At 38.3% G+C, this 72089-nt stretch overlaps 1 long non-coding RNA gene across 1 annotated transcript; it reads right to left on the bottom strand.

Moving 5' to 3' along the window:
• Positions 1 to 20759: 20759 nt before the first annotated feature.
• On the bottom strand, positions 20760 to 64853 carry LOC124720533. The gene is made up of 8 exons (XR_007006188.1): positions 64766 to 64853; positions 58697 to 58733; positions 58399 to 58612; positions 58189 to 58283; positions 58009 to 58102; positions 38820 to 38950; positions 32942 to 33057; positions 20760 to 21879 (listed from the first exon to the last, which is right to left on the bottom strand). It is a non-coding gene; the product is annotated as an uncharacterized LOC124720533 (long non-coding RNA).
• Positions 64854 to 72089: the final 7236 nt, after the last annotated feature.

Raw genomic sequence — 72089 nt, 5'->3', positions numbered from 1 at the left:
AATCTTAATTATCTCTACGTGGAATATCACATTTTTTTCGCAAGCTTCATCTAAGGGATTTATACCCTTATCATCATATACTAATCTTTTTTTCTAGTTTAGTAAAAGATCCACAGTACACATAGCCTAGTAGAAGTACCTCTGGCATTGGTAAATTATTTGAAGCCCAATTTACTGAACCTTTTCCATGTTTTTCACTTTTCCAAAATGTGCGTGGCTAGTTATTCAAAAATCCAATCAAATGGAGAATTCCTCTTGGATTAGTGATGATAAAATCGCTAGGTTTATTTGTTAACATTTGCGGTATTCCCATTTTTTCATTATGATAATTTTTATTTCCAGTTAATTCTTCTCCATGGGTAACTGCAAATTTATTGAATAACCCTCTAACATCATTTGCCTACATATATCCAGTTGGTTTTTCTGTATATTTTTTATTAGCCCTTCTGAACTTGAAAGTGGTTTTCTTAATTTTGGAAAATAATCTTCAGGGAGACATCAAACTTTTACAAGTTTTTCCTTTACTTAATCTTATTTTATTTGGATTATTATCAGAATGTAATGCTCCTGAATCGAATAATGTATCTGCATAATTTGATAAATCAACGGAAAACTCTTCACCCATATCATCTATATTAATCTGGTTTTTTTTTTTTTTTTTTTTTTTTTTTTTTTTTTTTTTTTTTTTTTTTTTCCCTGCCAGAAGCTTTTTCATACCCGTGTTGTACCACTCTCCTGCCAACTCGTGCAGGAAGGGATGGAGAGTTGCCTTCAGCTCTTCATCACTTGAGAATTTCATTCCCCTCAAGTGCTATTTCACGTTGGGGAACAAACAGTAGTCACTGGGGGCCAAATCAAGGCTGTGTGGAGGATGGTCAATGTTTCCCACTGGAATTTGGCAATGAGATATGTCACGATGCTGGTGACGTGAGGGCAGGCATCGTCATGGTGCAACGAATTCCCTTTTTCTGCTAATCCCTTCTTTCGTCCTGTATAGTCCATCTTAGCTTTGTTAATGTCTTGCAGTACCTCACCACGCTGATTGTTGTACCCCTTTCCAGGTAGTTGACCAGCAGAACGGCTTTTCTATCCCAGAATACTGAAGCCATTACCTCCCCCACTGATGGAATTTGTTTAAACTTCTTGACATTTGGAGAACTGTAATGCTGTCATTCTTTCAATTGTCCCCTAGTCTATGGTGTGAGGTAGTGAACCCAAGTTTTGTCTCCAGTTACAATTGAATCCAGAAATTCCTCACCAGCCTCCCAGTAATGGCGCAGAAACTTGCGGCCATTTTCGATGTGCTTATTTTTGTGTTCATCAGAGAGCTTCTGTGGCACTCACTTAGCACACACCTTGTGATTCTTCAAAATGTCCATCACAGTCTTGTTCACGGTATTCTTAGAGACATCCCGTATCAGCTTGGCAATCTACTGCACAGTCACATGCTGACTGGTAAACAAAACTTCTTCGAATTTTGTCACTGTCTCGTCCAAAATTGAATGACACCCGTTACCTTTCTTGTTGTGCACACTAGTATGGCCATCTGTAAACTCCTTTGGCCACATACGCACATTTTTTAACGTCCGCACACTTTTCTCAATACACATCAGTCAATTGGCGATGGATTACAATAGGGGTTGACACCTTACACCACAGAAATCTAATCACAGAATGCGATTCACACTCGAGGGGAGCCATCGTTAATGGCTGCTACAGCAAGAATGAGCGTCGCAGATAGGTGGGGACTGGCGAGAATAGAGGAGTGGGAAGCAAGGAACATGGTGCTGTTGTCAGATTTACGCTAGCTCGCTCTGTCCCAAAGCTTGTTGGAGATCTTACTTTATGGACAAGCCTCATACTTTCACCTTCAATTTGAACTATCTTTTTTTTATCTTTAATCTCTTACTCATACTTCTTCAATGCATCTTGTATTTCTAATTGACTTAATGTATAATTATACATAGCCGGACGATCATCAGACCATTCATACTTTGGACTCCTGTCTCCTGGTACATCTCAAAATTCTTCTGAAAGTCTGTAGTCCAGTCGAATTAGCACTCATATCGGAAATAATTGCTACAAAAGGTTTTACTGTTTTAATGGCTTCGTTTGTGTCCCAGTATAACTATCCTAGGTTTTCCCCCTTGGCAAAGTTGTGGAAAAATGGTGGGGGGCAAAAATGTCCCCGAAAAAGGGGTATTTTTTTTGGTTTTGTGATTATATCTCGTAAATGACTCACAATACTGAAAACATAGTGAAATAAAAAATTGTAGGGCATGAAATTCTGCATCGAATGAGACCATCCGCATATTTCTTGGACCACCCGTTTCCATACTTGTGCTCTTCAAAATTGGACCAATTTTAAATGTCCATGAAAAATTTTCGTTTTAACCTCTGTTTTTTGGAAATATTGTTGAAACTAACCCACCTACCAATAATTTCGTTCATAAAAAAGATATGGAGAGACAAATTCTGCATTTGATGAAACCAAAAGTGAATTTATTGGACCACCCATTTGTGACAGCTCCTCATTAAAGTTGGACCATTTCTCATCATCAATGAAGACAATTTCAAACGTAGTTCTTCAGTAATTCTTATGTACACTCTTTTAAATACAGAACTATAGCAACCCATTGTCTTGTACTTATCTAATATAGTAATAGAATAAAATATTAAAATTTTGTAAAATTTGAAAAATAATATTAAAAAAGTTTTTCTTATATTGAGGGTTAAGAACTGAGACATCGTATCTGAAAGATGTCAGAAAAAGTCCTGGCTCAAAAAAACTTGTAAGTGTAAAAAATATACGTTATAACAAAATGATGCAAAAAGGCAATGCACAACCTGAGACTAATAAATGATTATGCTCTAAATAAAAAAAATCTCAGCAATCAAAATTTTTATTAGAGAGTTGTGTTTTTTAGCTCACCTGTAAAATTTGTCTTTAGTCAGATACGTGGTCTCCATTCTTAACCCTCGTTGTAATATAGTGATACCCATTCAACTGATATGAAGGAAGCAGGAAGAGAGAATTAAGTAGTGGTTACTATATTTCGTAATTACAAAATTTTACATAAATGTATGAGATGAAAAGGGTAAAAGTAGGTATGTACACAAATTTCAAATACATCGAAGTTTGACTGTCATTGCACCACTCGGCTCCTCAAAGTCTGTAATTTCCATGTCCGACGCCCCATCACTCGGTTCCTCAAAGTCAATCATTTTCGTCACCTCATATATACAGTCCAGGTCTTCGTCAACGTCTGGTTCGTCATTTTCATCTGGTTGGGGGAGTTAGTGCACGAGTTCCCCTTGCAGTTGACACAAATTAATGCGCACTTAATACCAGCCTTCCGACACCCACAACTACCTGCACAGCCCTTTTTGCATTTGCGGGAAATTGTTGAGAGAAGAGACTGTGGAGCTGGTTCTTTGGAGGTAAGAACGGGGCCGAGATCAAACTCTGAAGCCTGCAATCGCCAGATCAGATCCGTCTGATGTCGTATCCACATTTATACTTGTAAGTAGGTCCTCAAGCAATGCCGGCGAGCTGCTTCCGATGCTGGTGGTAGGGATGCTAGGGTGAATATGGATTTCACAATAGCTTTGGAAAACAGGTCGAATCGCAATTTGTCTAAAGTGTCTCCTGCCGTACCTCCACAGAGGGTTGTTAAAAATCGAAGGCCAGCTTCGACAATAGCTTCAGCTCGAGTGTCACGCTCTAAGAAAGGTTTGATATCTTCCAGAAGACATTTATTTTTGACCAGTAGACTGACCACCTTCTTCTTGCTCTGACTGAAGAGTGCTGAAGTTGCGTCACATTCACTTATGGCGTGGAGAAATACGAGTGGCCTTCTTATATTGTTTGCAGTTCGAAACTGCTCGAACCAAATACTTTTGATGAGGTCTTTTCTCTTCCAAGTTCCAAGAAATATATATTTGTTGATGGTGTGGCTAGGGCATTGAGCACGATGAGAAGGTCCGTATCCTCACCGACAACCACAATCTTCTCACGTTCCTGTGAGACTTCAAGGGCTGCGGCAACAATTTTGTGGTCTGCATCTCCATTGGCTTGCTTTACTGAGAAGCCTTCATCTCCAAGCCTCGAAATAAGCAAGCTAATGAGACGTGCTTTATTTCTGTCATTGGCAAGGAATTGCTCCCGAGTCACAGTCACCATCATTAACTCGGTAAAGATGGCCTCGGGAGTAATGTGTCTTTTGCTTCGGCAGAGGTGCTCAGCATATCCGATGCTCTTGGTGGGCAGGTCTTCTGGGTAGCCATCAAACACCACACTTGTCACACTTCCGCTGTAGTGTCTTTTTAAATATTGAATGTATGTCGTTAGCATTAACTGGAATGTTTCACAATTCTTCCATACAACCCGGTTGAGAAGAAGTCAACCATCGAAGACAAATGCTGCTTCTTCCAGGTTTACATCATTCAGTGGTGTGAACAAGTCATATAACACTGACTTGGGAGTCTTCCTCATTCCAGATGCATCGAACAGAGAGAGAGGATAGGGTGCCAGCTCATATCGGAAGAATTCTTTAAGCTGTACGTCAGATTTCTTGAGAATTGCTATCCGGCAGAATATGGTTTCACGGTTCACTGGTACATCCTCCCCATGAATGGTCACCTGGGATTTAAATCCCTGTATACTCATCACTCTTTTCTTTCGGACAAACTTGATGCTGTCAAAGGTTTGACGAACTGGGGTGAGCATTGAGAATTTGCCGATTTCAAAGGCTCTGTGACAGTTGATTGAGTCATCTCCGATGATTCTACATCTACATTTATACTCCGCAAGCCACCCAACGGTGTGTGGCGGAGGGCACTTTACGTGCTTCTGTCATTATCTCCCTTTCCTGTTCCAGTCGCGTACGGTTCGCGGGAAGAACGACTGCCAGAAAGCCGCCGTGCGCACTCGAATCCCTCTAATTTTACATTCGTGATCTCCTCGGGAGGTATAAGTAGGGGGAAGCAATATATTCGATACCTCATCCAGAAACGCACCCTCTCAAAACCTGGACAGCTAGCTACACCGCGATGGAAAGCGCCTCTCTTGCAGAGTCTGCCACTCGAGTTTGCTAAACATCTCTGTAACGCTATCACGCTTACCAAATAATCCTGTGACAAAACGCACCGTCCTTCTTCCAGTGCTGATGGACATAACAAATTTAGTAACAGGAAAAGGATCGTGGGATTGAAACCACTCAACAAATTTCTGAAGGTCTGCATTATCACTCTGAACTCTAGCATCCCTCGCATCAACATGTTGCTCTGATACTCCACAAAACTCTTTAACCTGCTGGGTCACTGTAGTAACAGTTGGCATGGTCAGAATCCATCTACTCAAAGTACTGTCTGAAATGACGTGACCATGACTGACCTTTTGGTCTCAACAAACGCAGAATTTATTCCTCTATATCGTTTGTATGAACCACTTTGTTGATATATGGATTAATTTCACAAATATTACAAAAAATTGTAAAATTGGTCCAATTTTGAAGAGCACTAGTATGGAAACGGGTGGTAAAAAAAAATATGCGGATGGTCTCATTCAATACAGAATTTCATGCCATACAATAATTCCATTATGTTTTCGATATCGTGAGTCATTTAGGAGGTATAATCACAGAACTGAAAAAATACCCCTTTTTCAGGTATTTTTTGCCCCCCCCCCACCACTTTTCCTCAACTCCGTCGAGGGGGGAAACCTAGGAGAGTCATATTGGGCCACAAATGAAGCCATTAAAACAATAAAACCTTTTGTAGCAATTATTTCTGATTTGTCTAATTTTTAGGTTTAACCCTACTGGACTACTATGACAATATGGAACCATTTGTTTTTCTACCTCTTTATTTTTTTGAATAGCTTTCAGAACATTATCTCCTAAACCTTCAATTCCTACTTTAACTTCTTCGATTGCATCAGTAACATGTTGATCTTTTATATATTTTTCCTATTCTGTTCTTGGTTGTTTTTCCAAAAGTTTAACCTTTCTTTCAATTCGTTAGTTCTTTTTCTATTTTCTTTAGCTTTTTTGACAACCTATGAGTCGTATTTCAAAAACATTTACTGAGGATAAAAAACATTAATGTATTTTATTGTTAACATTAAACATTATGCAGTCTGCTTTTACACTTATCAAAAAAATATCAACCACATATATTTGGGTGCCCTACTAGTCCATAAACAATTAGTAAAATGTTGGCCATTTTTTTCTAATTTCTCATATTCTATTGTATAATCATGAACTTTAAATTCATTTATATGTTCGAGTGAAATGCCATCATCCTGGTCCAACAGATATGCAATATCATCTTTTAAAGTGTTCATTTAATTAGGATAAAAAACAATACGTTAGGAAATCTTTTGTGTGTTTCCCTTCACTAGGTTTCCTAGTCATATATATATCGTAAAAAATCTGAACTGAGCATTCCAACATTTACTATACATTTCTTTAAAATCATCGAATTTCAAATCACTGCCAACAAAATAACACTATTTAAATTTTTATCATCTTGTCTAAGAATATTTAAATGGCCCATTACTAATAGTTTTGGTATTTCAGAATATGTATGCTAAATAAAACCAATACATTCTTTTATATTTTCTTCTAGTAAAATTTTCTCTAACTGCATCTTGATTTTCAGGAATGAAACCATCGAATACTACATGTGAATAATCTGAGCACTGATCTAGTGACATAATTTGATCATTGTTTTCAATAAATGCTGTAATCTGCTAAGATTCTTGATATTTTGGTTGATATAAACTTCTTTGATAAACACACAAGAGATTTATCTTAATCCAGTTTAACCATCTTGGAGCTAGAATATAACTATCAATCATTAAGGTTGTTATTCCACATCTGATTGGTCCTATTAGTGCACATCAAATAAAAAAATGGTTCAAATGGCTCTGAGCACTATGGGACTTAACTGCTGTGGTTATCAGTCCCCTAGGACTTAGGACTACTTAAACCTAGCTAACCTAAGGACATCACGCACATCCATGCCCGAGGCAGGATTCGAACCTGCGACCGTAGCAGTCGCACGGTTCCGGACTGCGCGCCTAGAACCGCGAGACCACCGCGGCCGGCGCACATCAAATAGGTTTTGGTTTAAACTTGCATGTTTATTATTTGATTTCTTCTCCAGAGTTCTTAATTTTGGTTCCAAATCTGTTTTACTATAATTTAAAAAATTATTAATATTAAAAGATTTGACTATTTCAATTGAATGGTAAGTCATCTGTTCTATATTAAAAGAATTGACTGTACTTATATGAGGAAGTAATAACAACGTTGCACTGTTTAGTATTTATACAACTTTTTTAACTCAAAATATTACATCAGAAAATAATAAATTACGTGATCGAGAAACGATAGAAATGCTAATGGAAAAGCTAATGAAAAAGCTGTTGTTAACAATGTTCCTAAAATTATTTCATTTGAGTAAATCAACATAAATTTCAATCTATTTGATGGAATGTTTGTGGAGAATACTGATCACTTTCATTGAGAACAAATAATATTGTTTCATTCAAATCTAATGCCAAATTTGGCGGACCAATAATTCGTTATTCACATTATCCTGTATATATTCCAATTTTTGATACCATACAGTTACAAATAGCTATAACTGATGAAAATAATAATTTACTTTGATGGAGCTTGTGTAACAGTTGTTTCAGAAATGTCTTAATAAAATTTTATCCTTATTAAATGAACAAGATTGAGAGCTATCAATTCTACTCATTCCCTGTGAATGATAAATCAAAAAACAATCTATATACTCCTTACAAGTATACAGAAATTAACACAAATATAGGAGATGGATGGGTTCATCCTAATCATGCTCAATTGTACATTAGCTTCAGTATTATTGGAGCTGATCGTACAGATTTTCCACCTTACAATAGAACATCTAATAAGAAATTGATTGAAAATTGTGTAGCAAAGCTATCTGATTTTACGATCATAAAGAAAGGAAATAATATTGTGTCTAGAATAGAAAGAATAAGAAAAACCTAGTGCTTCATTCACTGAATATGCTTGGTAGATTCTTTAGGGACTACAAAGAAATTTTATGGGAAGGGCAGCATATGGTAAGTTTTACTTGCGAGTTCCAGTGCTAGAGATACTCTTCTTAAATGGGCTGATTACAATGATGTTGGAGTTGAAATAAAAGATATACTTCCAAAAGAAGGTAAAATTGTAGCGGAATCTATGAAAATTCATGTACTTACTCTTAAATATGAACCAAATTATGAGCTTGAGCAACAAGAAAAATACTGAAAAAACAGAATTTCAATATCTTCCTATGAACTACTGTGAAAGTTGCTGCTTTAAGTAACAAGAAAAATTTTGAGCTGGATCTCACGAACTGGTATGACCCATAGAATTCCACATGTCATATTTTATTTTTGTTGTGTTTCAAACTAATCGAAAAAATAACCAGTCGGTTGATTTATTACTATACGATCATGTAAAGCTGTGAAGTATTTCCTCAAGAAGCATGGAAATTAGAACCACCACATAATTATTTGAAAGTCTATGATACTTTTCTCGATTCTACACGAGTTATTCAACTGGGAGGAAATCCTTATAATTTCATAACACATTATCCTATACATGTGATTAACGCAACAAATAGAAAAAAATATACTCACAAGTCAAAAGAGAACAATGAAGTTGGTGGGTACATTTAACAATAAGGTACAAAAAGACATACTTCTCTATGTAGCCATTGACATGGGTTTCTCAACACAGAATGCTTACCAAAAATTTTTAATTAGTAGTTGATATCCAATTTTATTCATTATATTCTTTCTGGATAGCCTTTTCCATGTACATTATGTCAGCACTCTGAATTTTTAAAATGGGCTTGTAATTAGCTGAGAAATAAACAAAAGCAATGTACTTAACTGCTCAGGTGGCAGCTGCTGCATAAATGCCCGACCTCTAGCAGATGTCTCCACTGTGTGAGCTGATAAGGATATCTAACCACGACTTCTGCTTCGCTCCTCCTCATCGCCACCTCACTCGCACAGAAGCTCTCGCTTAGTCATATTTGCCACGTTGGCACACAAGGAAATGTTTTAAATTCTGATTATCAGATGTCAACAGTGTAGCAAAGTTTAGTACGAGCTTCTGCCCATTTCTTAACCGATACTAATGGTTAGAACTTTGAGTTATTGACATTTAAGTGGTTTACTATAGTTGTCTTAATGGTTATAATTCATTTTAAAAAGTAAGCACATGCCATATATTTCGAGTGGCACAACGTTTGCAAACAATTTTTTCACTTTTTTAAAATCGAGTTTCACAGTTTAAACTTCAAACTTATACTATTTAAGGCAGTTACTATCGTTGTCAATGTGTGCTGCTTGAGATATGAATAAAATTAAAGTAACATTTTTCGCCTCGTGAAGATGGCCCAGCGCCAAGGTAACTGGATTCAAATCGTGAAATGTTTCCTAGGGGGATTTCATGACTAGAATCCTGCTCAAATACTGGATGTTGAAAAAACATACGTACTGTTGGCCAGGACTTCTCCGTACAAGACGCAGTTTTGCTGAAAAAACTGTTTTGAGCAGTAAATTTCCAAGTACAATTTTTATTATGTTCATATTCTAAAGATTGTATTTTGAAGAATATAATATTACGAATGAATAAATCCAAAAAATAATAATGAATTTCATGACCTGTAACTTTTCAAATTGACTCTAGTGTGCTCAAAATTGATGTGGAGTTTTATGTAGTAGTAGTAGTACCAGCAACAACAGCAGTTGAGTGCAGTTGGCACATTTTTATTGCACTTCCTTTTCTGATGAATTAATTTTATTTTTAATATGAGCTAATTAATTTAAAAACAAAATTAATTTAATTAATACATACTGAAATCAAATTAGATAATTCATCAAAAAAGGAGTGTGCAATAAAAACACACAAACTGCACTCAACACACCAACTTACTACTTTTCTCCACCTTTCCAGGGACTAGTACTCTTTCTTCTATTTACTCACAAGACAATGTGATTTACCTGTCTACCAACTTCACTAATCATCCCTCCTATGAGTCCACCCAAACCTGGTATAGGTTACCATCTATCTGGGTAACCTATCTAACAATTTCATATCCCTCCATTTGTCTAATAATGAGTACTCAAGTGCGGTTCCTCTTCAAGACACTACTATTCAAGCTTCTTTCAAATATATTACCCACCAGGCATTTCTGACTGTCCCATCACCTCACAGTCTACTTTGTTCAGGTCTCCTTGTATTTTACATATACTTCCATCGATTTCTATAAAGTTTTATTGATCACGCATCTACACTATCAATTTCTTGCTGGATGGCACTGCTATCTTCTACTCATTACGCTCACATTAGCATTTCATTTTTCAGACTGTCGTGCTGCACAATTGGCTCTCCCCCCACAAAGCACAACGTGCCTAACGTAGTGTACTGATGTCATACACAGTATGTGTATGGGGTCCAAATTACGTCCATTCTTTCGTGTCAAAGCATCACGTGTGTTTCTGTCCTTGGCTATCCTGTGAAAACATCAATACGTGTAAGGCGCGAATATTACACCCATTCATCCGTGTCATTGTGACACGTGTGTTGCTCTTCTCGGCTATTCTGTGTGAAACATCAGGATATCTATTTCGCGAAAATTACGTCCATTTGTCCGTGTCGTAGCGTCACGTGCATGTTGCTCCCCCTGACTATGTTGTGTAAACATCGATACGTACGTGTATGGCGCAAAAATAGTGTCCGTGTCATAGTGTCAGACACGTGTTGCTCTCCTCGGCTATTCTGTGAAAACATTGACGTGTGTGGTGCAAAAATTACGTCCGTGTCAGTGTCAGACACGTTGCTCTCACTGGCTATTCTGCGACGACATCAGTGCGTGCACGGCACGAAAATTACATCGATTCGTCCGTGTCATAAAGGCACTCTCTCCTCATCTATCCTGTGAAAACACCAGTATGTGTATGGCGCGAATATTACGTACATTCCTCTATGTTGTGGCCTCACATGAGTTTTGCTCTCCTGTTACAGTTTTACTATTCTAGAGTCTCATTCTGCTCTTCTTCCTTCACAGGTAGAGTTCGTGCAAATGCGAGCTTGTCAACGTATGGGCCTGATCTTACATGACCTGTCCTGAATCCTGGCCTCCTCTCCAGGACGTTCTCAGTTTCCCACCACTACTGTAGTTTGCGACGATGCAAATGCTTGCAGCTGTGGATTAATGTTATTCGTTGCCGTGTTAACAAACATCTAGGGGTTGTCGTTTCTTGACCTGCTGTTATATTGTTTATTCTTGCCATACGCAGACCTCTTAACTTGACAAAACTTGGCCTGTCTCCCTTTTCTGGAATTTACTATTATCTAGTTAGTACCACTATTGTGATTATTGCCTCTCTCAGTATTCATTGTATCTGAACTTCATCCTCATATTGTCTCGGTCTAAAAACATAATAGGATGGTCTGCTGACTAACTTTTCTTCTAATGGATTGCCTATGTATTTTGATAAAGTAAGGTGCCATTCTATGTACTTCTCAAAGCTGCCACATGAATTATTATGTTGTATTTGGGACCAAGCAATTCTAAAATTGCAGTGTTTCTGCTGTATACCTCGAGACCAATAGTTTTGTTTAAGCTTGTCTTGGTAGTCCTTTCAAGAGGCAAATTAATCTGAGTGGATATTTCCCTCACGCCACAGCATCATCTGCCACATAAAGTCTATCTTTTTAGAATCTCAAAAATACCCTTAAGATGTAACTAGGGTGTACATCACCAATGCGTATTAATTTTGAAACGTGCTTATGTAAATTGCTGTTTCTTACATGTAATTCTTCCAACAATGTACTGACACTAGATCGTTCCCTCCATTGTCTAAAGTTCCTGGTGTGTGTCGGCCAACTGATTGCTCTGTTGAGTAGCCTCTTCCCCAAAACTCTGACACTGCTCAAATTTTCTGCATTCACTTCAAATTTATCTACCAACGCCTGTATCCTTTCCTAACAAACCAGTACCCATCCCACATGAACAAATAGTGCCCCATTTTCATTCTCTGTTCTAATAATTGTATACATCCCGTAGCTTCTGTGATTTATTTCTTCTTAATTTTACATTCTTTTCCATTAACTCACAGACATTATCTATGTCTCTATGCGATTCTTTAGATGTTTATGCATCTCCTTACTTACTAAGTCACAATGCTGTACAATTTCTGCACGTATCTCTTCCTTCAAAGTAGTTAGTTTAATATCTACTATATTTCCAAGAGATGAATGCAGAACATCGTGATCTTCCTGAATAATAAGTTTAAACTCCTCTCTTAATTCGTTATTTCTTTGTAAGTCAATTATACTGTTCTGCATTTGTGACAATCCTTACTAATCTTACCATTACTGTTTCATATTAGTAACAGTGTTACTAATCTCATCATTACTGCCTTATTTTCTTAATACCAACCTCTTGGATGTTTAACATCTCCAATTTCACAAATAAAGTCATCATATCCATTCCTTATGCTTCTACATATTTTCCTGGTCCACACAGCCATATGCTTTTCCCACGCTGTCTGCTTTTACCACAACACAAAGAAATAGTGCTTTCAATCGTAACAATCACAGAACCTCCTGATGAAACAGCATGTCTGATGAACTGCAACTGCTTCGTGGCTACATCATGATGAACAACTGTGCCAAGCTGCTGATGAATACTCTGCATCACCTCACAGCCCAATGCTGTAAACAATGTCTCTTGGATCAGACAATGTGATGTCCATCAGCTGCTACAAACTCACCGAAAATTCTTCCACTTCATAACACAAAACTTAAGTGCATGCTTCACATTCGCATTCTCTCTCTCTCTCTCTCTCTCTCTCTCTCTCTCTCTCTCTCACACACACACACACACACACACACACACACACACACACACACACACACTTGTAGCAGTGGAGCCAATTATTGTAGTTAGTCACACTATGTACTGTTTGTTTTTGTAAATTTTCTTCCTTTTCTCACAATATCTTCTGGATGCAAAAGTCGGCTGTAAATTTATCCTGTAGAGCTGGTGCTCCTGTTCAGCCCCAGCTAATAATCTTCGTCACCGTGCTCAGATCCTCTTCCCCAAAGGTTTTGTGAATTAGCTGGAAAACGAGCTCATTTCTCTCCACAAATAGCACAATGCATTCATAACCAGAGTTCCATCATTTCAACCATATATTGTTAAATTAACCACCAACACAATATACTTTATAACAAGCACCAGGCTGCTCCTCTCTGGTCCGTATACAATCGAGTTAGTCCGATATATTACCTTTTACTTTAAGTCCATTGCTAATGCAGGCTCTTTGGTTATTCCTTAGTGATCCACAATAACACTTTCCATCAATAGTTGCACAGAGTAACACTCCACCACCCAAGTGACAACTTCCGTTCACCACTAACACCCACAGGAGGTGCAACTCTGCCATATATTCTTGGCTCTGCATAAACAGAAGCCCACTGACTTGTTCCACTCTAGCTCAATCAACCTAAATTCATAGTTTTCTCTCTACAGTCACATGAATATCTTAAATTTCTTGAAGAGCCTAAGAATGTACCAGGGCATTTCCTAACTAAATGTCATGCTGCACTACAGTATTCCCGCTCCCACTATGTTATCAATAAACACGGAAATGATTAGTTTGTTCTCCATGTCCAATCCTGTTAATTCAATAGCTGATATTTCAAGGGGTTTGTTTTCAGTAACTGTACTAAGATACAGGATTGATTTAAACTGTATTTCTTTTCCGATATAAATGTATGATCCTCAATCCTCTGAAACAGTGTTTATTGCAGAATTTTTCGAACTGCTGGATATATTCAGGCAAGAGAACTTTTTGTTGAGATATATCCTGAAAATGATAAAATTCTCCAACCCACAGCAGATATTTGATAACATGACGCTTTGAAATCTTTCCCCTATACTTCCATGAATCACCTTACTAATCTTCCAATTAGTCGTCGTCTACCAATAGTTCCACTTGACACCAGAGCAACACACACAGATTCAGCTGCCATCATTGCACTTTCAACCTACGGTATTCAATTACATTTAAACAGCACAAACGATATGGTGCTATTTCACTGCAGTGACATTGCATCGGTCACATGGCTAAGAAGTTATATTTTCTGTACTTAAGAAGTTTCATTTTCTAGTGGCATCCTGAAATAAGGTTTGATGGCACAAAGCTTGCCCAATAGTTTGTCACTGGTCTCCTTTTTTAACCATTTTCTAGAACACTTTATACTTCTGAATATTTAGTAACAAAAATCTTCCATTTAAGTTCTGTTTTGTACTTTTGCTTTTAATTATGAAAAATCAAGTACATAAATTTTGCCACCACAAATACAAATAGTTTTTGCTTATACCAAAAAAATTTTATCTTGACTCATCATCATTTTTGAACTTACTGATTCAATCAGTCTAATAGCTCCAACTATTCACACCGTTGAGCCAATATATTACACTGTAAAATCAGACAAAAACAATAGTTGGCAGTACTAAATCCAATACCAGCGATGCATACAATTAAAACAAAATACTAATCCTAGCTTTTGGAACCACTATGTGCTTGCCCTGGTAGGAAAGGGGAAACAATAGGCGGGAGGAAAGAATAGTTTGAAAAGTGTTTCCACTTTAACTATGTGGATCAGCAGTACTGGAACCTCACCTCAAATGCTAATTTTCCTTTTGATATATTAGGCCACACCATTAAGAACAATATTTCTGCATTTTTCATACGCAACCTTTTTTACATGAATATGATCTTGGCCCATTATTCTTTGGAGGCATTCAATTACTTTGTGGCTGACACATTTGTTAAGTAGTGCAATTAGGAATAGATGACAGTTTTCATATGCAAGGCAAAATATAATGCTCACTAATATTTGGAGTGTTTCAAAACTCTGCAAGTGGCCTAAAAACAGATTTTGTTACGTAATAAGGCAAAATCTTGTTCAGATAAGCAGATGTGAGCCGTATCTTTTCTGTAATCCTGCACTTCAGGAATTCACAAGTGCCTCCCAATTCCTCACAAGGAGCATTTCACGTTTAAAAAATAACACACAGTAATAACTGTATTATTCCATATTTGTTATTTATTGAGAAATAATTTTTTCACTTCATGCACCATAAAAAATTGTAAAGTACATATTTTGAATGACAAATGTTCAGCTAAGGAAAACACTCATATGTTGGAACCACAGTCTGAATATTTAATCTATTGCTTTACACATTATGTTACTCATACCACTAAGTCAACAAAAAGTTCTTTAAATTTACTCCTTTCATTAAACTACATACACTAGCAAAAAAGTTTCACAATTTGAATGTAAGACAAAATGTGATATTGAACTGTTTAAAGAATTTTACAGTTAAGGCCAAATGGACAGGCCTGTTCACAGTAACTCATCAACAGGCAATACATATGGAAGAGAATTAAAATAAAATATTCGCATACAATATTTCGGATCATAGACAAATTTGGAGCTCACAGAAATGTACGTGTAAGTCTGACAAGACAGTGCATAGTAACTTAATTCTAAAACTATTTTAATATTACTCAGCAAACGTCCCCACAATTTGGAATGTTAGATGTTAAAATCAAAAGCTACTATCTGCAACTATCCAACAAGAGCAACTATGCCTGCGGAATATCTACCATTTGGCTCTGCTAGACTGTGAAGATCTCGAGAAACGAGAACGGGCAGAGTTCATGTAAGATGACCTCGATTGCTGGGGTGGGAAATCTGAATCTGAAAATCTGTCTTCCCAGGAACGTGACATGCGAGAACCCATATTTTCAAACTCTCTGAGCTGCTGGGGATTTGACATTCTCGATCTAGATTCACTCGAATTAAGATTACCTCGTTCCACAAATCTACCATCTCTCGACTGCCCCTGATCTGGGCCTCTACCCCTCGAATCCTGGAAAGGAGGCTCATCCAGGTCTCTCAACCGCGAGTCACGGGCCGATGGCCGATAAGAGTCTCTGAATGTCAGTTTCTCTAACTGATTACGGTTTGGAGGTGTGTACCTGGAACCACGAGATAACTCATCTGAACCCATAAACCTGATGTCACTGAGCCGGGGAGTATCCGAGGCTCCGTAAGCCGTCTCGCGGTGCTGTCGGCTTTCTGAAGCAAAGTACCTGTTTTCCTGGGGTTCGTCTGATTCGACATAACCAGATTCTCGCAACCGTGACCGTTCCGACATGCCGAATCCACGTTCGCGAGGGCGTCCCGAAGCCGGGAATCTAGACTCACGATTCTGCAGCACGACATGTTCTGTATACGTACGCTCTCGTGGTGAGGGTCGACCCGAGGCCGGGAACTGTGCTTCTCGAAAGTGAGGAGTGCCCGTATTGGTAAATTCGAGTTCCTTACGCAGAGGCCGATTACCACGTCCCCGAGACAGTCGCAAAGCCCGAGGCCCCAGGCCGGGTACCAGAGGACGCAAAAAACCGTGAGATGTGGGAGGCCCCATCAGACTGCGAACCCCAGGCCGTGCAGGATTCCAAGCTGCAGGCCGCAGGTCAGGTCGCTTTGTTGTACTGCCCATCTGCTTCTTCCATTCGGTCCACAGCATGAATTTAGGTCGAGCTAAACCGAGGAATAATTTGAAATTGTGTGCCTTCAAATGCTCAGAAGATTTGTCATCAACCCAAAGAGTCAATCTTTCCTTTTTATCTGATTCCACAACTCTCCTAATTATTTTCCACTCTGAGGTTGAGAGGTCTTCATTTTGTTTCTGAAATAAGTCCAAAATCTGCCTGTTAGTTCTCTTATTCATCCCCATCATCACCCATAGTACGAACTTGGTACCCTTCAATGTGACTTCCGGTTGCCCGACCCGCAGCTTGGCACCCGACCACGGAGCGATCTTAAAAACCATACTGTGTAACCATTGCTTGGTCGCTTTGTTGACACAAGTAAAAACCAAGCCGCCATTCTCGTACTGTGTCTCAGAAAACTGGATAGGTTCCCCCTTCTCCGTCGGGTTAATCTTCTCTATCAGAGCAGTCTCCAGCACCTCTGCCTGCTCCTCCGTCATCTTATCGTTTGGAAAACCCTCGGGCACGACAGCTAGCCTCAAGGATACTAACTTTTCCTTCTTTTGTTGACCTGACACACCAGTTCCATTTTCACTGACCTCTTCACTTACAGATTCACTGGACTCCAACTCATTGAACTTGTGCTTTTGCTGGACAGGCACTTCCTCCCCGTCAGTGCCGCTTTTTAATTTTTTAACATCCCCATTACTTATCTCAGGGTTGTCAACGTCTTCCTCCGGTTTCCGTTTCTTTGTGACGGGGACATCAACCACAGCTTTATCTGCGAGGTTTGAGTTGTCCCCCTCTGCAGCATTATCGCCGCTTCCCCCGACTGCTCTTTCGGAGCTGTTTTTGGATGTGTCGGTTTCCCCAACGCTGGGTACAGCAGCCGAGGTCCCTCTTGTTGCGAGTTTAGAAGAATCTCCCTCTGCAACTGTATCTTTATCAACTACGAGGCCCAGGGTCACCTCACCTTGAGGTCCCCTCGTGCCAAGTTCACATTTGGTCTGTTCTGACTCCTGGGTCGCCTCACTGAGAGGTCCCCTGGAATTCTCGGCATCTGCTCGCTCGGAGCTAATTTCAGTTTTTTTCTCTATGATCCCACGAGAAGCTGAGGAAAGTGTGGACCACCCGAGCAGAGCCCCGCATGCCCGGGCTAGGCTGGATACTCTGGGAGGGCACCCGATATCCCAGAGGCCCCGTTTGAGGCACAGCTCCCCTGTGCCACGCACCCCTCGGCACGGGTCGCACCACACCTTGGGTTGGGGGGCAGTTTAACGTCGTACCCAGGACGACACTTCTACCAGTGTGCCTACTTTTAAGTCTGAAAAATTCCTCTCTATCTGCCCCCAACTACACATACAAAATGAAAAAGCGACATGAATGAAATTCCCAAACTGTGCGTTCCCACACTGAATTGTATAGCTGCTCTCAAGCCAAAGGTTGGTTTGAATGTCAGTGCTATAATCCGCAAGATTGTGCCAGAGACCACGGCCAATAGATATAGAACATTAACCCTTATAGTTCCAAATACGATCTAATTGAATCGTGCGGTACGCGCGAAAAGTGCCAGGTACGATCTGACTGTACTGCTGTTTTCACGCAATTTTATTTCAAAAAAAGTGCACAGATCGTGATATACCGATGTTGTGAAGACAAATGAAGGTCAAAAAGATAGTCGTAAAGTTGATGCCAATAATCGATATTTTCGAATTCCAAAGACAAGGTTGTTTTTCATTCATTTCGAAGGTAAAATGGTGCTGCCAAGCAAGAAGTCTCATCTAAGTGCGATGTATACCGCAGAAAGTAGTGAAACTGAGAATGATTTTGTAGGTTTTTCAGACAGTGGATCGATCTGTGAGTGGTCTAGTGGTGATATCTCCATGTGAGTCATCAATAGCCAAATCTGCACCCATCAGCGATGACTATGTTGAAGAATTGACTGCAGCGATACGTTTATTGAAATTTGAACTTATGAGTTGGACAATCATGCTCCTCACCGCTTCACGTTTTCGAAATTACCGGGCCCCAAACGTGTACCAATAAATGCTACGCCAATTGATTTTTTCAACTTGTGTTTCATTGCAACTGTTGATGATACTGGCAACGGAAACAAACAGATATGCTCTGCTATTTCTCAAAGCAAACGTAAACTTATCAGTGAACTCACAAGTGAGAAAATGGTATCCTACCTCAGTGCCAGAAATGAGGGCTTTTGTGGCAGTAATACTAAATATGGGACTCTTAAAGAAACCGACAATTTTTAGTTACTGGTCCACAGACGAAAATTTATCAACTCCATGGTTTCCCAGATGTTTTGTGCTATAGATTTCAGTTGTTCCTAGCAAAGTTTGATATTATGCTGAACATTGCCAACGATGTGTTTTGTCACCATTATACGCCTCTTCAATAGCTTGAGTGTTGAGGAAAATCTTGTAGGCTCTAAAACTCATTCTCAATTCATCCAGTATCTCCCTAATAAACATCACCACAGATGGAGTGTAAAGTTCTGGATGCTATGTGATTCTGTGAACTACTGACTTGGATTTTATGTGTACCATGGAGCAAGATGTGAAGCTGACAGAGTGGAGGTAAAAGAGCACGGATTAGGCTATGTACTTATTACAAAATTACTTGCTCTTGGTAATTACATGAACAAGGGGTACCACATTTTCTGTGACAATTTTTTCATGTCAATTCCAGTAGTGGAAAACTATTCCATGGGAACCTTCCTCACTGGCACAATATGGAGGAACAGAAAATTTCTCCCATCTAATCTTCTTTCTAAATTTGACATTGGGCTGTTCAATTCTTTAGAAAGACCTTTGTACTTCTCTGTGGCTAAAGGGAAAAGAAGTCGCAGAAAAATCCAGTTCTGTCGATTAGTTCCTCTTCTGCAACAATGTCAGAGAGAAGTATTCCCAAAAGACAACCTTTAAGGAAACCTGATGTCATATTTCAATATAATAAACACATGGGAGGGATTGATTCCTCAGATATGATGTACTGTTATATGGATGAGAGAGACTGAAATTATGGAAGAAAGTGGTTTTCAGCATAATTGGCACAGTGTTTCTGAATGCTTACATTCTTTATAAAGAAAATCTATCTTTGTTCAAGAAACCACTCACACATCTGAAATTCAACAGCAAAATCATCTGCACGTTGTCACAGGAGTGGTTCAAGATACATAACTTCGCACCCACTACATCAAGTGCAAATACAGCACCCCATAAGTTTATGGTGTAGAAATACTACGAGGAAAAAAGGAGCGAGCCTGTGTTGTATGCTCTACAAAAGATACGAGGCGACTATCAAGGACAATGTGTGTACTCTGTAAGAAGGGATTACATCCCGAATGTGTCATCAACATTTATGTATTAACAAATGATCCTAAAACTTAATTTGTATTATGTTGTTTTCTGTTGGAACTAGTGACAAAATTGTAGATGTTTTGCCCATTTTCCGGATCAGTGGGGGGGAAAAAAAGTCCTACGATAAATGGACCAGATTTTATGGTAAGTTTAACAAACTTCTGCAATTCACTACAAAATTTCCTGGCACTTTTCAGCTGATACCTTGAAAATTGCATGGCACCAAAAGGGTTAACAATGAAGTATGTACCGATATCCTAATCAGCTTTGTTGGATTTGATACAAAACAACTCCTGTGCAAATATTATCCGATCAGCCTTCATCAGTTGCACACAGTCAAATTACTCTGAACTGTTGTTGTTGTGGTCTTCAGTCCTGAGACTGGTTTGATGCAGCTCTCCATGCTACTCTATCCTGTGCAAGCTTCTTTGTCTCCCAGTACCTACTGCAGCCTACATCCTTCTGAATCTGCTTAGTGTATTCATCTCTTGGTCTCCCTCTACGATTTTTACCCTCCAATACTAAATTGGTGATCCCTCGATGCCTCATAACATGTCCTACCAACCAATCCCTTCTTCTAGTCAAGTTGTGCCACAAGCTCCTCTTCTCCCCAATTCTATTCATACCTCCTCAGTAGTTATATGATCTACCCACCTAATCTTCAGCATTCTTCTGTAGCACCACATTTCAAAAGATTCTATTCTCTTTTTGTCTGAACTATTTATTGTCCAAGTTTCACTTCCATACATGGCTACACTCCATACAAATACCTTCAGAAACGACTTCCTGACATTTAAATCAATACTCGATGTTAAATTTTTCTTCTTCAGAAACGCTTTCCTTGATTAGCCTATAATTCACTAGTCAATAATGGTGGGTTAAAAAAAGGAAAAGAGTGTTTCATTGTGGCATACCATGAAAGGACATTGTGCAATTTTAGACAGCCAATAAGAGGAGAATAACAATAAATGGTTTAAAAATCGTGAAAGAACATGGAAAGTGTTAAGACAATAAGCAAAAGTTGAAATGGTAATGAAAACTTCCCATTAGTTTACATATGCACGAGCAATTGAAAAATTGTGTCCAAGACAATCTTAGTTTTCATTTTGAAAATCTTTGTAAGAACCTTCAGACATGGTATTACGACATAATTACAGGATAATAGAACGTAATAACCCCTCATAATTAAAAGTAATCGCCAGTATCAGGCAACAGGGATAGTGTTAATAAACTGTACTGTTGAGTACAAGCGCATAAATTCCTGTGAAAAAAAGAGCAAAGTGAATACTAAAGAGATACACGGGTAGACATTATTGACATAACCAATCGCAAGTTCATTACAAGCGTATCACAGAAATGTTGTACTGTGACTGCACACGAACTGGCTTTGATCCGTTTTTTAAGATCGTGTAAATTGATGTGCACCCATGAACTGATACGTAGGCGATAATGCGAATGGCTAATGTTATTGTTGAGTGACGTCATGACATCATGAAGATGAGCTCAGCAGCCGTGTCAAAGAATGTGGGTCAGGAAGTAATTCGATACAGCACCAGTTCCAGCCACGTGAGAGTTTCGACAGCAGACAAGCTACACCAAGCAGCAACCAACACGACACTGAAGCTGACATCTCGTGGTGAAGCTACGAAGTTCCTGTCCGCAGCACCGTCTGGGCCACCGACCAGTGAACTTTGATGACAACATCTGCACGCACCACGCCGGGCAGTCAGCGACAGTGACGCATTGGCCAACAGTCGCCGCACGGAATGAGCCAACAGCACAGACAGCAGCAGCGGCAACACGACTAGTAAACACAGCACGTACATTGAATCCCACAGCCGGTATTAGCGTTGTGCGATGAGTGAAGACAACCTGCCGGCACAAAAATAATTTATATTAAGTTATCTGCTGAGCATACAATCACATTTTGTAATGCTACAAGAACTGTATAGTAATTTTTCCTTCCATTTCGGAATTTTCTGGTTCTGCAATAGTGTGTCTACGTATGCACATTTTGTGTATTTTCACCAGCAAGGCAGTAGCAAATAGATTTTAAGACTTGTGCTGTAGCACTGTTTGTTGATTACAGGTTTTATAGTGTTGATATTCGATGCTTTATGCGAGGTGATAAATATTACTATTAGTGTTTAATTCAGGTAATTTTTTTTTTTATATCTAGTGTGAATAGGTATTTTTTCCGTTTTGAGCTAGTCAAGGTGCTGTCATTATTTTGTTTAAATTTTAAGACAGTCCAGTATGTTTGGGTTACCCAAGGGTTAATTTATAGTATCGCTGGTCTATAATATATATAACCAATGCTACAAGAACTGTATAGTATAGTATAGTATAGTATACTAATAACTGAAAACAAGCAGGACATTCTGAAGGTAAAAGCTGAAAAGGAGATAGAAGTGATTCAGGGATCAGTGGCTGTGGACTGTCAATAGAAAGCTCAGTAGCACATTCCAATTACCTCGAAACACCAACTAAAATCAGTAGTAGTAAATCAGTAGCAGTAAATGAAACATTGTAGAGGAAGGGCAGCAAGACATGCTATTGCTGATATCAGAAAAGCCTGATGCCAAGACTGAAGCCACCAATCAGAAAATCAAGGAAGATAATGAAACAGCCAAGGAAAGATTGAAGCCAGGGATCAGAAATTCGAGGAAACTAACAGAATGACACAAGAAAAGACTGACTCCATCAATGAGAAGATTCAGATGACATTATGAGAACAAGAAAATTTGGAGAGATAATTACAGGATTATAAGGAAGAGGTCAGGAAAGACTGCGAGGAGAGAGAAGGCAGATTCCAGCAGAGCATAAACCTGCTCTGCGTAGATACAAAGAAGATGGAAGCACATGAGGAGGTTCAAGAAGTTTACGAAGATTTAGGGGAAAGGATCAAAGAGAGAACACAAAAGTAACAACAGTGCGAAGCAGCTATTAAGGAACTAGGCAACAAACAGACTGAATTAGCACCAAATATACAAAACGCAATAGCAGTGCAGAAGGAAGCAGACAATAGGAGGATTGCACAGGATATGCAACATTTACAAGGCAAAATCCAACAATTAGAAACAAAAACTGAGGAGATTGACAGGAAGAGTGGTAATTCACACTAGCTATAGGGGACAGTAAAGTGATAACATTAATGAGTGATAATAGGCATCCACGAGCTCACTCAAACCTAAAAGAATCGCATTGTAAATCAATATACAGTGCTAAAATAACAGTATGGTGTGTAGTTTCCAACGAGGCGATTGTCAGACTTTTTTTTTTTTTACGTTATGTTAGAATGCTACGCAATTTTTCTGCAGCCGTAACTTGATGCTTTGAGGAACCACTTTGTTAAAAATGTAAATCCAACAAGATGAAATCACAGCTCAAAAGGCTAATGCATCAATGGCAATTGTCCAAGAAACGTTTCCTCAACATCTGATCTCACGTTTTGGTGATCTCCACCAGCTCCGCACGCTGGCAATAGTCGGTTTGTGACTTCTGCTTATGGGATCATTTGAAATTTACAGTTCATTGCCCCACACCTCATTCACTCAACAATCTGAAGGTTGCAAAACATGAAAACATTGCTGCTGTTTCACAGAACACTTTGACAAAGTTGAGCAGAACTTTAAAGAAAGACTTTCAATGTCTGCGCATGAAGGATGCCATCTTTCCATGTTATCTTCAAAAAAATAACTGCAGTTCTTAAATTGGATTACTTACAGATTGTACCAGTGTAAACATATTATCTATGTGATCAAAATAAATTAAATCTTAGTAGTTTGAAATTCCCAAGTTTGTTTCTGTGCCACCCTATATTAGGGCACGGCAAGAGAAGCCACAGGTCATCACGCGTGCTGGCCAGATACCAGGCTGCTGGGTGGCAGCGAGCACGCACGCACAAAATTTATTGGCCTATAACTGGAAAGCGAGTCCTTCACAGGCAACACATCAGATCAAATCAAATTTACTCACCAACCATCATGATAGAATAATAGGAAGGCCAACATTTCTCTGCTTAGTGTGTGGAACAAGACAGAGGAAAAAGGGGGCTTTTAGGTGGTGATGACACTACATGGAAGGCAATGAAGGGCTTACAAAACAGTGCGTGACTATACAAATAAAGGCACCTCTACCCCTCCAGGGGGAAAGGTGAGTGAAACTACTGAGAAGAATTCTCCGAAAAGAGTCACAGGGAAGTTAGGCGTCATTGACTGAAGTGAGACATCACAGGTAGGTAGACGGAGAAGAATTTGCCCATTTAGGATCAGACAGATGTAACTACATTTTTGCCACTTTTGAGTTGTTAGTACCGTAAGGTACACAGAATCAAGAACTACATTACGATCAAACAAGTGGTTTCCGCTTTAGTTGTCAACGTATCTACATTTTACAAAAAATTGTAACGATCAGACATGACTTCCTAGCAATGATAATAATATTGTTTCAGTAGTGAATGGGTTTACAAGCAAGTAGGAGCACTATGGAGTCCAGAGGAAGAAAGATGGTGAAAGTGTGGCTAGAGAAGGAACAGAATTTAATGGAACCTTGTAAGTATTAGAACCTGTTTCTTAGTGCCTATTATTTCAGTAGTAAGTACTATATTATTATTATTTCTTTCCTTTCTCAGACATTATGTCTGGTTAAAAATGGAAAGTGACGCGGACCTTGATCAAGCGTGACTTCCTTTTAACTGTATGGTATATGTTACATTGCATTTAGGAATTTTCGGGTAATTGAACATGTATCAATAATTACAGATTTCTGTAGTAGTATATATACATTTGGATGTAGCTGTATTGCGTTGATGTACTGGTGGATATTGTGTGGTATGACTCCTGTAGTTGATTGTATAATTGGTATGATGTCAACTTTATCCTGATGCCACATGTCCTTGACTTCCTCAGCCAGTTGGATGTATTTTTCAATTTTTTCTCCTGTTTTCTTCTGTATATTTGTTGTATTGGGTATGGATATTTTGATTAGTCGTGTTAATTTCTTCTTTTTATTGGTGAGTATGATGTCAGGTTTGTTATGTGGTGGTGTTTTATCTGTTATAATGGTTCTGTTCCAGTATAATTTGTATTCATCAATCTCCAGTACATTTTGTGGTGCATACTTGTATGTGGGAACGTGTTGTTTTATTAGTTTATGTTGTATGGCAAGTTGTTGGTGTATTATTTTTGCTACATTGTCATGTCTTCTGGGGTATTCTGTATTTGCTAGTATTGTACATCCGCTTGTGATGTGATCTACTGTTTCTATTTGTTGTTTGCAAAGTCTGCATTTATCTGTTGTGGTATTGGGATCTTTAATAATATGCTTGCTGTAATATCTGGTGTTTATTGTTTGATCCTGTATTGCAATCATGAATCCTTCCGTCTCACTGTATATATTGCCTTTTCTTAGCCATGTGTTAGATGCGTCTTGATCGATGTGTGGCTGTGTTAGATGATACGGGTGCTTGCCATGCAGTGCTTTCTTTTTCCAATTTACTTTCTTCATATCTGTTGAGGTTATGTTATCTAAAGGGTTGTAGATTATTATTATTAATACTATTATTATTATTAGTGTTTATATTCATAACCACAGAAGAATGTGATGTGGAGATGCTCAGGACATTCATTGGTGATACAGATGATGCTTCCTATGAACCGGACAACACTACAGATTCTGGCGAGTAACCAAACAAGTACTAGACACTATAGCAGTTCCCGTTAATTTTCTTTTCCCTTCCTCTGAATGCATGTCATGTTGTTGTTACAGACAGCAGTGTTGAACATGGAATGTCCCTTGTAAAGAATGTCACGAAAACGGCTGAGGATGCAACTAGTGCACAAGTAAAATCATCACAATCAGGATGGGGAAACTGCAGATGACAATGCTGGTACTGAAGCCAAAAGATTGCTCTAAATGTCCACGACAGTGCAGCACTAAGTTTACTGAACAAGACAGACAAAATATCCGTAGAGCCTACTGGGATCTTGGCTCAGTTGAGCTACTACAAAGGCAGTACCTAAATAAGTTAGTGGAAGAGGGAGAGAAACAAAGTGTGAGGACAACATCATAAAACTCACAAAGGAAGAGGACCAAGAAATTGACCTAATAAATGGATCTGATAAGATTCTAGTGTGTAAGCAATTTTTTCTCAAGACATTTGACATTTCTGAAACCTTAGTAAGAAATACTATTAAAAAAAAAATGAACATCATGAGATTGAGAAAGAGTGAAGAGGATGTCATGGGCCAGGTACAAAGAAATAAGAAGAAAGTAAAGAGGCTATAAGGAAACAAAAATTAAAGGGTTTTCTTACCCTTCCTTCTCATTACACGACGAAAGAATGTACAGCAGATTATTTGCCTGCTGAGGTGCGCATTACGATAACGTGCGTTATATCAGGAAGAATGCCTTGAGGAAGGAAAGACAAGTCGAGAAATTATGGCTGTATAGGGAAGTATTAAAGGAATTTAATCTGAAATTCCACAGGCCCTGAAGGGATATGCGTGATAAATGTTTAAAGTTTTCACACCTTTTGGCTGAGGAAAAGGAAGACAAAGATTTTGAAAGAGAACAGGAAGAGCATTTGATAAAGGAAAGAAAAGGCAAGGAAATTTAAGAACATTAAGGAAGAAAGTGCAAGAAAAGGCAAATCTTTGCTAGCTGAATTTGACTTACAAATTGTGCTTTAATGCCCTAAAGTGAATGCAAAGGCAGTATCCTACAAATGAAGGCTCTCCGTGTACAATCTCTCAGTTCTTAATGTAGGAGAAAAACAAAATAGATTGCTACATGTGGGACAAAACAACAGCAAAAAGGGGGTCCATGTCTGTGGGATTTTTTGAAAAATCGTGCACAAAGAAAACCAATAGCCCTGTTTTCTAATACATGTGGGGGCCAGAACAGGAATGCCAACATGAGCACTATGCATTTGCATGCAGTGAATGCACTGGGCATTCCAATTATCAACCACTACTTTTTTGAGCCTACTATCGACCAATGTTCTTTTGAGAGTGGACTTCAAATGGAAGTAGATTCAATGCTTGCGAGCATCGAAAGAAAAAGCAAACATGTGAATGTTTTTGATCCCACTGGCTGGTATACAATTGTAAAAATGAACAAGAAGTACAGTGACAGAAATGGATAACCCTCAAATTTTAAATTTCAACCAGCTTCAGAGGAAAATAATTCTGAACAGGAAAACTGCTGTGAATTGAGAAACTGCGAAATGGCTTAAGACTGTTTGGATGCAATATAGGAAAGAAGTCTGATGATCTTCAAGTATTCGTATGATGATCGTGACTTTCGAGTTTTGCACACCAAGAAGAGACCTGGCCTACAAAATTCTTCAAATTCAGGACCTGAAGAGAATTCTCTGTGCCCAGCACATGACAGTACTCTCAGTGTAAGTAAAGAAAAGAAAAAATATATTATAGATTTATGTATTAAGGGTATTATACCTCCTAGGTATCACACATTATATCAAGGACTCAATGCTGCTAACGATTTAGAAAAGGAAGAAAACGTGCAATAATCACGGGAATAGACTTCATGTATATTTTCTGTTTTTCTCTCCTTTATTCTTGATGCTAGTTCATCACCTTAGCTATTTCATGTAAACCACTTATTTTGGCTCATTTAAATGCCCGTGTTGTATTATTTTTGAAACAGTAATCCACAAACAGAAAACAGGTGTAAGGGATCACGGTGTTTTGTTAAAAGGATTTTTCCTATGTCTGTTATGTGACGATTAAAAAATGAGATTATTATTTCTGTTGCCTGTAAATTATTGAATGTAAGTTCAATATGACTGCAGAAAATGCACAGTGAAAATAATGCCTTTTATGCATTCTCCAGCACAGACTGACGATAAACTTCCTGAGAAACAGTTCTCTTACTTATAGTACTCATTGAATAGCACTGACACACATTTTGATACCTTGTTCCAGATAATCTCTATTTATAAAAACATTATTAAAACAACTGCAGTAATCTTTAATACCATAATATTGCTTAAAACTGCATATTATTTGTTTGATGTTCATATGTTATAAAGCAGCAGCCATTAAAGACTAGACAAAGTTAACTTTACCTGGGCCACTAAAACACGTCACTTCAAGGTCACTCAAAGTGCCATAAAGTTGACAATTAACTGACAAGTGAGGAACGAGAGGCACTGCATCTACTTAGCCAATAACAGCACCGAACTAAAGTCAATTCTAGCATCGACGTTACATTGCCGGTTTCTGTGTAAACGTTGTATGTTAGTGCATGGCAGACTGCTTTTGTGTTGTGTTACCACCTCAACTACAGTTTCTGTCTATTAAACAATGTCACCAAAGAGACGTTCACGAAGTGACAATCCATTGCGCAGTAGAGTGCCATTAAATACTCAGGCTTTGGAATTGCTACTGAGGACGCGAGTTTTACAAGCGAGAAAACAATTGGTTTCTGTTCATGGGCACGCATTGATTCCTGCCAGTAAAGTTTTAGAGCGTGCCTCGAAAACTCTAGGACTCAGTCAAAGAACAGTTATAAGGAAAGGAATGCTACTTCAAGACTTACAAGACACCTAAGTAAACAGTGTGGAAGAAAGCTCCTATCGAAAAAAAAAAAGTGTTTTTAAGTACTCCTGGAAAGAAAAAAAAACAGCCTCGTCCTGTTACAGATACTGATTCTTTCCAATCGGATGCAATTCGTCAGCACTGACATGGATACTATAAAAGAAAACCCCATAATAGCAAAGTTGTTAATCCCTTTAAAAGAAAGATAACTTTTCTTGCAGGGGAAAACATCACTTAAGATGGTATTAAAAGGTATGGGCTTCCATATTAAAAAGTTAGATGGACGAAAACTGTTACTTGAAAAAGCTCATGTTGTTGCAGCTCCTACTATTTTCTTATATAAAATTGTAGGATAGGACATACACTCAGTCATATGGTTAGATGAAACCTGTGTCAACGCTGGAGAATCAGCTGCGGAATACTGGACAGATGACACTCCAAACAGCAGCGGCCATCAGCCAACAGGAAGAGCATTAAGATTAAATGTGGCCCATGTAGGATCTTCAAATGGCTTTGTGCCTGAAGGGCTTTTAGTTTTTGGACTGAGAAAAGACGGTGACTATCACGAGGATATGGACCACCCACAGTTTCTACAGTACTTTAAAAATGTGTTGCTGCAGTTTAGTGTTCAGACAGTGTTCGTGGTGGACAATGCATCAGTGATTTTAGATAAAACTCCCAGCACTAGTGACCGTAAAAAAACTATGGTGCAGTGGTTGGAGGCGAGAGACATTGCTGTGGGCACGAGCATGACAAGCTCCCGTTATACTCGCTCGTAAAACAAAATAAGTCTGTGAGGACCAAATATGTGGTAGATGAAACTGAAAGGGAACAGGGTCACTTTGTAATTAAGCTACAGCCTTATCACTGCCATTTTAATCCAGTTGAATTGGTCTGGAGTGAAGTCAAGGTGTACATTAGAGGTAACAAGACTTTTACTATAGCAGAAGTGGAAAGACTTATGTGAACGTCTTGCTAATGTAGACGCTACCTTATGAAGAAAGTAGACCAATGTTGCTACATTCATAAGAGATGCACACACTACAGGTGGGATTGTAAATGAAAACAAACAATTAATGATTTCTCTTTATAATGATAATGAAGACCACAGTTTTGGCGCCGATTCCGATGATAGTGAAGGTGAACTGGATGGAATTGCACCAGGCATCGTAAATTTGTGAGAATAGATTACACAGAATTAATTCATTCTCTCTGCAATCAAGTAGACTATGCGTGTTTTACTTTATTTCTTTCTATGAGTGTGGAATGTGTGTTCTTTGGTATGTTTAGGTTTACGTTATTATATGACATTTTATATGCAACTATTACGGTAACAATTTGATACAATATTGTCATTACCGTATTTACTCGAATCTAAGCCGCACTTTTTTCCGGTTTTTGTAATCCAAAGAACCGCCTGCGGCTTAGAATCGAGTGCAAAGTAAGCGGACGTTCTGAAAAATGTTGGTGTCGCCACAACTAACTTCTGCCGTCAAATATATGTAGCGCAACACAGGTATGCTTTGCAGGCACAAAGATAAATACTGGCGCCAAAACCTCTGCGCCAGTAAATAAATTAAAAGAACAGGTAGAAGAATGTAAACATTACGCCAGGTATTCTTTCGTGTTTGCTGCTACCTCATTTAAATCCTGTCTGCCTAATAAACTACGAAACTAGACCGAGAAGACGCGGAAGAATATACATATCATGTCCTGTTTATATTCGTATTCTTCTTATGCTGTATAGTGATACAGTCAGAAATGAAGCACGGCAACTGCATAAATTTTTAAATCTATGATGACTAATTTCTGTGCAGACTGTAATGTACTAAAGAGGCGTCTGCAAAGATTTTCTAATGGGGTTAAATTTTCGCTAAACTCTCGTTCAGAACATCTTCTATTACACGCAGCTATTATTTGGTTCTTACTGATCATTATCAAAGAAAGCGGCAGTGTAAGTAACAACAAAAAGCAGTCTCTTGCCACTGTTTCGCTAATGAGATAATTTCTCTCTCTCTCTCTTTTTTTTTTTATTGTAAGCGGCAGTAGTGCGCACTAAGCAAGCCACGCCGGGAGCGGCGACAGGCTGTAAACACTCGTTATCAGAATGCGACAAACAATGCATGACACAGTACAATAATGCATTTTCAGCTTAGAGTGACGTAAACAACTATAACAAACAGAACGGCACTTATCAGATCAATGCAAAATAAGCAATCGATTCAAACCAGACGAAGCACGTGAAAAAGGAAGGGTACCCGTATAAATACGGACGGAGCGCCTGACACACAGCAATGGCTACTTGGTAAAGCTTAACTGTTGAGCTTACGACTCGAACCAAACTACTGTAGCTGTATCTTCATCCATTCGACCTCAATTGTGTTTCACGTTACAATGGACCAACTTTGTTTCGATTTGGAGGGGCGGTCTAAAACTTTTCTCTCACCTTGAATTTCGAGTCTCAAATTTCAGGAGCGGCTAGATTCGGGTAAATTTTTTTTCCCTTGATTTCGAGTCTTATTTTTTAGGTGCGGCTTAAGATTCGAGTGCGGCTTACATTCGAGTAAATACGGTAACCTTGGGTGTTGTTATTTCCCAGTTTCATATACTATCAAACACAGTCTCCATTGTTACTCTCTCCACTGTTAGAAAAATGTACTTTGTTGTACTTAACGTATAAACATTGATTGTAGGTTACATTTACAAAATATACTTCAGAGTTGTGGGCGTGTGCAGTGGCAGCTATTGCAACCTCGCAATTGCAGTATTGCCAACTACATGCTAGCTGGCAAGTGACATGTTTCACCGGCCCAGGTATACGTGCATAATTTCATAAAATATTTCATTAGGGACCACCGAGTGACTAGAATATGTAACACCTAGTAGAAATCGACACTCAATAAAGTATACTTTTTATTTACCATAGAAAGGTTTGTGAAAAACTATTAGGAAGTACTCAGTTTTTTGGACAAAACCTTTAAATCGAATTTTCTCAAAACAGTTTTTGAGTCTCGATTCTTGATCCTAAATGGGCGAATTAGACTAAGGTCGCTGCAGGGATAACAGCCAGATTCCTAGTCACCTCTCACATAAGGGATTGTAACATCACAGCCAAGTCAAGTCTACCTCTCACAATGGCCAAGTGGTGTATTCCCTTATTTAGAGCACATTATCCAGTTTCAGACAATACTAACAATTAGAGTGTGACAATATGTATATATTAGTAAATTTTCAGAAATAAGAATTGCTACAAAGTTTTAATGAAAATTCCTTGCTTGCGAAGGAACAAGCTGGAAGCAAAACATCTGTATTAATTGAGTTGCCGTGGTTGCAACGGAACTTGAGCTCGCATCCCCAGCAAATACAGAGAATGTTTTAATGGAAAATACACTGATGCTAGTTATTTTCCTCTGCAGGTAAAGCAGGCGGGATACTGGGAAATACGAATGAAGTGTGGGGTTGTTATCTCCTGTAGGCTCAACCTTTTTGAGCGCGATCCAAAGGATTCAAATGAGAAGCTCGTCCAATTGCAGTTGCCCTCCAAAAAACTCAATTGCATACTAATGAAAGTCTTCGTTTTCAGGGTGCATAGTGTGGTGCTCTAAAATAACAACTCAGTCCCAATTTCTCCTTTCCTACATTGCCAAACCCACAACACTTTGACCAATCAGCACGATGTGTGGCAGATGCTGTCTTTTCTGCTGAATTCCTGTCAAAATTTCTTCTCACATGTTCTTTTCTAAATAGTCAGATTTTCTTTCTGGTATGTGCACCTGGAGTAGTAAGTAACCATCAAAAGAAGGAACAAAAATAGGGTAGTATTAACAAATCTTTCTAAATGGTTTACATCAATTTCTAAACCTTTCAGAAGTTTGCAAAATGCATATAAAAATTCCTCAATACTGTCCATTTGCAAGTACTTAACAATCTAAAATATCCAATCAAGCTGTTTTAATAATTTTGCACAATGGTGGCAATAACCAATATAAGACAAACATTACATTAAACACCTCTTGTGCCAAAGAAAACTAATTTAAATTAGAAATTTCAGTATTTCTTCTGTATCTTCTAAAGGCATAGATGAGTCTGTGCTATAAAATGACACAAAAGTATGAACCTACATCCATGTCTGCTCTATTTACTGCCTCTGTTGAATTTGTATCAACATTTCCTCACATGGAATCTGCCAGATCCATTACAATATTCTGCGAAGTCTTCAAAAACCACAAATTTTTACTTTGTTAAGAACACACTTGATTCTTCAAATTCAAGATATTAATGGCCATGACAAAAACTACGCTTGAAAATTACTAATTAGGAAAAATTAGTGCACTGCAGAGCTTCCTGCAGCCCTGGAACCGCATCCTCACCTTTTAGTCATCTGAAGAGCTGCACCTTCTAGTGACTGCAAGCCACACCTACCCCCCATCCGGAAGAAACCTATGCCTTCCACGAGACCAGGCAAACACCACTGCCAGTCCGCATCCTGTTACGATCAAATGGAACATATAATTAGTATGTATTACAATGAGAATGAGCTAACACATGGAAGTATATTATTAAGAAAAAACACTCATACCCCCATGAAAACAGCCCAGTTTACAAATGAACTTGCCCTGAAGTGGTGCTGTGAGTGCCTTAATCCTTCCACTGCTATGGGCCTGTATACTATTTACTCGAATCTAAGCCGCACTTTTTTCCAGTTTTTGTAATCCAAAAAACCGCCTGCGGCTTAGAATCGAGTGCAAAGCAAGCAGAAGTTTTGAAAAATGTTGGTGGGTGCGGCCACAACTAACTTATGCTGTCGAATATATGTAGTGCTACACAGGCATGCTTTGTAGACACAAAGATAAATACTGGCACTAAATCCTCTGCGTCAGTGTGTGTGTGTGTGTGTCTATATATATATATATATATATATATATATATATATATATATATATATATATATAATGGAAGGAAACATTCCACGTGGGAAAAATTATATATAAATACAAAGATGAGGTGACTTACCGAACAAAAACGCTGGCAGGTCGATAGACACACAAACAAACACAAACATACACACAAAATTCAAGCTTTCGCAACAAATTGTTGCCTCATCAGGAAAGAGGGAAGGAGAGGGGAAGACGAAAGGAAGTGGGTTTTAAAGGAGAGGGTAAGGAGTCATTCCAATCCCGGGAGCGGAAAGACTTACCTTAGGGGGAAAAAAGGACAGGTATACACTCGCACACACGCACATATCCATCCACACATACAGACACAAGCAATATGTCCCGGGATTGGAATGACTCCTTACCCTCTCCTTTAAAACCCACTTCCTTTCGTCTTCCCCTCTCCTTCCCTCTTTCCTGATGAGGCAACAATTTGTTGCGAAAGCTTGAATTTTGTGTGTATGTTTGTGTTTGTTTGTGTGTCTATCGACCTGCCAGCGTTTTTGTTCGGTAAGTCACCTCATCTTTGTATTTTTATATATATATATATATATATATATATATATATATATATATATATATATATATATATAAAGGGTGGAAGACTAGCTTTTTTTCTCCGCCTCGAGTTTCGACCACTGCGTTTTCATACATTATCCAACGAAGTAAATACAAATTCCGTATTGTTCATCTTCGAATGTAGCAGCATTTCAATGTACTACGAAAATCCGACTGGCAAGACTGTTTGGGATGTTTGTCAATATGGCCAACTCTACGTTCTGAATTTTTTCCTACCTGTGAGAAGAGATGGTTGCTAATAGGAACTTATATGAATTGTGAATCACATGCAGTATTCTCTTCACCATAAGAATAATAAGAATATAAACATTTTGCCATGTATTGTTGTATGTTTGCTGCTCTCATTTAAATCCTGTCTGCCTAATAAACTACAAAACTAGAGTGAGACAACAGCAAACGCAGAAGAATATACATATCATGTCATGTTTATATTCGTATTATTCTTATGCCTAATAGTGATACAGTCAGAAATGAAGCACAGCAATTGACTAGATTTTTAAATCTAAGATGACTAATTTCTGTGCAGAATGTAATGTACTAAAGAGGTGTCTGCAAAGATTTTCAAACGGAGAAAATTTTTCGCTAAACTCTCGTTCAGAACATCATCTATCATACGCAGTGTATTATTTGGTTATTGTTGATCATTATCAAAGAAAGCAGCAGTGTAACAACAAATTGCAGTCTCTTGCCATTGTTTCGCTAATGAGACGGTTCCTCTTTTTTTTAATTGTAAGTGGCGGTAGTACGCACAAAAGCAAGCCATGCCGCGAGCCGCGACAGGCCGTAAACAAGCACTACCAGAATGCGACAAACAATGCAAGACAGTACAGTAATGCATTTTCAGCTTAGTGACGTAAACACCTATAACAAAGAAAACGGCGCTTATCAGATCAAAGAAAAGTAAGCAATCAATGCAAACCAGACGAAGCAAGTGAAAAAGGAAAGTGAAAAAGGAAGAGTACCCGTACAAATACGGACGGAGCGCCTGACGCATAGCAATGGCTACCTGGTAAAGCTTAACTGCTAAGGTTACGACTCTAACCAAACTACTGTAGCTGTATTGTCATTCATTCGACCTAAATTGTGTCTCATATTACAGTGGACCAACTTTGTTTATATTTGGAGATGCGGCCTAAAACGTTTCTCTCTCCTTGAATTTTGAGTCTCAAATTTCAGGTGCGGCTTAGATTCAGGAAAATTTTTTTTTCCTTGATTTTGAGTATCATTTTTCAGGTGCGGCTTAGATTCGAGTAAATACGGTACATGTCCTGCTACACCACTCCCCAGATGTTGTGGACATGTATACAAGCACTGCTTGCATTTTCCTGCAGTGCTGTGCACATCCAAATGCATCCTGAGCTGCCTACCTCTCACTGCTGCAAATGTGTTACTTCTGCATCTTGGTGAATGAAAAAATTTTGAGTACTTATCTTACAATGTATGTGCGTCACTGCTTGCTATCATTTGGGAGAAACCTCATTTCCATATCTTGAATTGTTTATGAGAAATGATAATTGTTATGACCTCACAATTTGCAATGTGCAAGGGTGTGAATGGGGACATCGTGCACGACTGTCCTTCATAAATAAAACCCAATTACTCTAGAATGGTATCATTCAGCGCACTATTTTAAATAAAATTCACTGCAATGTACGAGGTAAGACCAACCATATACAAATTCTGTGCAATGCATTTTTACCTCTGAAAATTCTATAAATTTTGTGCAATGTTTGTTTACTTAACTGGATGCAGTGCAGTAAGTATAATGGATAACGAAAATAAATTCAGTCCTTTATTGATTGGAGATATCAGACTGTAGGATGTGCAAAAATCAAATTTCTTTAGTTTTCGAAAAATCTGTGAAGTATTTCATATCTGCTGTAACGCCATCTCTCAGCACAGGCACCAGCTTTTGGCGGGCAGTACAGCCGTAATGAAAGCTGGAATGCAAGGAACGCCTCTGTAGCAGTGGGTCTATTAGCACTTGGTACTAATAGACCGTACAGTAATGTCTGAACCACATCTCACAGTCCAAAATGATCTTTGTACAACATTTCAATGTGTAAGCACTCTATGGAGGATATGATGCGTCATTTCAGGTAAGCATCACTACCTCAAATCCCACACTTAAAAATATCTCATTTCATTCCATGATTCATTTGCAATAAACCGCTTACTGTGTTGTTGAAATTACGTTAAAAATGAGTTGAGCCAAGTTATGAACATGTTGTATCCTTGCAGATTAGATTTTACGTTCCCAAATCATCTCGTCTCCAGATTCCACATAACCAGGCCAATGATCGCACACTTCCTTACCAACTACTCTTCATATTCCTTTCAATTCATTACTAATTCTCGAATAGCTTGTCGATTTCACCATAAAAAACCAGCACAGATGTGAAGATATTAGAAATAGCAGTTACCCTACACCAATTCTTCCTACAGCTTAGGACCCATGTTGATCACAGTTAGTTGTCAGTCAGTCCAAATACTATCTAATTGAGACAAGAATTTGATAAAGGCCATCTTGACATACAGTACAAGCTGCACTTCAAAGTCATTTATTTGTCAGACTGGTATTCCGACATTTAGCCAATCAAAAATGGTACCTGATAAAACAAATGCTTGCGTATCAACTTCTATAACACGACATATTATATACAGCAGAGACAGAAGATGTGGCTCTAGAAAACATGGAACCCCTCTTGTATCTATTGATACAAATACAAAATAAAGTTGCCTGCTGCAGTTTCTCTCTTTATGTTTGAACTAATCTCAGAAACACGGTAGGAATTATGATATGGTTTCCACTAATAGACTCATTCACAAGAATGGTTACGGTATGTAATTTATAAATATTTTTTGACAACTGGCTGTGAAAACTACTTCACTAACATCTATATCCAGGCGGCTGAAACTTCCCAACTGGTGTACGCATTTCAAGTTGGCAGTGTTAACAATTTAATAAGTGGAGAATGAGAAACGGGTGGTGCTAACCAGTGGGGCGCAAACCCATCCTAATGCAGCAATTGCTGCCAGATGTGACACGAAGTTCCGGTGTTGCCAGTTCTGTTTTTTAGAGCATACCGTATTTACTCGAATCCAAGCCGCACTCGAATCTAAGCCGGACCTGAAAAATGGGACTCGAAATCAAGGAAAAATATTTCCCCGAATCTAAGCCGCACCTGTAATTCGAGACTCTAAATTCAAGGAGAAAGAAAAGTTTTAGGCCGCACCTCCAAATCTAAACAAAGTTGGTCCATTGTAATATGAGACACAATTTAGGTCGAATGAATGACGATACAGCTACAGTAGTTTGGTTCGAGTCGTAAGCTTAGCAGTAAAGCTTTACCAGGTAGCCATTGCTATGAGTCAGGCGCTCCGTCTGTATTTATATGGGTACCCTTCCTTTTTCATGTGCTTCGTGTGGCTTGAATTGATTGCTTATTTTTCTTTGATCTGATAAGTGTCGTTCTCTTTGTTATAGGTGTTTACGTCACTCTAAGCTGAAAATGCATTACTGTTCTGTGTCGTGCATAGTTTGTCGCATTCTGATGAGTGTTTACGACCTGTCGCCACTCGCGGCATGGCTTGCTTTTGTGTGTGCTACCGCCGCTTATAATTAAAAGAAAAGAGAGGAATCGTCTCATTAGCGAAACAATGGCAAGAGACTGCTATTTGTTGTTACTTGTACTGATGCTTTCTTTGATAATGATCAACAAGCACCAAATAATAGACTGTGTATGATAGAAAATGTTCTGAACGAGAGTTTAGCGAAAATTTTGCTCTGTTTGAAAATCTTTGCAGACGCATCTTTAGTACGTTACATTCTGCACAGAAATGAGACACATCTTAGATTTAAAAATCTAGTCAATTGAAGTGCTTCATTTCTGACTGTATCACTATTAGGCATAAGAATAATACGAATATAAACATGACATGCTACGTATATTATTCCGCGTTTGCTGTTGTCTCACTAGTTTCGTAGTTTATTAGGCAGACAGGATTTAAATAAGATAGCAGCAGCAAAGAATACATGGCAAAATGTTTATATTCATATTATTCTTATGGTGAAGAGAATACTGCATGTGATTCACAATTCATAAAAGTTCCTATTAGCAACAATCTCTTCTCACAGGCAGGAAAAAATTCAGAACGTAGAGTTGGCCATATTGACAAACATCCCAAACAGTCTTTTCAGTCGGATTTTCATAGTACATTGAAATGCTGCTACTTTCGAAGATAAACAATACGGAATTTGTATTTACTTCGCTGGATAATGTATGAAAATGCAGTGGTCAAAGCTCGGAGCAGAGAAAAAATCTCGCCTTCCACTTTTTTTTTTTTAAATTTATTTACTGACGCAGAGGTTTTGGCGCCAGTATTTATCTTTGTGCCTGCAAAGCATGCCTTTGTAGCGCTACATATATTCGACGGCAGAAGTTAGTTGTGGCGGCACCTACCAACATTCTTCAGAACTTCCGCTTACTTTGCACTCGATTCTAAGCCGCAGTCGGTTTTTTGGATTACAAAAACCGGAAAAAAAGTGCGGCTTGGATTCGAGTAAATACAGTAACCAACCTGCATGGTGTAGCATGGGCTCACATTGTACTGTGCTTTGTTATGCTGTGGTTTAGAACATTTTGATACTTAGAAAATACCAATAAAGAAGAAACACGCAATAACAGCATTATTTTATATACATTACATATTATGTGATCTCAGAAATACTTACAATTATGAACGTCACGAATGCCTCCAATAAGTTGGCAAGTATTGCCAATAGCCAATCACATGACTACAACTCTAGCTGACTCTTGACCTCAGCACCACTAGTCATATTTTGACTTAGTAGTGACAATATACCTAAGGAACAGAAGGAAAAAATAGATGTGTGCATTACATTAAGCTACAAGCAACAAAAAAATAAGATAAAATGAAAATTTAAGTATAAAATTCTTCACTGAAACTTAAGTTACAAAACTTAGTTCGAAAATTGGATGACCTTCAAATCTCCTGTTTCAGCGTACATAAACAGCAGAAACAGCCCTGATGTGTGCCCTGCAAGAGTCCACATCATAGACTACCGTCCTCCAGTTCTTTTCTTAGTGATGTTGGTACCCACTTTTTAAAATCAAGTTTGAGGGCACCTCTATGGAGCATTAGCTACGCTCCTATCTGTAAATGCACTAGTTTCTTACAACCATTGTTGTTGTCATATAAAAATAGTATGTGATATCATAATTATGATATAGGGACTGACAATGACATTCTGTTCTCAATATGTGTGTGTATCCTGACAGATTTGAAAGTGGCTTAGTACTGAAACTTTTTACATCCAAATGGTAAGAATGGTGTAGACAAACATTTCCACAGATCGCCATTAAGAACTGTGTGTGGAGCTGTTTTTGACACTGTGGTTATCTTTATTTTTTAGAGTGTACCTTCTCCTTGATTCTGTAAAGCTGTGAATCACTCAGCAGTTTGCCCTTGTCTGTCTGGTTGTAACTTATTTTTAAATCTCACCTGATACAAATCACAATCGTCGCACATTCTTTACCTCTGGTGGCTTGAAAGAACTTAATTCTTCACGAACAATATCTAATTTTCCATTTTCTGGCAATAAATTCTTTGTATATGACAATGTCTCTGCAATGCAATAGGCAAAAGCCACTCATTTTTCTTTATTTAATCATTGACAAGGTATTTATATGTTGGGTTTTTTCCCTACCATAAAGGCTGTCACAGCAGATGGAAAAAACATGTTTAACAACATTAACGTAAGTCTGTTCTGGCATTTGTTTGTTGTAGTTCTTTCCTCAGATCAATTTTAGTAGTACCTCTCGTTGACGGTCTTTTAGACAAATCACCACAACAGTATTTGAAATGGCACAGGTCTTCGAAAACATCACCTTCCACGCATTTGTTATCGTCAATTATAAAATAGCAGTGCAAAATATTGTTTCGATTTTTTGGGACCATTCCACTTTTAAAAAGATTTTCACTATGCAGTCGACAGTGTGTTGGTATGAAACTTCCTGGCAAATTAAAACTGTGATTTACAAGTTTTGCAGGAGAGCTGCTATTAAGTTTGGAAGGTAGGCGATGAGGTACTGGTGGAAGTGAAGCTGTGAGGACAAGTCACGAGTCGTGCTTGGGTAGTCAGTTGGTAGAACACTTGCCCTCGAAAGGTGGATGTCCCGAGTTCAAGTCTCAGTCCAGCAAACAGTTTTAATCTGCCACGAAGTTTTTTTCTGTAGTTCTCTTGCACATTCACTACAGCTACTGTTTATGCAAGATAAAATAAATTGTCTTTTTACATCAAAACTTTTTTTGTACCTATAGGCTTCACAAATATCTGGGTAAACTCTCATAACTCTCTGGGTAAACTCTCATAACATGGTGGTTTCATAACCTTAGCACCTACAGTTTTATCTTTTTTATTGATATAATTCTCACCTGCAGCTAACTTTTGTTTGCACTAATTGCACAGCCAGAAACCAGCTTCACCTTGTCGCACACTTAAGGTTCTTTCAAGACTGATGCAATTCACAGGCATATTTATGCTTGCTACAGCAGGAAAGAGAATCCTATCACAGCAAACTTATAAGTATTGTTAAAACAAAGAACTTTTCAGGGATGGAAAACATCACTAAGAATTGGTCAGGAAAGCATGGGTTCCTGCTACAAAGCTCCTCTTATAAAACAAGTGTATTGTTATTGCTTTAAGCATTTTCTTGAACAAAACTGTGAGCAAAGACAATTCGTTTGATAGTATGGCTTGGCAAAATGTGACATAACTCTGAGGAAGCTGTCAGTGAATGCGGGCCAGATTATATTTCACGTAGTGGTGTCATCTGCCAACCTGGAGAGGGGCTGGTCACTATATAATTTCCAGTACCTAAAACAATTGTAATGGACAATGCTCCGTGTCATTTAGTGGTAATGGACAAGCAGTTATGGTGCAGTGGTTAGAGGCACAAAAAATTACTGCAGATATGAGTATGACAAAGATTCTTTTATACTCATTTAAATAAAAGAAGTTTATTGCCCCACATCTGTAAAAGACAATCTCTGATGAGCAGCATCAGACTGTAATAAGGCTGCCGCCATATCACTGCCACCACCGATTTCATATGCAGTCATGTGAAGATGGTACATTAGGAGGAACAACTATTAAGGACTTATTGTTACAATAGCAGAGGTAAAAAGTCTGTTGCACGAGGCTCATGTGGAAGCAAATTGTGGAGAAAAAAGGTCAAACATGTCAAAAAATGTATCTGAGCAGCATAGACAATGAAGGTGTCATCAGTGACCATGAATAACAAATGATTTGTCTCAGTGATACCAACGAAGATGGTTTTGGCACTGATTCTAGCAACATGGACAGTGGGGAGCTGGATGGAATTGCACCATTGTGACTACAAACTGGCAAGCGAAAAACTACAAATAAAGGCTATTTATTGCCTCATTGTCATCATAAAACCTAGACAGAGAAGTTACCATATCAGTTGTCATTTATTTAATAAACTATCTACTGTATTGTTTTCAAGATATTGGTCATCAAATGCTTATTTACTTCTTCACTGAAAGTGTGTGCATTATTATTATTTCTTTACTTTCTCAGACGTTAAGTCTGGTTAAAAATGGGACGTGACGCGGACCTTGATCAAGCGTCACTTCCTTTTAACTGTACGGTATAAGTTATATTGCATTTAGGAACTTTCGGGTAATTGAACATGTATCAATAATTACGGATTTCCGTAATTGTATATATAAGTTTGGATGTAGCTGTATTGTATTGATGTAATGGTGGATATTGTGTGGTATGACTCCTGTAGTTGATAGTATGATTGGTATGATGTCAACTTATTCTGATGCCACATGTCCTTGACTTCCTCAGCCAGTTGGATGTATTTTTCAATTTTTTCTCCTGTTTTCTTTTGTATATTTTTTGTATTGGGTATGGATATTTCGATTAGTTGTGTTAATTTCTTCTTTTTATTGGTGAGTATGATGTCAGGTTTGTTATGTGTTGTTGTTTTATCTGTTGTAATGGTTCTGTTCCAGTATAATTTGTATTCATCATTCTCCAGTACATTTTGTGGTGCATACTTGTATGTGGGAACGTGTTCTTTTATTAGTTTATGTTGCATGGCAAGTTGTTGATGAATATTTTTGCTACATTGTCATGTCTTCTGGGGTATTCTGTATTTGCTAGTATTGTACATCCACTTGTGATGTGATCTACTGTTTCTATTTGTTGTTTGCAAAGTCTGCATTTATCTGTTGTGGTATTGGGATCTTTAATAATATGCTTGCTGTAATATCTGGTGTTTATTGTTTGATCCTGTATTGCAATCATGAATCCTTCCGTCTCACTGTATATATTGCCTTTTCTTAGCCATGTGTTGGATGCATCTTTATCGATGTGTGGCTGTGTTAGATGATACGGGTGCTTGCCATGCAGTGCTTTCTTTTTCCAATTTACTTTCTTCGTATCTGTTGATGTTATGTGATCTAATGGGTTGTAGAAGTGGTTATGAAGATGCAGTGGTGAAGCCGATGTAGTTATATGAGTGATTGCTTTGTGTATTTTGCTAGTTTCTGCTCGTTCTAGAAAGAATTTTCTTAAATTGTCTACCTGTGCATAATGTAGGTTTTTTATGTCGATGAATCCCCTCCCTCCTCCCTTTCTGCTTAATGTGAATCTTTCTGTTGCTGAATGTATGTGATGTATTCTATATTTGTCGCATTGTGATCGTGTAAGTGTATTGAGTGCTTCTAGGTCTGTGTTACTCCATTTCACTTCTCCAAATGAGTAGGTCAATATTGGTATAGCATAAGTATTTATAGCTTTTGTCTTGTTTCTTGCTGTCAATTCTGTTTTCAGTATTTTTGTTAGTCTTTGTCTATATTTTTCTTTTAGTTCTTCTTTAATATTTGTATTATCTATTCCTATTTTTTGTCTGTATCCTAGATATTTATAGGCTTCTGCTTTTTCCATCGCTTCTATGCAGTCGCTGTGGTTATCCAATATGTAATCTTCTTGTTTAGTGTGTTTTCCCTTGACTATGCTATTTTTCTTACTTTTGTCTGTTCCAAAAGCCATATTTATATCATTGCTGAATACTTCTGTTATCTTTAGTAATTGGTCGAGTTGTTGATTGGTTGCTGCCAGTAGTTTTAGATCATCCATGTATAGCAAATGTGTGATTTTGTGTGGGTATGTTCCAGTAATATTATATCCATAATTTGTATTATTCAGCATGTTGGATAGTGGGTTCAGAGCAAGACAGAACCAGAAAGGACTTAATGAGTCTCCTTGGTATATTCCACACTTAATCTGTATTGGCTGTGATGTGATGTTATCTGAATTTGTTTGAATATTAAGTGTGGTTTTCCAGTTTTTCATTACTATGTTTAGAAACTGTATTAATTTAGGATCTACTTTGTATATTTCCAATATCTGTAGTAACCATGAGTGGGGTACACTATCAAAGGCTTTTTGGTAATCAATGTATGCGTAGTGTAGCGACCTTTGTTTAGTTTTAGCTTGATATGTCACCTCTGTATCTATTATCAGTTGCTCTTTACATCCTCGTGCTCCTTTGCAGCAGCCTTTTTGTTCTTCATTTATAATTTTGTTCTGTGTTGTATGTGTCATTAATTTCTGTGTAATGACTGAAGTTAATATTTTGTATATTGTTGGTAGGCATGTTATGGGGCGATATTTAGCTGGGTTTGCTGTGTCTGCTTGATCTTTAGGTTTCAGATAGGTTATTCCATGTGCAAGTGTATCAGGGAATGTGTATGGGTCTGCAATGTAACTGTTAAATAATTTAGTTAGATGTGAATGTGTTGAGGTGAACTTCTTTAGCCAGTAATTTGCTATTTTATCATTTCCAGGGGCTTTCCAATTGTGTGTAGAATTAATTGCTCGGGTGACTTCATGTTGCAAAATTATCACTTCAGGCATTTGTGGTATCATCTTGTATGTGTCCGTTTCTGCTTGTATCCACCGTGCATGCCTGTTCTGTTGTACCGGGTTTGACCATATGTTGCTCCAGAAGTGTTCCATGTCTGTTATGTTTGGTGGATTGTCTATTTTAATGTGTGTGTTATCTATTGTTTGGTAAAATCTCTTTTGGTTTGTGTTGAATGTTTGGTTTTGTTTCCTTCTATTTTCACTTTTTTTGTGTCTTCTAAGTCGTTTGGCCAATGCTTGTAATTTCTGCTTCTTTTCATCTAATTGCTCTATTGCTTCTTGTTGTGAGATTTTACCTAACCTTTTTCGTTTTTTGTCTGATATTTCATTTCTTATAAATTGTGTTAGCTGTCCGATGTCTTTTCTCAGTTTTTCTATTCTGATCTGTAGCCTGTGTTGCCATGCTGGTTTTGTGGGTTTCTTCTGTGTATTGGTTTGTTCTGATCTCTGCCTAGTGTGTATATTTAGTGTAGTGAGTGCTCCTATATAAACCAGTAGTTGTAACTCTTCCATAGTTGTATTTTCATTTATTTTGTTGTGTATGATTGTGTTGATAGTTTTTATTGTTGTTTCGACTTGTGGGTTATTTGGCGGTCTATGCAAGAATGGTCTGATGTCTGTATTTGTGTCTTTGTATTCTATATATGTCAGCTGAAATTTCTCTTCTATATCTAACACGTGTGTCTCTTCGTGTTCTATTTGTGCTTGTTCTGATGGCTGTCTTAAGATTTCGTTTTCCTCTGATTGTTTAATTGATGCGTGTTGGTCTTTGTTTGTTTGCTCTGGGATGTTTGAGTCCATTACTGCATTTTCTTCTTCTTCTAATTGCACATTATTTTGTCCCAGTATTTGTTGTACTTGTTTGATGTTTTCTAATTCTGACTGGGGTATCCTGTTATTTTTTATTATTACACGGATCTGATCAGCTAGTCGTCGTTCTGTTAAAAATTTTAATTCCGGGTATCTGGTAAATAATGTTGTGTATACTTGTGATCTGTATCCATTTGTGTTGGTTCCTAGGTTTGTTGCTTGGTAATAACAGAACATGAGGTGTCGATTAACTTCATCTGACCATCTCATCCGCTGTCTTTGTTTTCCTTCTAGGGTGGCTGCAGGAAGCATATCCTGCAAAACACCTCTATTTGGATTTAAATCATTTTCCAGTTGGCTAGCAGTGTCGTTACCATTGTGGGCGGGCATAGGGTTCAAGCGTCGTCCCCGACCATGACGGCGCTTGTCCGAGGCTTCTTTAGTTCTGTCCTGAACCAAGTAATCACACTAAAAGGGGGGTTAGCCCTATTAGTGGTTTGTTCTTTTCGTCGCCTTTTACGACTGGCAGAACATACTGGAGGCCTATTCTTTTCCCGGGCCTCCACGGGGTTTATTATTTATTATTATTATTATTATACATATATTACTATGTAATTGTTTATTTGCTGTCTTTGAAGTAGCAACTTAAAAATAAATTCTTATATACACTGTTGATTAATCTGTGAGCACTCACTGTACTTTGCTCACAGAAATTCTGAGACATTCTGCATTCTGTCAACAATCCCTACAGGATTCTCATGGGTTTTACCCATCCTCCGACCCACACAAACTGTCATCGTGATGTCAGCATGCGGGTGCCGCTAGCAGAGGTCAGCAGGTTGGGCCGGTCATCACTGTGCAGCATTTAGCTCATTCCGTAAGTGTCGACGTAAGTATATATTTCACTATTCATATTTTTTAAAATGTCATTTTGTGTGTACTGCTCTTTGTTTATTGTGTTTTTATTATTTACAATGCTAAGTATATAAGAAATAAATAAATTAACATTATTTTGGATTTTTATAGATAGACGGACAAGAAGATACTGAAGTAGCATCAGTTAGAGCCAATAATACTGAAAGTGACCTAGACAGCAAACACAATGACCACTGTACCAAGACAGAACAGTCATCAGAAGAAGATCGAGAGATGTTTTTCATCCAAGCACTATGTCAGTTGTTTCAATCAAGCAAAGACAAACAGAGTGGAGTTACAATTCAGGTCATTCCAATGTGAAGACATGCTCTCATAATATTGGTAGACAAAGGGTAAAAGCTAAGGCAAAACATTCCAAAAATATCATGGACTGATTTAATCTTTTCAGTACGTGAAGAAATGCTGACTGACAGTTACATACATGAATATTCACATTAGAAAAATTTAGACTCTAATCAATATTGTGTGTGTGTGTGTGTGTGTGTGTGTGTGTGTGTGTGTGTGTGTGTGTGTGTGTGTGTGTGTGTGTGTGTGTGTGTGCGCGCGCACAGCGCGTTGTTAAAAATGTGCCATTTGAATGTACAAGTAATGTGGGAAAAAGACGGCACAGCTCTCAATCTCCTGACATTTTTGAGCTTTTTTGAGCTGTTATGAGCAGTACTAGATATCTTTTCTGATGTGGAATATAATGTTTGACGATATTCAAACCCGTTTGGAGGTCGGAGTATGACATTCTTGCCCAAATTGCAAAATATCTGATTCCTTTGTCACATATCAATCGAATTATCGGGTTGGAGAAAATTTAACAATCCATGAAACATAGTAAGCATTTTGATATCGCTGTATGTTCTGTATGTACGTAGCAAATAAACCAGCCAAGTGGTATGTCAAACCATTCTAAGATGCAAAAAAACATGTATTCATTGTCAAACATTTGTGTAATGAACATGCTGTAACATTGCGCGATATGCGCAGAGCTCAGATACGACACAAAAATTAAAATAGGAAATACTCTTTTTTCAAATTTTTTATAATCGCCTTAGAAGATTGTAAATTTTGACTGTCCTCAGATGATTACCAACAATACAGATACACTTTTGTACTGCAAATAAATATCTCGACTAGTAAAATATAAGTTTTCTTATTATAAAAATAATAAAAATACACTAATTTACACATACTATGTCCATTACAGACTGCTCGTGGAGAGTGAGCAAAATGCTCAAGCAGAACTACTCGGAATCACCCAAACGAGATAGATATAAAGCCCGAGTATAGCATCACGCCAGTGCAAGCTACCAGCAATGTCCTACAAGACCCGAGACACAGATTTTTTCGTAGAAAATTGATGTTTTAATGGTATGAGAAGAGAAATGTGGAAAATGTCACACAGTCACATGGAAAATGTAGTTCACACCGGACAGTGCTAGGAGTCTGGCCTGGTGGCATGCAGCCAAAGTTCGAATATACCTCATGTTGCAGTCAGGTTGACTGGATGTTGCAGTTCCCATCACTGTCATAAGATTTCACTCCATATGCTAATTAAAATAGGACATACAGTAAAATCCTTTCAACAAATCTCTGGGGACCCACACTTTTCCTTAAATTGGGCTTTTCCCACAGTACACAGGAGTGACAGAATGATAATTCAAGTGTGTTCAGGTGATGGAAGCATATTCAGGTGACGTAAGTTCTATTTAATTACAAATTACCAACCTCCAGTTCTACAAATTTAAATGCAGTAACCATACAATTATTACACTTTCCACAGAACACACCCCTTATTTTTAAAAAATTGGCCAGGTGTGACTAGGAGTCTCAGAATGAGAGTACAAAATGAACACTCATGTACAGACACAATTCACTCATTCCACCCTAGCATCTTTATGGCATTTGCCTGTTATAAACACTGATATTGGCAAAATATCAGCCCCAGGACTTGCAAGACTTTCAAGAATGTTTTAATTTCATTCCTGACATCACATAACAAATGACAATTATTTTTGTATGATAAAATTACAAAGCAACAATTTTTCCTTTGGTTGTACTGTGAAACCTTGTTTCCTTCCAAATTCATATTTCCAGGTCAATGGGAAGAATCCTATGTGTTTTAATGAGTGAGTTTAGACATATCAAAATATGCAACAAATGGCCGCATCTTTTGGTTCCATTGACTCCAAAGCTACACTTTTTTTTTACACCACCAAGAAACTGTATATCTTAGGTGACAATTTCTGCTTCATATGTTTACCTGCTTATGAGAAAAAGGGTTTTTAATTGTCAGACAGTGAGAAACAGACAACAAAGTGATCCTGTAGGCCTAAGGGATTCGTTTTTATCAATTGAGGTATGGAATCCTAAAAAAATAAGCAGTCTATTTTGTTTCATCTTTCCAGCATATCACAGTGAGATTGTTCTGGAACAATGTCATGTTCACAGCTAGCCTTTGTGCAACAACGTAACAAAATTCCAGGCAGCAACAAACACACGCATAGCCTGCAGTAAGCTGAACCTTATCACTGCCTTTCTCTCAAAGAATGAAACTGACTTCTACACAACTACTACTCTGTACTTCTTTTTATCAGAGTGTATTTGCCCACGCCCAGATGCCACAGATAACGTACAGTTCAGAGGAAGGAATACAAGATCTACACTCCTCAGAAATTGTGTTTCATTGACATGTACAGGGCATAGGTCAACAATAAGTACAATTTTGCTTCCTGTTGCCCATATATTTGCACCTCATCATCGCCTTTGACAGTTTCCAGCCTCTGACCAGGTCTGTATGGAACATAGGCCTCTATTGTCATCTGTCTTGCCACCATCTCTCCGTCTTCACCTTGGTCCAGTCTTCTTTCTCCTGGATGCATTCCTCTACTCCTTTCAGTCACCTGTCTCTCAGTCTTCCTCTTGGCCTCTTTCCTTCCAATTTCATCTCATGTATCCTCCTGGGTATCCTCTTCACCTACATTCTCTTAATGTGTCCATACCATCTCGGTCTTGATTTCTCTATCTCCTCCTGTAATGGTTCCACCTTCATTAACTCTATGATCCTCATTTCTTAACCTGCATCTTTGTCACTCCAATACTGTTTCTCAAGAATTCCATCTCACTAGCTTCTACTTTGCTTTTCTCTCTTCCTTTCGTAACCCAGGTTTCTGATGCATATGTTGTAACATAGTATGACTGGTAGATAACGTTTTTACTGATTTGGGGGTACATACTTGCTCCACATCAGGCTTCTGGCGCACTTCCGAAATGCTTCTGCTTTTCTCCCCTGCTCGTTTATTTCTCTGTTGTTTTTACCATCTTTCTGCATCAGGCTTCCTAGGTACCTGAAACTCTCCACTCTCCTCCATTGTTCATCACCAATTGCTATTCCAGCTGTTCTCTCTTTTCTTGTTGTGATAATCATCTCACTCTTACTTATACTAAATTTCATCCCATATTCTTGTACTGTTTGTTCCCACATGTCCAACTGCTCTTCGACTTCCTCCTCCTCAATCCCTCAAATCATCAGATCATCTGCAAACACCATAGCTTCCATCTTTCCTTCATCAGTTACTTGTGCTACTGTACTCATTATATCATCCGTCACTACAATGAAGAGTAATAGTAAAAGTGCACTTCCCTGCCTCAAGCCATTCTTCTGTTCAAACCAAACTGAGCTCTCTCCTCCTACTTTCACACAGCTCACACGTGCAAATAATCTGTTTTCCCACTCCTCTGTTCACCAGGGCTTTCCACACTTCTACACTTTTGCAATGTCCACGAAGGTCATTAGTAGATCTATTCCATATTCAGCGTGCTGTTCCTGCAGTTGTCTTACAGCAGAAATTATATCCACCGTGGACATTCCTGTTCTGAAGCTATGTTGCTCTTCCCCCATTCTTCCTTCTAATTTTGCCCGAATTCGTGCTTCCAAAATTTACTCAAAAGAATGCTTCCATTTCTCAGCTGTTGAAAATGTTTCAGTAGAATATTTTCCATGTTATTGAATGAAGACACATGAATGTTCTTCCCTTATGGATCCACAAGAACTGTTAGCTTTGATATGTAAGAACGCTTCCTTATTTTTTAACTCTACCCCAGACAAGTTGCCCGGCCACACATACTTAGTGTTACCCATACGAAGCCAGGATGAGTCACTAGTTTAATCAAATACGCACACACTGTGGAGCACTCAACACGCAATATTTTTACAAAACAAGAATTGTGTATCACTAAATAATTTAAACACAGGCCCCACACTCTTATTTTCTAAAATGAAGCTGCACATTGTTTATTTCATCTTTAGAACACTAATGTTCAATGATCACTAATTCATGTAACTGTAAATGCAACAAATTAACCTAACTTCCTAACCTACAGGCAATACACGTATTTAGACATTGTGACAACACAACGCAGCATATGAGCAGATGTGGCACAGTAAAATGGAGTATCACATTCCCAGTCAGCATATCAGATACCACCTTCCAATGGTCGACATAGTAATGTCATTGGTGAAATGAAATTCAAAGTACAAACTCCATGACAACTAAACGCACAGATGCTTAACTGAGATGTAATAAAGCAGGATATTACAATTTTAGCGAATTTCGCATAATCGACACATTGCGTAGCAAGATAAGAACATTACAGAAACAGGCAGCCGAGCTTCTGGTAAACAAACTTGTCTTTAAAACTAAGATTCACACAGGTCTGAAAATGGAAAATTCACAATTATTCATTACCCTTTTGACTCATAAACAAAGAAAATGGTCTTCAGATGCAACAACTATTCAAAACCTGAAAATTGATCAGGCAACGTACTAGGAGTGGATAATTTAAGTAATGAGTGTAAAGAAAATTGAATGCAGGGGACAGGATGCGTAGCCAGGTCAAAAGACGTCAGGTGGACAAAGACAGATCTCCATCGCATTCTGGTGTGTACAAAAAGCTTGAGATGGAACACTGGTAGACAACATCAGACAAAGAGCAATATGGGCGTGTAGCTGGAGAGGATAATGGAAGGAAAGATACAAAGAGGGCTTTTATCCACTGGTGGAAACCGAACACCGATTCACATACATTGGTACCTGGATACAATTCCTCTACATCCATACTCCACAAGCCACCTTAGAGTGTGTTCCTCTGGTAGCACTCTTATCTCCCCCTTTCCTGTTCCATTTCCGAACAGTGCGCATCAGCCGCAATGCCACCTTTGAAGGCAGCCTTGTCATACACCAACTCTACTGCTATCAATGCATAGCTTTTTATGTCCACATGACAAACAGCTGACTACCAGAACTAACATGGTTTGTAACATGGCCTACCTGGATCCCCCCCCCATCAGCTTTACCAAACTATACAGGTAAGTGTTACTCTACTGGTATCAGCCTCCATTAATGAACTGTCTCCACATTCGCCACCCAACGGTCTGCCCTTCTTCCTCTGTCCCCCCCCCTCCCCCCCCGCCAAAAACGTCGTCGTCATCATCGTGCACTGAACCACACCAGCTTGGGTACCCGTAGATCATATCTCTGCCCAAGCCCCTGCCACCTCCCTAATGCATTCGCAACCAGTAAACTTGCTGCCCTCCTCCAAGTCACTAAATGCCCACCCCCACCTCTCCTATTGCCTCTTCCCCCTCACTTGACAAACCCCCATCCCTCTCCAGTCCACCTGCTGAAATAGCAATACTGAATACTCGCATTGTGTGTCCAGACAGCACAATGTAAATATGTGTGTGTGTGTGTGTGTGTGTGTGTGTGTGTGTGTGTGTGTGTGAGAGAGAGAGAGAGAGAGAGAGAGAGAGAGAGAGAGAGAGAGAGAGAGGGGGGGGGGGGGGCAAAAGGAACACTAGGCAGATGCACTTACCACACAAATCCTATTTTCTTCCATCTAAAATGAGTTCAGTAATGCACCTTGGGATATATATTTGGTTAAATTCTGTGATCACTGCCTTCAGTAAACAATCAGCTCTGCAATACAGGAAGATGTAGCCAGCTCACGCGTGCTCGATGTACCAGTTAACACTGAGCAGTGCAAAACTAACCCTTTGACTGCTGGGGACGTGTTAACTCCTCATTCCCCGCCGTTCCCCTGGCACGCGTGACACGTATAAGCGCGGGTCTTCCCTACAGTACTAAGGTTATGTTGACGCGTACCGCGCCACCAGCCTTTCCACCACTAGGGCCGAGTTTAGGCGCGCTGAGTCACAGCTACCTGAGTGCTACAGACGCGGTAAACACACAGAGCTGTCTTTCCGTGCTGCTCTTCCAGTAGCTGTTCAGCGGTCTGACTGCATAGTTCAAGAGTGCACATGTTTGTTGCTGTGTTCCCTCTTTTCAGAATTCGACAGATCCCTGTATTTTCGTCAGTTTTCTTGTTTTCTATGTGAGAAATGTTACGTCGCCGTGGTTGCACAGATAAAGAAATCCTGAATATACTAAGAGAGACAGTGAGTGCGAATTATCTGACATGGCTAGCAGCGATGAGTCTTCAACAGAATCTTGAAGCTGTAGTCCTCAGCCCTTTACATCAGAGGGGAGAGCAGGAATTACAGTCAGCAGTCCCTCTGAATCCAAGGAATCAGAAAGTGACACTGAAACGGTTTGGAGAAGAGCGCAATAAAGTGACCCTTATGACTGGAAATAAACTGCTTCAAGCTGTTAAACTGTTACTTCGATGACTTGAGATCAGGACACTAATGTCAATTAGATACTGACCCAAGCATTCTTTCATTTTTTGTTATATTTATGGCGGCAGATGAAACCTATCACTTTTACATTTACACAATGTAAAAATACTACAGAATCTCTAAATTCTCGACTGTCATACTGGAAAGACACTGGATTTGAGGAAATGTATTGTTTTGTTGGTGTTAGCGTTCTAATGGCGCAAGTTAAGAAGTTAAAATTAAGCGATTATTGGTCCAGAGAAACGTTTGAACACACCAATTTTCAGTGAAATTATGTCATGAGACCGTTTTGTCTACTTCTGAGAATGTTACAGTTCAGTGATAGCTCAGAGTACTGGAGGTGACAGTCTATTTAAAATTAGGACGATTGTTGAGAAAGTTCTAAGACATTTTGTAATTCATTTCGCCCACATCACAAGCTCTGTATAGACTAAAGTATCTTGCTGTTCAAAAGACTTATCTTTTAAGGAATTTATTCCAACCAAACAAAATAGATTAGGAATAAAGACATTTGTACTGTGTGACTGTCAGAGTGGGTATACTTTGGATTTTATTGTATATATACACCCAACAACAGAAATTGGGTTCCACAATTTGGGAAAAAGTGACAACGTAGTGGCAACTCTTATGGGACCGTATTTGGAACAGGGTCATATTCTGTATGTCGATAATTGGTACTCCACCCGGAACCAGTTCCTCTGGCTTCACAACAATGGAACAGCCACATGTGGAACTGTTCGTAAGAATAGACGTAACATGCCAAAACTGCAGAAGAAATTAAAACTAGGAGAAACTAAGTCCACTGACAAGGTCCTTGCTATCAAGTGGTGCGATAAGAGCTGTACATGTTTACCACAAGTCACACAACACAAATGGTTGAAACATAGAAAACTGACAGACATACTGATGAAAAAAATGAAGAAACTGCAATGTATTGTAGCTTACAATTCGAGTATGGGTGCAGCTGACCATTGTGACATGTTACTGAGCTCAGTGGGATCAGTGCGTAAGACTATGAAATGGTATAAAAAAACATTTTTTTCACATTGCGGATTTGTGAATTCTTAATGCTCATGCTCTCCACCAGTCGGTAACAGGGCGAAAAATGGCACTCACAGTTTCACCTTTCTCTCTTAAGGGAGATTGTAGAAAAATATGCTACAGAATGGAGAAAAGCTGGTAGGGGAAGGCACTATGATAAGAATTCTCTGCGATTCATAGGGAGACATTTTCTGGCTGTTATCGTGAGTAAACATTCGCAGAAAAGTACGCTAATTTCCAGATGCGTGGTTTGCATGAAACAGAAAGTGCACCGAGAAACTAGATACCAATGCAAAACTTGTGACATTCTATTATGTGTTGCACCCTGCTTTGAGACTTATCATACAAAGAAGCATTACTAATCATTGAGAACTAAATCTGAGAAAATTTGAAACTTTTGAATGAATTACTAAAAAAAGGCAAAAATGTAAAAAATATAAACCTATTTGTAAGTTCGCCAGTGTCAGTCCAAAGCCTGGATTGAAAAGAAGGATGGGAAATAGATGCAACCGGTGTAAAATTATTCAAATGAGGCCTGAGTACTTCATATGGCAAATGTAATTACGTCGAGTACATTGCACCAGTATAACAAAACGCATACGATACATTTAAATTATTAACTCGTAACATGGACAATTATATTCTTTTATCCTTAGTAGTCAAATAGAGATCACACTCTGTCTACTTGTACAAAACCTGCTTTCCACAACTGATTTAAATGTCTCTGATCAACAAGAAACAACATGCCACAGTTAAAACTCTTTTCTCAGTGCAATTTTCTTGCTACTTTGCCTCTGTTGTTAGCCAATATTGGAAATTAAACTCATTGTTCTGGGGAAGGGGGTGGGGGAGCCTTAAAATTTGTTGCTCAAATGAGACTAGCTTTGAAGCATCAATAGAAAATAGTATTAGTAAAAGAAGTATCAAATACAGCCCGCTTTCATCTTTTCATAAAAATCAACATCTTTTCGACTTGTTTGTAGATTATTAATAGAAAGGAAATAGAAAGTTTTATTCCTTGTCGTCGTGCTGTCAATCTATTGCACTGTACATTTGATTTTCATCATGCATTCACTCTACTAGATATGCAAATCCAAAGTTACACTGTTCTCAGGCCTGATTTTTGCACTCAACTTTCATTCCAGTTGTACAGCTACGTATGTTTTACAGAGCATAGTTTTTCTAGAAAAATCAGAATGAAAATAACACATTGACATTTTTACAAAATCTTCAATTTTGCACTTAATTCAGTACTGTAAAGTGCTACAGAAATGAAACTTTATACTTACGTACTTTGTGTTCTTAGGCTACTACCTGCCAAGTTTCATGTTCGTCATAGCATTAGTTCAGGAGATGCAAGAAACCAAACCTCAAAATTTTTTCGAGCGCCTACGTTTTTGGCCTACAATTTTCTGGCTCAATATTGCTAGTAAAATTCCTTTCATTATTATTCTTAAGAGAACACATGAAATTTTACAAGATGGCCAAATTTGATATCTGTACAAACTATTGCCCAAGGTATTACAGCTCGAAGTCACCATAAATTCACACTAGCTCTGTACGAGACTTAATCAACCGAGAAGTATTCAGGCACAGGGCAGATGGGGCAGGGCAGGCTGATCCGGCCCCGGCACACAGCTCAGTAGCCGCATTACGCCGCGCCAAGCAGATGGTGCGTTTCCAGCAGTCAAAGGCTTAATAATTATGGAGGGGCGAATTTGGATTGAGGAGAGAGATGTGCAAGGGTAGTCCGTGCAGTGGTGTAAGGCTACTGTGCCAAGGTGGCACTTAGCGCATCAACCCAGCATCGAGTCTCGACTGTGGTATAAGTTTTCATTCGTCACTTCAGTCCGCGTATGTCACAGATGTTTGAGACTTCAAAAGGTCTCTGGAACCGTGTACTTTCACTAGCTAGTTTTTTTTCTCTTTTGTGAATGCCTGTCAACAACTCAACACTTCTGCTATTTGGTAGATGCTCTCCTTAATTATTTACACATTACATTTTGTAGTAATTAATTCTTTATTATTTCTCAATTCATCACAACAGTAAATAAATGTTTCATGTTAAATGGAGATCATCATTACTGGACAGATACAGTACAAGTAATACGGTACCAATAGAGGTTATCGTTTCACCCCAACACTTCCTATTTGCAGGCGAAACTCTGGACAAAAACGTCACTGCATCTTCTCGCAACCCGAAAGTACTCTAGTTTCGACCTGCGATCGATATCGGTATGCGAGATGTGAGAGCACTCTATTGTGAGTGCTACTGTGACAACACAGCACATGAGGGGATCTGCTGGGTTTGTGAACTAGCCTGCAAAACGAGGTCTGACCTCTGTCCTATGTAACTAGAATAAAGTAGTTGTAAGAATGGACTGGTGGGGTAAAGTCTACATCGGGGCCAGCAGCAGTCACGGTGGAGCTTATCTACTGCTCATAGGTCAGCAATGCCTCAGTTTCGTATCCAATGGGAGGACACTTTAAAATAACCACTGAGACAAGAATGTAGGCAAAATATTTCTAGTACTGAAACTGAAATCTGTCTCGCTTCCTGTTTACTAATCCTCCTCTGTGGCAATCCTCCCATGATTTAATGAAAAAACATGGACCCACTTGCTGTGCACACGCAGATTGATTGCAGCAGAGAAATGCCCCCCCCCCCTGCTCGAATAATCATGGGTTACAACACTGTCCTTGCATTGCATTTATAATCTCACTTAATGTAATGTCTCAATTTCTCTTCCAAATGTATTCAATACACGTCATCTGTTTGCTGCTCTCTCATCCCAACACAAACAGTTGACACCTTTTGTTCTCCCATACCTCATGGCATGCACTGACAACATTCCTGCGCAAAATATCTCACTGGCACTGTTCTAGAATAATCAGATTAGTGTTTTGAATAAATTAATCATAAGTATTTAAACTGAACTACTTGGCTACATATCTCATAACACAGAATAAATGGAACATTGTGAGACTGTCTCGTACAGTTATCTTAATGAGTGTGAAACACTGAGCAGAGGGGAAGAGAAGAATTAATAGTTATCCGATAGGATGCTACCGTCAGAAGCTGGATTCTTTGTCATGCATTTCTGTTTAGTACTCAGTATATCTGCCTGTAAAAAGAGAACCCTTAAGGATAATTTTGTTTGCCTGTTTGTATAAAAACCCCAAGGAACAGACAAAAAATGTGTGTGAAATCTTATGGGACTTGACTGCAAAGGTCATCAGTCACTAAGCTTACACACTACTTAACCTAAATTATCCCAAGGGCAAACACACACCCACGTCCGAGGGAGAACTCAAACCTCCACCGGGACCAGCCGCACAGTCCACGACTGCAGCGCCTTAGACCGCTCGGCTAATCCCGCGTGGCGAGGAACAGACTGATTAATCACGTTTTAACTTTATGTCACATATTACAGTCCATGGTTCCTTGGCAATGTAAAAATTTGAAGCTTCTCAGTCAATACAATCAAAAGAAATGGCCATTTACACCTCATGTGTTGATCCTAAGAAACTACTTAATCAAAACCTATTCAGTACCTTCAGCTGACCTGCTATCATGAAATATGGCAAAACACTGTTTTACAGAATAATTTGTAATTATACCACAACAAGAATTTTTTTGGCTTTTCTTATCAGACTGTCTCCATTCAGGCACCTGTTAAGAACCTTTCTTTCTCAGAAACACGTAGAGAAGCATCAAGTTGAAATTTGTTAGTTATGTCTAAGGTCCCTTGGCAGTGTAAAAACTGTAAGCTTATAAGCCAATGATATCATAAGATATGGCCATTTATGTCACATATTTCAATACTTGCAAACTCACTCATCAAAACCTATAGGGGACTTTCTGTTGAGCCAGAATCATGAAATTTGTCAAGAAGCAAGTTTTAAAAGCACACACAAATGAAAAAATCTTAAGTGTTAATCTGCAATTGTATCACACAAAAAATATATATTTTTTGGGTCTTTGCTGTCTGTCCACCTATTACACTCCCTTTTTGCAGAAACTGGTAGAGGTATGAAGTTGAAATTTATGTCACATTCTAAGGTCTATGGTGCCTTGGAGGTGAAAAAACAAAATTCTAAGTTGATGCAATCGAAAAATATGACCATTTATGTCACATATTTTTATACTCACGAAGTTACACATTAGAACCTGTTGACCTATAATCACGAAACTTGGCACAAAGCATACGAAAAAAGTGTTTTGATCCTTTTATTATCTGACTTCAAATTTACTAGGTTTGATAGACTAACAGGTCAAGGGACCGATATACCGCCAATATCAATGTCAATAACAGGCAAAAAAATCGCCGAGATTCTAGATTCATGGGATGGATGAACTATATAGATACTTAATTACATTTGTAGGGAACCCTTAGAGAGCAAGTCCTACTCTCACCTAGCCAATTTTTAACAAAGATAGGCATATATAGTGTTTCTACTAACCTTCGAAATAAGCTTCCTCTAACAGTCTATGGGACCTTACTGGTCACTATCTCAAGCAGAAATTGGTATAGCTCAGCCTGCTCATCAAGTGCATCTAGAAACAAACAAGACCAAATATCACATTAGTAATCCATGCACGCAATCTTGTTGGTTGTTAGATGTAGGAGAACTACTACTTACACATTCCGTCCCCTCAATGACCGGCATCAAGCCCCACAAACTAATGTTGGAGAAAGGGGTCCACATATTCAACTGTGATTCATTATCAAGTGCACCTTCAAGCAGACAAGAACACAAGACATTAATGCAAGTGTGCAATTTCTTTGTTTGTGTGTGTGTTAGAAGAATAATAGCCTACAAAGTACTACTACTACTACTACTACTACTCACATAGGCACTCCCTGACAACTGCAGACATCCACCATGATCTTGCTGCAGAGTATGAGGTTGGCTCAACAGAGATCTCTTGCACATCATCATCATCATCATCATCATCATCATCATCATCACCACCACCACAAATGATAAACTGTGTCAGAGTAGAATTGATTGCTACTGGACTCTGTTGCAGCACAAGATCCATCCCCATTGCCTCAAGCTCATTCTATAACAGTCAGAAACAAAAGGCCTAACATTACATAACTGCACACATGCACTTCCAGAGAGAGGGGTAAAAAATGGTACTTACTGCACAGTGATCAATAAATGTGACAGGATGCTCATGCCTGCAAAAGATGAATAAGGAGAAATTAGTCATTAGTCATCCAACTGCAAGTAATAACACACACACACACACACACACACACACACACACACACACACACACAGACAGACAGAGAGAGAGAGAGGAGAGAGAGAGAGAGAGAGAGAGAAGGGGGGGGGGCAAAGGCATTCATTATAAAAAAAATTCTCCAGCTGTAGAGTCAAAGCAAGAGATCTTTAATCTTTTTACTAGTCACACTATGTCAGTTACCGTATGTCAGGAATAGTACACAGCTTTCATAGATTGTTTTACCAAATTATGTTGACCAGTTAACAAAATTTAACTTACAGCAGTCCTTGTCAACATTTCTACTACCAGCAGTAGAAAACCAGGAATATGCAGTCAGTCTACAAAGGAGATGGGTCAACCAAAAAGTTCAACTGCACCCAGCTGTTTTGACATGCGACATAACTGTGCAGTGTTACGTGACGTCACCAAGGCATGGCGTGTTCGAATGGATTGTGTTTGCAGAGTTCGTCTGACTAAATGGTCATGCACTCTAGTGCAAGATGCTTATGTTTCTAAACTGTTTTGGGGCGATCTTAGTATGACACTGCTGTGTGTTAATCAACATTCCGGGAGTGTTTGTTGCCTTGACAGTGAGTTACTTAAATGTCATTGGCTATTACCTACTATTTGCATTCAATTTTTATAGTTTTTGTTCATGGTGTTGTCAATGGTTCTGAAAGTCATTTATTTGGGACTACGTATGGATTTCATTTGGTACTTTTTATGGATCTTACAACATTCGCTGGTTGCTGCTATGGACAACAATATGGCACCTACAATTAAATTTTTCCAGCTACATGGTGCCCTGGCTAAATGTGAAGTGTCAACAACAAGCAGTCTCTCCTCAAACCAGTGACAATTTGTGTGTGTGTGTGTGTGTGTGTGTGTGTGTGTGTGTGTGTGTGTGTGTGTGTGTGTGTGTGTGTGTTGCGGGGGGCTGTGCACGAGAAAGTGTACATGCCAGTCAAGATCTGGCAACTGACTTTGGATGGTAAGTATGCTTTTATGGATTTTTTGGTTTTTATTGCAAGTGGAGAGGGCTTCTTTTTCACAATTGTCTTCAAGTCATGAAACCAAATTTATGTTGGAGTAGTTTTTTACAAATTTGTGGTTTGTGTTTGTAATTGGAGCCTGTATTAAGTAGTTTACTGTGGTTAGTATCATGGAGTGTATCTTATTAGCTTCTAGTAATAACTCTGCTAGTTGTACGTTCTTGGTATCGCTGTTTTTGTTTGAGATATAAGTAAAATGAAAGATTCAATCTCATTGTATGTGTTTTTTGTGCCATTATTCTCATGGATTTTGTGTTTTGTTTATTGGTTTAATTTTGCAATAGTGATTCTTTTGTTGTATATTTAGCCTGTCCCCTCCCTAAGCTACCTACCTACACCCTGCAGTTGTCCCATAAGGGCTAGTTTCTTTTATGACTGGAGTGAAATATTTTGCATCATTTATTATCTTAGTGCGTGGGTATATTTCGTGACATGGTCGTAAGTAATATGATATACACTGAAAATAGGGATATGTGCCACCTTCATAATGTTACAGGCCAAAGCAGATGGTCGGAATTGTAATTTTCTGTACTGCCAAGGCTATTGCTTAAAAAAACTTATGAGAACCATTCTAGGATATCACTGACATGTACGGAACCAGTACTGCCAAAAAATACTGAATGAATACAAAACAGGCAGCACGAAAGTGAAAGACTGACTTAATCCAAGGAGAGGCTCACAAAGTAGCACGAACAATTAGCTGCCAGAAATCCATTCACACACGAATTTTTAAGAACTAGCTAAGTGAGGAATCTTGGAATATACTACATCCCTCTACATATTTCTCCCACAGGGCCAATGACAGTTTTGGATTAGTTACAGCACTTAAAATCTTCCAACACTCCATGCACAAATGTACCAAGACCTAACAACTGAGGGTTACGAGGAATGTTTGATACAAGTCGCTAACTTTGGCCAAAGACGTAATATTAAAGGCCTCTTTCAAGTCACCTTTTGGAACATATTAACAGTTTTGATGTCAGTTCGAGCAGCCAACAAATGTAGGGGAAAAAATAAATTTGGTTGTGGTGACTGATTTGTAGCTTAGACCGAGGCATAAGTTAAGTTGGAAGGTGACAGTTTGGTTGAGAGTTGGCCATGCCAGCAAATTTGAAACTAAGGTGATAAATTTGTGGCTTAGCCCATTTTAAAAAATTGCCAATAACATCACATTATTTACAGCATTTATTACCTGTTTCCAATATCACTGGTCAACAGCAAACATTCCTTATTATCCTTAACTGGTACACCTGGAGGTATGTCACATGTGTTATGCACTTCAGAGTGGGGATATAAAGGAATGTTGTGTACAAGTCGACAGCTTTGACAACTGATGTAGGAAACATGCTAAAAACACTGTAAACAATATGGTATCTATAATGCAATGCTATGGACAATTTTTCGAACAGGCTAAGCTACAGATCAGTGTGTTACCCCAACATTTTTTTTTTTAGTATCACATTCATTGACTTTGTCAACTCACAACCGAATTGTTACCTTGCAATCTATCCTACATCCTGGGCTAAGCTACAGATCAATCTGCCACCACAATGAGTTTTCTATTTTCCACTGGCCCGCTGACTAGCAACAAAACTGAATACACATGAGCACAAAAGGGTGACATGGCAGTAGCCATTAACATTACATCCCTGACCACAGGCGACTATTTGAATCCTAACATTCCTCTTGACCCCACTGATATGTAGAATACAGAAGTAGATGTAGCAATTATTTCTATTGACTGACAGTAAGCATTGGCAATGCTCGTCTGCATAATGATACAATGGCACACAACCCTAGCACTTCTTGCCTAACTCCAAGATCACAAACAGTAAGAGATCTTACAATTATTATACAAAACCATAGAGTAAAATACTAAATACTAATATCCTGTCCAATGTCATTGAGTTAAACAACAGCAATGTGTGATTTGCTGTACATTTATCTGTGTGCAAACAAAGAATATCATCGACTCCCGAAGTCATATTTACTTACACCCACGGTGCATCGAGAATTACGTAGCAACCCATTTATGAAAAATTAAAGATACATGTCTAAACTGACGGACAGTCACACAAATTACCAAAACTCCCAAAAGCTCCAATATTTAGAACAAAATCCAGCTTAGCAGGGTGAACTAACCAACCTCCCATAACCGACTGGTTTGTCATGAGTTCTGAGCCTACACCAGCGATCCCACTAAAAAGCCTCCAGTAGACACACTTCTGAACCTGTCACAATGTCAAACACTTGCCTTCCACAGAATTCGACACACTTTAGTCACGATGTGCTCAACACAACTGGTCTCTTCACATCACTAGGTCGTAAGAATAAACTGGAGAATATACTTTTTCTCAAAATTTTTGAGAACATTCTTAGGTTCACGTGAATAAATCACCCAGAATGTTATCAGCATGAATAAAAGGGCGAGGAAAGTTGCTTGAAACAAAAATCATTCTCAGATTTCGTATGGATAAAGCTAGAGAAGCAGAGAACATTCCATTTTTTGAAGTGAGCTCTGCAGCATACTTTGAGTTGACAATTTCTGCTGAGGTTATGTTTTACCAACCTTTTGGTAATAACTGAAGAATTCCTGCTTCCTGGAACGCAAAAAAAGAAATACTGGAGAGAGAGAAACTGTACAAGTTTGTACAGGTTTAACATACATCTGTCTGGTGAACTTACTTCCAGGAAATCTTGAAAGAAGAGTGGGCAACTTTTCAACCAATATGAAAATTAAAACATTTTTGTTCCTATTTAGCAGACAAGTTTCGAGACTGACATATGAGAAGACTTAGGTATACACCAAACAACTATGTCACTGACATTTCCAGATGTTCATCATGACATCTCACAGTATAAATCTTGTTTTGTCATATTAGAAATAAGTAGGCAGGTCAGAAAAATTCATACTAGTTTATTACAAACATAGGGATCTGTTTCTCATAACGAACCACACAGGCAATCACGTACTGGACAGGCAAGCAGACCATTAAGCATTGTATTTTACCGAAATTATCTTGCATTTAACTAACAGTTCCAGTTTGGAGTAGACAAAAATTTCTTGTAATCTTACGATTTTGTTTGCATAATATGTTCACCTGACTTCGATAACAAAAAAGATTTCAACAAATTCAGTAACATCAGAAAATGCATTTTTGTAAATCGTCCGTAATCGTTGCTGCACATAAAAGTAAAATCGAAACTTAGTGTAACTCTTCCACAAAACACTGATGCCAGATCTGTGTTTAGTTACTGAACAGTTCGCTTATTAGAGCGAGCTGAATCTAATGTTAACATAACTAGTGCGTTCTGTGCCTCAAGGAGGAGGGGAGGTAGTGAAAAGGAATTCCCATGTCAGAGACTATGATTTAATTTTTTTTATTCATATGAATTTAACAACTATCAGAAAAATGTTCTTTTGCTCTGAGAATATTCTCTGTAGAATGTTTATTCATACAACCCATTGTCAGCAGAACATCCTACTAGTCTAAAGTTAAGCAGTTTTCTGTAGTACGGTTAGCCACCTGAAAAATTAAGACTACTATTGTATCTTTCAATGTTTCACTCCATCTCCTGATAAAGACATTCATAATTCTGACTCTTCTAATATGCCATCATGTATGACAGTGCCTCTGTTTGGGCACTATAACTGAAATGAATTTCAAAACTACAAGGTAATTGGAACAGCTTTTACAAATGTTAACAATACTTTAGTTACATATAGGCAAACAATTTTAACCATCAAAACATCTTACTAAATTTAACTAAACATTTGTGTGTCAAGTGTCCAATGTTTGCATCATATGACAGGAAATTTAGATCTGTATGAAGAAGTGAGAAATTTCCGTTTTACAATGTACATGAATCACACATTCGAATAATTTCAAAAGAATGGTTTGAAGTAAATTTTCGCATTTATCACCAAGCGTATTTTCTCTACCACCATCTACATCCCTTTGAAACTGCTTACAGCACTCAATCTGTGGTTTGCCTCGACAATTTTTGCCTACCACACTTTCTCCCATTGCACAAATAAATCATGAAAACTCCACCCAATTCCATTCAGTCTCTCTTTATTATACTTATGACTTTCCCATCCAATTCTTAAAAAGAGGCCTTTTTCAGAATAGCTTTCATTGGTACTGATAGGTAGTGTGTGAATTTTATACTATATCCCAGCACTATAATGAACACATCAGAATAATCAACAAACAAATATAGCACAACATGGAATAAGACAAAAATATCTGCAACAGAAAATGTACATCACGAAAAGCACACACATCGTATGCTGATAGTGAAATCAGACGCCACTGAGCAGCCATCAAAGCTTATGAAATTAGAAAAATTGTTATACCAGTCGCGGGCAAAGAAATCTTAATCACCAAGGAAGCATATCAGTTAAGGAATAATGAAGAAATAAACATGCCCAAAAACAACATACATGTGTATACTTCAACGAATAACAAACATCTTAAAATACCCTGAGAGGTGAAATGATCAGTTAATAACATACTGTACAAAAGCGAACTCAAAAAACTTATCATTGAAAAAAAGACTATATACAGGATACAAAAATTAAAACCTATCGTATGAAAACAAATACACAACGACCTGATTAACAAACAAAAAGAAAGCGGCAAATTTGGTAACAGGATAAGACACGTGATCCCGTGCAACCTACAACGTGAAAAATTAATGGAATAAACCTACAAATGAAATGTTCTCTTTTTTACAATTTCATGCACATCCCCTGTAAACTGATACGATTTGATTTGTAAGATAGTACTTAATTGTTCTTAGCCCTTAACATTCAAATACTCAAACAGGCGGAATTTGTTAAAAACAGCACAATTCCTTTCTTTTTCCCGTGCTCATCACACATTCTATATAGCACCACATTCTAGTTGTGTGGAAAATATCAACTCACCCACAAAAAACGCATTTTCCTCCAATTAACCACGCGGTAAACACCTCCGACGTCGGTTGTAAATGCAAGTGAACATGGCGCAGTTCTCAGCGGGAAGCCAAAGAATGTCTTGCAAAGACGAACTGACTGCAATCGAAAATGTGAACAAGTCATCTGTCTTTCTGAAACCCTCTGTTCTGTTTTAAAATAAACTTTGGTTGATATTTTTTACGCTGCATAAAGTATGGTTTCAATGCTCCTCACACGTTCAATTATATTTTCAAACAGTCTGAGGGACCGTTCTGTCATCCACACCGCAACGATATGTTGCGCAAAAACAGCACACATTACTTACACGTGTATACACCGTTGTGTGTGAGGAGAGGATTTGCATTTCCGACACAAATAGGATATGCGCAAAACTGGAAACAGTGGGCTTGTATATACTACTCGGAAACAAGTCCAACGAAATAGAAAAAAATCATAATTAAAGGGCATAATGTTGACAGCAGTGAGCTTGTATTGAGATTTCTTTCTTTCTTTTTTTTAGTGGCTTCATTTTCAGTTTTAGTGGTGAGGGTGCGCTAGATATTTATCTTTATTCTGTGTGCAGCCGTGTACCGTGACATTATGAAATTGTATCTTTGTCTTTTTGCTTTGTGGTTACGGTTACGGTGAAACTTTTGGCTGCAATAAAGAAAGGTGCAATAAGTTATTTTTTCTCCAATGTACCGTATTTCGTTCTGTGTTTTTCTGTCAAACATAATTAAAAACATCAGGTTATGGGTCCAGTCAAATGCATACATACTGTATCTGTTTCTGTTCTGTGAATTCATTGCTTTTGATTGGAGTTTCATTCACGTGAACCGTGGCACTCAAGTTCTGGGACTGTCGTATTCCGCTGATCTATTGTGGAAAACTTTCTGTTTTCATTTTGAACTGAGTATTATAAATTTGACTTACATTCAGCCTACACGAAGATGGATAAATAGAAAACGTACACTACCCAGAAATTTGACGGTAAAAATTTCAAGCTGTGGAAATATCAGTTGCAAATTATTTTTCGTGCTGAAAAAGTGCTCGATATCGACAAGGAGAAACTGAAGCCAAATGAAGCTGGTGAGAGTCTAAACGCTTGGGACGACTTAAATGCGAAGGTGATTCTCATTCTATATACTGCGATGGAATTGCAATCTGATATGACGTGCACAATTGCAGCGGAAATATGGACCAGACTAAACACTATTCATGAACAGTGATCTGCAGTTAATAAAATGGCCTTGAAGGAGAAATTTTTTATTACAGAATGTCTCCAACAGACACAAGCTCACAGCACGTCAGTCAAGTTGAGTACTTGGTACAAGCATTAGCTGATACTGGGGAACCTGTTACAGAAGTTGACAAAATGGCTAAAATTTTGGGAAATCTGCCAGCAAAGTTTGCAATATTTTCAACTTCCTCAGACTCGTGTGCTGAAGATCAGCAAAGGTTCTATAATTTGCCTTTAAGGTTACTGAAAGTAGAACAAAAACTTTTACAATGTCATGAAAACTCAACAGTCAACAGTCTTTGCAGCAGATAATGTGGGAAAAACACGCAAGTTCAGCTCAAATACCGGTAACAGCAGTGCGTCTAACATGGTTCTTAGAAAAGACGTTGAATATTAGTACTGTCACAAAAAGAGACATTTTAAATCTGAGTGCATAAAACTTCTAGCAAAACTTTACACGAAAACTGATACGTCTGAGCACAAAGCTTTGAGTGCAGAACATGGGTATATTTTGGCTCCAGGTTGCGGAAACATTTGGTTAGCTGAGAGTGCTGCATCAAAACATATGACATCACACAAAGAGTGGTTCAACACATTTAACACAATTCAGTCAGATGACTCATCTGTTCAAACTGGAGACAACTCGATCGTCAGTGCAGATGGCATTGGATAAATTGAAGTATTGTCATTAGTTGAGGGCAAATGGCCACCTTGCACTTTGGGAAGACATTATACACTCTTAAGCTGAAGAAAACTTTATTTTCAGCGGGAGCAGTCACAAAAAGAGGAATGAAAGTTATTTTTGACAACAAGATAATAGAAATTCGCAGTTCAGGTCTAATTGTAGCAAGAATTAAGATGGACAATCACTGTTATCAAATGTTGTTTAAATCTCCAGATGTCCTTGAGGCAAATCCTGCTTCCCTGAATTCCACCATGAGCTGCCATGAGAGACTTTGGTACATTAATTTCAGTGGTCGTAAGTATATGACTGATCTGAACTTAATATCTAGTTTCAATATGAAGAAAGTTAAAAATCTTCATTGTGAACCGTGTCAGTATGGCAAGAAGAAAAGAAAATCTTCCAATCCAAATTTGCAATCAAGGTCGAAACTGCCTGGCGAATTTATTCACTTAGATTTGAGTGGATGGATGAGATAACCGTCTATTGGAGATGCATATTTCTACATAGTTTTCAAGGATGATTGCACTTCATACATGTTCCGTATTTTCTTAAAAGTAACCACGATATTTTCCCTGCGTTTTTGGAATTTCATAGCTTATTGAAAGACAAACTGGAAACAAAATCAAAGTTCTGAGAAGTGACAAGGGAATCGAATTCATAAATAAGCAATTTGAAGATTATTTCAACCAAAATGTTGTAATATATGAGAAAACAAGTCCATATACACCACAGCAGAAGGGCCAAATCGAAGGAGAAAACAGGTCCATTGCTGAGTGGGCACACACTAAGTTATTAAGCATTGACTTGCCTCACAAATTGTGGGCAGAGGCAGTAAATTGTGCTTCATATATCTTAAATCACCGACCATGTAAAGAAAACGACAATGTTACACTGTATAAAAAATGGTTTGTAAAACCTCCTTCTTAAGGACACATGAGGAAGTTTGGATCAGCAGCCTATGTACATGTTCCTTATAAATTTATATCAAAATGGGATACCAAATCAAAGAGATTGATCATGGTTGCCTACGATGGGTATAATACCAATTATCGATTCTAGAATCCTAAGTGAAAGAAAATTTCAATCTCCTTCAATGTCTCTTACAATGATGAACAAACCCATAGCTTAAATATAGAACAAAGCTATACTGAATTTTACCTGGGAGACTACGCTCCAGAAGACGTTGAAGAGGAATCTGAAGATGATGGTACTGGTGAACAAATGAAACAAAAACAAAAAGATGTTTGAGAGGAATCTGAAGAGGATGATACTGATGAACAAATGAAAGAAAAATCAAAGGATGAATCTGAGAGATCAGTCTCATCTGCAAAGCGCCTGCTCGTTTGTGAGACCAAGATTTCTGTCATTAGCTTTGAACATCAAACTTTTGAAGAAGCAATGGCAACAAAAGAGTCATCAAACTGCAAGCAAACAATGGAAGAGGAAATGACATCCTTGAAGATGAAAAAACTAGAGATCTAGTACCATTACCATACAACAGCAAGGCAGTTGGATGTAAGTGGGTCTATCATGTGAAGCAGAATTCTGAGGGAAAAACTGACCACTTTAAAGCTAGATTATGTGCAAAAGGTTATTCACAATGAGAAGGCATAGATTATGAAGAGACATTCTCTCCTGTGGTCCGATATGATTCAATCAGAGTGTTATTAGCCATAGTAGCTTCACGAGATATGACAATTAGGCAGTTTGATGTTAAGACTGCATTCCTGAATGGGAATTTGAAAGAAGAAGTTTACATGGGGCAAACAAAAGGTTTTGTTGTAGAAGGCTCAAATAATGTTTGCAAACTGAAGAACAGTCTGCATGGACTCAATCAATCACTATGTTGTTGTAATAAAAATTTTTTAGTGTTTCTGACAATGTTTGGCTTTGTGCAACTGAAGCAAACAAATGTGTTTTCCGTGCTTTAACAGATAACACTGATGTCTACCTGGCACTTTAAATGGATGATGGCTTGCTTATTTGTAAGTCTACAGAAATATTGGAAAATGTTTTGACAGCACAGGGATCAATGTTTAAAATTACTATGGGCAATGGAAACACTTCTGTCGTTTGGAAATTAAACGAAGTCCGTCTACAAAAGACATTTATATAGACCAGTAAGGATACATCAGTTCCCAGAATGAGATTTTCACTCTGCAGCGGAGTGTGCGCTGATATGAAACTTCCTGGCAGATTAAAACTGTGTGCCCGACCGAGACTCGAACTCGGGACCTTTGCCTTTCGCGGACAAGTGCTCTACCAACTGAGCTACCGAAGCTCGACTCACGCCCGGTACTCACAGCTTTACTTCTGCCAGTACCTCGTCTCCTACCTTCCAAACTTTACAGAAGCTCTCCTGCGAACCTTACAGAACTAGCACTCCTGAAAGAAAGGATATTGCGGAGACATGGCTTAGCCACAGCCTGGGGGATGTTTCCAGAATGAGATTTTCACTCTGCAGCGGAGTGTGCGCTGATACATCAGTTGTTTACTTCAGAAGTTCAACATCTGTTATTCAAAACCGAACTCCACTGCTTTTCATGTTGTGGTAGGTAAGGTCTTAGGGGACCAAACTGCTGAGGTTATCGGTTCCTTTTTCATGTTGGAACCATGTTGCACATGAGCAGTCTCCTGCAAACCAACATGAGATAAAGGGGATGGAAAGCAAATCTTATCCGCAGGCAGTCAGCCGCTTAATGTCTCCAGCAACTGTCCCACGGCCCGACATCATATTTGCTGTGAGAATGGTGAGTTAGTTTTTACATAATCCAGGTCTTAATCATTGGCATGCTGTTAAAAGGATTATAAAGTGCCTGCAAAGGACCACGGACCTGATCATAAGGTACAAAGCTGAATCTACTGGACTGGTGGTTTACTCAAATACCAACTTTGCTGGTGACTGACACTCATTGGTCAACAAAAGGCTGTTTGAGCTTATTAGCAGATCGGCCTTGACATAGTGTTCACGTTGGCAGAAATGTGTAAGCAGATCAACAACAGAGGATGAAGCGGGAGTGTTGACAGCAGTGAGCTTGTTGTATTGAGTGTTTTTTTAGTGATTTCATTTTTAGTTTTTGTGGTGTGAGTACACCAGATATTTGCATTCATTCTGTGTGCGGCCTTAATCCATGACATTATAAAATTATATTTTTATTTCTTTGTTTTGTTGTTACGGATATGGTGTAACTTTTGGCTCCATTAAATAAGGGAGCAATAAGTTTCTTTTACTCCAATTTACCGTATTTCGCTCTGTGATTTTATGTCAGACATAATTACAGACATCACATAATATTTAACATGATGACTGTAGTTATTTATCATGACTTGGTGGTGAACTATTTAAAATAACGTTTCACACCAGCATGCCCTCTATCAAAATAATAGTTTACAATGAAATAAGTATTAATTCTAAATGCCTAGGTAACTTTTCATGCAGCCATCGATTGTCATATTTTTTGGAAATGAAACATTCTTACATTTATTCTTCTCCATATGTAACCCATAAATCATTACATCCAACTCAGTGGCCAGGTATATATTTTTCAAGATTATAATGTATTTCAAACACATACAAAACTGTAAAAATACTATATGTAACTTGACAGAATTGAGGTGAGTACTTTATTTGTCTTCATGATATCGTCCTTCAAGGCAGCATAATAGCTTCGCAGTGGGCTTCAAAAATTGATTGTATGTTTCCATGTCCATCCTCAAATAATTACGCCAGTTGTCAAGTTCTTCCTGCAACTCGTGATGTAAATTTATGTGCAAAACTGCCTTTGTGTAAACTATCTTGATTGGCCTTTATTTTCATATTTTGTGAGTATTTTGTTTGCAACACAGTTTGCAAATACAGAATAATAGAATTTCCTCCATGAAGTAAACATTGAGGTTACAAGAGCATAGTTGCTTGCTGCTGAAACTGCTCTTCTCCACCTAACAGGTGGAGGGCGAGCAGTAGATTGGAACTTGAGCTGTGTGAACATACCACAGATGCACCGATATATTGCATACAGACATTTGCGCAGAAACAGTGTTACTTGTGGATGGGCGTTAAGACCAGGTCACACTGGCCACAATGTGATATCATGCCAAAGCAGGGTCAATTGTACTGTCCGATTCCACTCGTTGGCTTTGAGGAATTACTTCATACATGAGCAGAGACGCTACACAGAAACAATCTTTGAAAGCAAATGAACATAGCATACGATAAGGTTATGAAAGGAAGTTCACGTGATTAATTACTTAGCCACAAATTATATCGAAAAAAGTGAAGGTAATGAAAATAACTTGATGATGTCATAACATTGTGAAATAGCGTTACATTTTAATAATAATTATTGACTCTAGGGGGACTAGCAAACAAGTAACGAAAATTCGCAAAAAGTAGGGTCTAAAGAATACTGGAATCGGTAACTAGAAATGACCTATATAGGTTAATTGTAGTTACCGATTCAAATCATTCCACGGTTTGTTATTCAGAACATTTGAACAACAAGCATGTAAACTGTAGTGTTACAGGATTTTTACAGTTGGTATTACTCTCTTTATTACTACGAAAAAAAATTAAAATCTGTACCTACAATATTTGTTACTTTTTCTTATTACTTCTGAGGTCAATGAGAAATCTAGAAATCCTACAAAAATCTAGTCCACAGATTTACTGCAAAAACGTCGAAAATTATGAACCATCGAATAGTCAGAATCGGTAGCTAGAGTTTTCCTCCTCTATAGGTCAATTCTAATTACCGATTCCATCCATTCAATCGTTCATTAATTTGATAGATTTTTCACCATCCATGTGCACTAAAATGTAGTCTAATAGGATTTATGCACTTGTAATTGTTCTCTGAACTACTGCAAAAAGTTGTTATTATTCGAATTGTTAAATAGAATTGACCTACAAAGTCAATTCTGGTTACTGTTTCCAATTTTTTGTTATTTCACCGCAATAGCTTCAGAGAGCAATAAAAGAAGAAGAAATGCTATTACGTTTCAGAGCATACAACTGGTGCAAATATAATTTACATTTGAATCATAGAATGGTTGGACTCGGTAACAGGAATTTGCCTATAACCTCATTCAAGTTATCAATTTCAATATTCGTTACTTTTTGTGGCTTTTCGTTGTCTGCATATTGGATTTTCTTCTAGAGTTTACTGTTTCCGTTCTTCAACATTTCATACTCCTGTTTCATATTTGTTGTCGTTCATTTCATTTTCCCGTTTATCTGTTAAATCTTAGTTTCTAACCATCCAAGATCCCAACTTTCCAGCGCTTCTCCCGCTAGAATCAATAACAATACAATTAATGCTATTTTATAATATTATGACTTCACCATCACTTTAATGTAATGTAATTTAAAGGTTTTCTGTGCTTCAAACTAC

This window comes from Schistocerca piceifrons, chromosome 11 (genome assembly GCF_021461385.2).
Source record: "Schistocerca piceifrons isolate TAMUIC-IGC-003096 chromosome 11, iqSchPice1.1, whole genome shotgun sequence".
Taxonomy (NCBI): domain Eukaryota; kingdom Metazoa; phylum Arthropoda; class Insecta; order Orthoptera; family Acrididae; genus Schistocerca; species Schistocerca piceifrons.
Note: the sequence above shows the minus strand (reverse complement) of the source record. Positions and strands in the feature narration are given on the sequence as shown.